This window comes from Schistocerca americana, chromosome 10 (genome assembly GCF_021461395.2).
Source record: "Schistocerca americana isolate TAMUIC-IGC-003095 chromosome 10, iqSchAmer2.1, whole genome shotgun sequence".
In the NCBI taxonomy this organism is placed as follows: domain Eukaryota; kingdom Metazoa; phylum Arthropoda; class Insecta; order Orthoptera; family Acrididae; genus Schistocerca; species Schistocerca americana.
This window is the reverse complement of record NC_060128.1, coordinates 117,073,020-117,145,108: the sequence shown is the minus strand read 5'-3', so window position 1 is coordinate 117,145,108 and position 72,089 is coordinate 117,073,020.

The window sequence follows — 72,089 nt, the reverse complement described above, 5'->3', positions numbered from 1 at the left end:
CGTATCATCTAACACAGCCACACATCGATCAAGACGCATCCAACACATGGCTAAGAAAAGGCAATATATACAGTGAGACGGAAGGATTCATGATTGCAATACAGGATCAAACAATAAACACCAGATATTAAAGCAAGCATATTATTAAAGATCCCAATACCACAACAGATAAATGCAGACTTTGCAAACAACAAATAGAAACAGTAGATCACATCACAAGCGGATGTACAATACTAGCAAATACAGAATACCCCAGAAGACATGACAATGTAGCAAAAATAATACATCAACAGCTTGCCTTACAACATAAACTTATAAAACAACACGTTCCCACATACAACTATGCACCACAGAATGTACTGGAGAATGATGAATACAAGTTATACTGGAACAGAATCATTATAACAGATATAACAACACCACACAACAAAAAAAATGGCTCTGAGCACTATGGCACTCAACTGCTGTGGTCATCAGTCCCATAGAACTTAGAACTACTTAAACCTAACTAACCTAAGGACATCACACACACCCATGCCCGAGGCAGGATTCGAACCTGCGACCGTAGCAGCAGCGTGGCTCCGGACTGGAGCGCCTAGAACCGCACGGCCACCGCGGCCGGCCCACATAACAAACCTGACATCATACTCACCAATAAAAAGAAGAAATTAACACAACTAAATAGCCATACCCAATACAACAAATATACAAAAGAAAACAGGAGAAAATATTGAAAAATACATCCAACTGGCTGAGGAAGTCAAGGACATGTGGCATCAGGATAAAGTTGACATTATACCAATTATACTATCAACTACAGGAGTCATACCACACAATATCCACCAGTACATCAATGCAATACATTAGCATACTGGCCTCGCATTCGGGAGGACGACGGTTTAATCCCGTCTCCGGCCATCCTGATTTAGGTTTTCCGTGGTTTCCCTAAATCGCTTCAGGGAAATGCCGGGATGGTTCCTTTGAAAGGGCACGGCCGATTTCCTTCCCCATCCTTCCCTCACCCGAGCTTGCGCTCCGTCTCTAATGACCTCGTTGTCGACGGGACGTTAAACACTAATTTCCTCCTCCCAATGCAATACAGCTACATGCAAACTTATATATACAACTACAGAAATCCGTAATTATTGATACGCGTTCAATTACCCGAAAGTTCCTAAATGCCATTTATCACATACCGTGCAGTTAAAAGGAAGTCACGCTTGATCGAGGTCCGCGTCACTTTCCATTTTTGACCAGACATAACGTCTGTGAAAAGAAAGAAATAATAATAATATGATGATAATGATGATGATTTTCCAATAAACAGATGAACAGTAAACAAGTGACAGGAATTTCTGAAGCAAAGAAGCCACGAAGTGATTCTCATCGCCACCTTGTGTAGATAGTGGCCACGATTATAGCTGCCGGCATCGGGCAGCGCAAGCGGTGCGTCGTGTGAACAGGGATGCAAACGTGACGGGCGAGCTCCGCACAGTGGAATGCGGCGCGAGACCGCCGTTCTGGTTGGCAGCACTGGCGAGCGGACGCCGCGGATACGGCTCATGGGACGTGGACCCGTCCGCTCCGGAACGAACGTTAATAGCGCGTTTTATTGGGCGGACCTGACCAGCGCTCGCAGTAGCCTATAAAGTCCTGTCGAGGCAACTCCATTAACATCAGAGAAATGGGGATAGGCAGTGGAGGTGGGTGGAAGGGACAGAGGGGGGGGGGGGGGGGGTGTGAATCGGAGCCGTACCGAGGTGATCGTGAGCCACTGTCAGGACTGCAAACTCACCTTGTGCATTTCTTTCTGCGTAGATTTAGCAAGCTTTATAATTCTGTACCGTACATGGGTTTAATAAAAATGATGCATTATCTAACAATTAACATTTAAATGAATTAAATTAATGTAAAATATTGCCGACAAAAGTAAAATATATCATTGCAGTAAGTCGTATAAACTTGCTAGAAAACTGAAAGTAAAACAAAATCATGTCTTATTGTTTATGGCAGATACTGTACATTCGTTTTATTGTGATAAACTATCTGGAAAAAAATTGTTTTCTTCCGCATTAATTGTTAATAAGTGCATAAATTCTTAATCTACATATATAGAAATATAAATTCTCGTTCCCGCAAAATCATATATATTAGAAAGTTGTCGAGCAAATTTTCACACAACGTTGCATTCGAGGACGAGCTTGTTATTAGATACCTAATGAATATATAGGGATACGTTACTAGCGAAAACAGCAAAGTTATTTCTTACAAATCTTAAATTTCTTTGAAATTTTCACGCATCGTTGCAATCGAGTATGCCCGTATTTTTGTATATCTAATGGTGCGCCGCCAAACACACACACACACACACACACACACACACACACACACACACACACACACACACACGTTAAGTCAGGAACGCATGTCGGCTACGTCATCGAGTGACGCTAGAGAGAGTCGAAGATACAGGTGCCGACGCCTTAAATGTGTGTACACTATGTGGTCAAAAGTATCAGGACTCCTGGCTGAAAATGACTTACAAATTCGTGGCGTCCAGTACAGGGATTTTACTGTCGCGTAACCACTCCGGTATAGGCTGTGGACTACCAACAGGTGCTCCATCGTGTTGAAATATGGAGTCGCTATCCCCGAATTCGTCTTTAACAGTGGGAACCACGAAGGTGCTTAAAACATCAATGTAGGCCTGTGGAGTGATAGTGCCACGCAATACAGCAAGGGGTGCAAGCCCCCTCCATGAAAAACACGACCACACCATAACAATACCGCCTCCGAATTTTACTGTTGCCATTACAAACGCCTGCAGATGACGTTCAGCGGGCATTCGCCAAACTCACACCCTGCCATCGGATCGCAACATTGTGCACAGTGATACGTCACTACGTTTTTCCACTGTTCAATCGTCCAATGTTTACGCTCCTTACACCAAGGGAGGCATCGTTTCGCATTTACCGGGGTGATGTGAGCCTTATGAGCAGCCGTTGGATCATGAAATGCAAGTTTTCTCACCTCCCGCCTAACTGTCATAGTACTTGCAGTGGATCCTGATGCAGTTTGGAATTCCCGTGTGATGATCTGGATGGATGTCAGCCTATTACACGTTAGGACCCTCTTCTACTGTCGGCGGTCTGTGTCAGTCAACAGACGAGGTCGGCCTGTACGCTTTTGTGCTGTACGTGTCACTTCACTATCACATCGTAAGCAGTGGACCTAGGGATGTTTAGAAGTGTGGATATCCCGCGTACAGACGTATGACACAGATGACACCTAATCACTTGACCACGTTCGAAGTCCATGAGTTCCGTGGTGCGCCCCATTCTCCTCGTCATGGAATTATCCTCTATATAGATGCACGTAGAGGCGCCGGTGCCTATATCTTCGACGTTCTGTAGCACCGTTGGATGACGTTTCCGGACACGGGTTCCTGCTTCATTTTGTTCCTCAAGACACCTTCTACGCCACCTCGAGGTTTGTTGGTGTAGTTCTGAAACATCCTGTATGTACATATACGCAACATCCTCTCCAGTACGTATGAGAAAACACGTTCATATTCGAATGCAACGTTGAGCCAAAATTTAAAAGAAATCGGTGAAGAACTTACTGGGAAATAAGGTTTTGAGCAAAAAACATGCAATTTTTGCTAACGAAGTATCTCATGTAGATACACGGAGCCAGGTGGCGCATTGGTTAGCACACTGGACTCGCATTCGGGAGGACGACGGTTCAGACCCGCTTCCGGCCATCCTGATTTAGGTTCTTTTTTTTTTTTTTTTTTTTTTTTTTATTTCCCTAACTCGCTTCAGCCAAATGCCAGACTGGTTCCTTCCAAAGGGCATGGCTGGCTTCCTTCTACATCCTCCCCTAATCCGAGCTTGTGCTCCGTCTCTAATGACATGACCTCGTTGTCGACGGGACGTTAGCGTACTAATCTCCTCCTTCTCTCGTATAGATGAAAGGGAGAGAGAGAGAGAGAGATAGAGAGAGAGAGAGAGAGAGAGAGAGAGAGAGAGAGAGAGGGCGAAGGAGATGGAGAGGGTGAAGGAGATGGAGAGGACGAAGGAGATGGAGGGGATGAAGGAGAAGACGGACAGAGAAAGGGGGGAGGGGATGGACAGAGAGGGGGGGGGGAAGGAGGAGGCGATGCACAAAAAGAGGGGGATGAGGAGGTGGACAGAGGCAGGTAAAAAAGGGGATAAGAACCTAGAGTACATACAATTCCCGTAGATATTAGAAATATGGGCCTTCTCTTTTCCGTTTAACCCAACTAAGCCACAGTAACGAGTGTGTGGGAACAACTAGTTAGATATAAAAGAAAGAGGTCTGAGTAGAGAAAATGTCCATTTCCTGGAATTTTGTTATTACTATACTTTTACTTTTCAATTACCTTGATTTGAACGAAGGAAACTCATTGATTAAGCCAGTCCAGTTAAGCAGCTGCATCGTATTCTGTCGACGAGGTGTCAAAATTTTACAGACTCCTTACACACATACACGAGTGTAATTTGCGGAAGCTGCGCTCACAAGACGCTGTAGTCATTGACATTGTTATGAACATGCATAAATTTATTTCAGGGTTTGGATAAACATAATTTAACCCATACGTACAAGGGACACTACCCATCGGACGCAGATTTAGTGGGAGGAGGAGAAATGGCGTCATGGTTAAGTGGTTTTGGTGTTGGACTGCCAAACAACCCGCGTACCTTGCAACAGCGAGGTGTGAGAAGGGGACCTATAATGACAGCTGATTCTGTGCAACTGCTCTATTAGCAGCCGAAAAGAAGTGTCTTTCGAATGGGAACCTCAAACGTCTCATGACAAGGCGACAAGTCAACCGAATCCTCCACCGGAAAACACGTCTGGTGTGTCACACACGGCATTAGTGACAGTATGTGTGTCATGTGATGGGAATCTCTTATCCACCTAATTTGTACGATTGGTGAGTGAGTGAGAGATTGGCCTCCTTGCCAGATATAGGTGTTCGTATGAGTGTGAATGTGATTACTCCCAAGGAAATGATGGAAACACAATAGTTTGTCACGTAAGTTGCGACAAATGAACGCAATAGTTTCACAATCACACAGTTTTCCTGTGCTCTGTGAAAACACAAGTTTTTAACGTTTTCGAAATTTGGATTCCGTTTTCGAAGTTTTGACTTTTGAACTCCTCTGTGGTAACGTAATCACATTAATTTATTTCTTGTTTTCACTTCTGTGAGACGTCTTCGTGATATTTCGCCTGATTTCACTATTCATCACATTTACTTGTGGCGGTAACGTATTCATAGTACATGACTCGTATTCTATAACCAATTTATAGTATGACAACTGCCTAGACTACAGGAAAAGAACAAACATTTCAATGACCGGATGGACAGTCCATAATATTGTGAAAAAAAAGACATAAAGAAAATTCGAACACGGCTGTCACGCTTGGCAGTCCAACATCACGACCACTCACGTATGACATTGTTGTTTTAGGTTGCTCTTCTTGGCACTTCTTCTTTTTGACCCGTTCACTGTTTCTATTTTGATTTTTTTTTTTTTTTTTTTTTTTTTTTTTTTTTTTTTTTTGATAGCTCAGGACCCCTTCTTCTTGACTGCATGCTTGATCTATGTTCATGCCGGCCGTTGTGGCCGAGCGGTTCTAGGCGTTTCAGTCCGGAACCACACGGCTGCTACGGTCGCAGGTTCGAATCCTGCCTCGGGCATCGATGTATGTGATGTCCTTAGGTTAGTTAGGTTTAAGTAGTTCTAAGTATTAGGGGACTGATGGCCTCAGATGTTACGTCCCATAGTACTCAGTCATTTGATCTATGTTCATTTTTTGACGGTCTTTCCACTGCGCCATCTCACCAGTGAATCATAAGGGCGGGAGGGGGGGAGTTTCTCTTGTTAGAAAAAAACCTTGGAAATACCTAAATTGGAAGCCGCAGCGATCTTCAGGAGATCTTACACCTGGTACTTAATAGCAGCTGTTTAATTGTCTATGCACTTTGTGTCTGTAATATCTCTTGTATATTTGGCGGCAAAAGAAGTGGCACAGTAAAATAAGATCGAGAGCTGTGACCTAAGGCAAATCCTGGTAGTGAAGTAAATCAAAGTTAAAAGTTGTGATTTTTATCACATAGATTTTCCATTTCATTTATCGATTTACTAAAAACTATGGAGCATTGTAGATGTGAGAAACTCGGTCCAGTCCGCAGTCGGCAGATATCGCCAAAAGTCTGAAGCTTTCGCTCGCATAGCATATTTGCTTCAGCAATCGCTCACTGACATATGAGGTCCTATAACACCGAAGTAAAGTAGGTGCAACAACTCCATCCTCGAACATGACCGAGTTGTGTTGGCGGAAGATGTGTCAACCAAGAGTACTGTTGCCTATGGGCTATGGTAGCGATAGACATTTGTTTTATGAGATTTGTTTCTTGATGATACTACTTGGGCGAAGTGACCGTGTGGCAACAGCGTGCATTTACAGTCGCAAGGACAGAATAAATCAGTTATTACTCGTGAACCACCTATCTATCTTGTTAATCAAAATATCCACGGGTGTGCTGCCGGTCTACAGTGTCCAACGGGCACAATATTTCGCCGATCATGCATGTCGCCATCATCAGGTGAACTGACGGACTGAGCTCCTGTGAACGTGCCGGTACGGAGATCCGTAGGCTATGGCTGCTCAGGGGGAACTGGATTCGGTCTTGGCCTCATAAACCGTGACTGTGGCTATAGTCTTAGCAAGGCTTGGGAACCTGAGATTGGGTTAATCAAGAGTAAATCGAGCAAACGTTTAGTTGTGACGACCACGGCGGTCAGAGCCACCACACCGACGTCATCTCAGACGGCGTCGCAATCTGTTCCACCGCGCGACCGTGGCGCGGGGCGCGGACGGCGGAGGGAGCGCGCCGCGGGCGGAGGGCATTTAAATCGGCCGCCACCGCGACCGAAGCCAGTTCCCCCTGAGCAGCCATAGCGTACGGATCTCCGTGCCGGCACGTTCACAGGAGCTCAGTCCGTCAGTTCACCTGATGATGGTGACATGTATGATTGCCGAAATATTGTGCCTGTTGGACACTATAGACCGGCAGTACACCCTGGATATTTTGATTATCAGATACGCCGGGAGAAACTCAAGAATCATATCCTACTTGTTGTTTTTCTGGTCGTTTTTGCGACCCCTCTGCACCTGAGTCTATTTCGCTAGTTGCGGTCTAAAGTTCTCCGAGAGAGAGAGAGAGAGAGAGAGAGAGAGAGAGAGAGAGAGAGAGAGAGAGAGAGAGAGAGATGGAGGGAGAAACCAGTAGGAGACAGGGTGAAATATAGGCTGGAAGCCCGAGAAAATTTTATTAATTCATATCGCCGAGAAACCATGCATTCATACAGGCAGTTAGTTTGATAGTAAACTGGAGAGATTAATGAACAATATTTACATCTACACCTACAATGGTTAAGCCACGACTTGTAGACCGTCAGAGGGGTGAAGAGGTCAGAAAGAGAAAAGTGTATTTTGCGCATGCGCAAAAGAGCAAGGAACATCAGCCTTATCACGTTACCGTTCAGTAAACATTAGTCGTATCACTGTTATAGTTCAGGAAACATGAGGCGTATCACCTATCACTGTTATACTCCGATTAAAGTTCCTCAGTGATTTGAGGTTTCATCTATCTGAGTGATATGAGCCAGCCGCCAACCAAGCGGAATTTTTTTTTTTTTTTTGTTCCTAGAGCGCCATGTCCTATCAGTGTAGTCAGATTTCCAGAGACATGCATAGCCTTGTTTAGCGTAGCTGGCACCTTGTTGGACTCACAAAGTTACTTTATTCGAGCTATAGTGTTCATAAGTGGACCACTCTTGGCAGTTACGGAGGTAGCGTTGGTACCATCTGGCATACTCCACAAACTTCTGCGACTTCCCCTGTCAGTCGGCTCTGCTACACATGGAAGCAGTTGCTTAGGGACGTTGCTTAGTTCTGCTGATCACGGCATTAAGGTCACGTGATGGTTCTCGTTTCGGAAGGCTCACGGCAGTCGGCGGTAAACAAGACAAATCCCCATCTTGCGTGTTAGCGTGACTTTCGTGCTAATATTCTATGGTTCCTAGGAGACTTTATGCAGCGAATAAGGAAGCAGTGCAATGAGAGGGTTAATACTCGCTTTAATTCCTTCACCTGGAAAGGAAAGGTACCGACACCCCGCTAGGTGACAAGCAGATGATTTGGATTTCAATGGTGAGCCTCACAATCACTTCTCAAGTATCGGTCAAATACGCGAAATTAATTTTCGCGAGTGAGGAAATCCGAAAAGACTTCTACAACCATGGAAAATCAGCTTCTTTACTTGTGTACCTCGAACATCATTTTATTTCACCCATATAACTCGGGTAACGCAGCTTATAGTCGTCCGTCAGCAACTGCATCTGTGTTCACCACAGATCTCAATTATTTTGGTTCGAAGAGCCAGAGAAAAAAATCGTTCATTAGTCCATCGCTGAGTGCTCATATCTACTACGGCGAATCCAAAAAGAATAGACACAGTTTTTCTTGTTAGACTATTATACAGGTTTGTTGACATTGTCAGGCAGTAGATAGGCGATCTGCAGTTTTTTTTTCTAATTTATTTTAGGGTTAAACACCCATGAGATCAGGATCGCGCATGATCTTCTTTATTTGGATGGATTAATATTTTCAGATAAGAATCTATCCATTTTCAGATGATCAAACATTCTTGTTCAGTGTTGCTGCCATTACGACTTCACGCATCGTTAAAATCTTTACCAAAATGAGAACATTCAAAGCTTTTTCTTTGAATCATCACCTGCGACCAGCTTTGCGAAAGAAGTGGCGACACTTTCTACGCAACCCACCCATCATTTTGCACGACAATGCGCGGGCTTGTGGCTGCTCCCTTCGATCAATGGGACTGGGAAGTACTGTACCATCCACCACACTCCCCGGACTTAAGTCCTTGTGACTTTGATTTGATTCCGAAGTTGAAGGAACCACTTCGTGGCATTCGCTTCAGACTGTTCCAGAGATTCGACAAGCAGTAGACCGCTCCATCTGCAACATCAACAGAACAGGCTCTGCTAACGGTATACTAAGCCTTCCACATCGCTGGCAACGGGTTCTACACAACGCTGGTGACTACTTTGAAGGACAGTAACAGGTGCTAAGATGTAACTCTTTCGTATCGGTTGTGAATAAATAGTTGCCACTATTTTAGTTCCAACCCTCGTACAAAGACAATCAAAAAATAGGAACAGATTTCAAAGATTTATTGCTTCCAAACTGGAGAAGATAGGAAAACAATTCCAACGCTCCTGGGAAGAGAAAAGTTCAAATCTTTACGCACTAGATGTGGGCACTATGTGTTATACGAAAAATATCAAAACGGTGGCTCATTTCCTGTCACACACGAAGCAGCTGGTCTCTCGTTATCGAACTCATAGCTTCAACAATGCGATGTCATAGACTTTCAAGAGTGTCCGCCGTATGGGGAATAAAAACGCCGTTTCTACGTAAGCCCACAGATAAAAGTCACAAGGTGTGAAGTCTGGGATGCTATGAACTACATCGCCGGTGGCCTGTCAGGCCTCCAGACCTCACACCTTGTGGGCTTACGTAAAAAACGGCATTTTTATTCCCCCTATGGCTGACACTCTTGAATGACAATGACATCGCATTGTCGAAGCTATGTGTTCGATAACGAGAGACCAGCTGCTTTGTGTGAGACAGGAAATGAGCCACCGTTTGGATATCTGTTGTGTAACACTCGGTGACCACATCGAGTGCGTAAAAATTTTAACTTCTCTTTCCGGAACGTTGGAATTGTGTTTCTATCTTTTTTAGTTGGGAAGCAATAAAGGTTTGAAATCTGTATGTTTTTCCACCGAAATGAACACCAGATGTACGATTAGTAATGACAAACTTCGTTTCATCGCCCCAAATCGTTATCCCTTCTGGAATACTCAGACTTCACATAATTGAATTGGTGCCACAGTGTCTGCTGTAATGCGGGTTGCCTGCATTGTTCTGAAACCTGTTGCAGGCAACCCTTGCTCTTTGTATTACGGCAGAAACGGTAGCTCCGTTGCATTCTATTTAAGTCTGAAGGTTTGAGGTTTAGAACAGTGAAAGCAGGTCTGACGTCACTGATTGTACCTCTAATTTTCATTTCCGTAGAAATAACGTACATGTGCCATCTAATAAGACGTAACTAGCTATTGAATATGATGCTTGTTTACCTTTATGGATTGTGCATTACTGCCCCTTGTGTGAGCTCCTGACATAGATTCATCCCTAGCCAATTCTATTTTTCACATTGTCTTTCGTTTCGGAAATATATGAGATGGCAGAGTTACGAGGAGACACTGTATTTTGCATCACAGAACGTGTACTGAATTTTATAAACTGCTGGCCTTTAGAACTGATTTATATTTATACTGACATTGCGCCTCGGTTTATACCTCACAAGATTATTTGCCTCGAATGCTTTAACATCCTACACTCGGAAAATATTCGCGATCTCTTGCGATACTGTCCTAAAATACGTCATCGCAACGATTTTCGTTTTATCATCGTAAACTTAATTCGTTTACTACGTATCAACCTCGGGCAGCAATTTGTTAACAATACCTACGTTGCAACCCTTCTTAACTGTTATTTTCTTAATGAAGTTTAGTTCGCTGTCGCTATGCTTCCTGGCCGTTAGCACATTGACTGCGCTGCGCTCTAGACTACGGAAGACTGCTTCTTTATAAGCCTGTGAATACGTGACTTACTAGACATCACAGGATCAGTTATTTGCTGTAAATGGTGAATTATTGCTCACTGCCCTGTATTTAACGTTGAAATCGAGGAATTGTAGCCTAGTGTCAGTTTCGCGGTCCGTGGTAGACTCAATTTTGATCTGAGAGTCGTTGAACGTTCTTACTATTTCGTCAATATCTTCATCGGAACCGTTCACAAACAACAAAGCATGGCCAATGTAACGTTAGTAGTAAAACAAATTTACCCATTGTGACGTGGTGAGATTTTAGAACTTAGTTTTCTATGTCATCGATAAAAGTATCAGCCATGTCTCTGAAATCAATGACTTACCGTAAAACGAGGACCCAAAACCCAATGTGTTCTTACTTCAATTCTGTTTTATGAACGCCGCCGTTATTATTAATGGTCGATTTTTTCAAAGTTTTAACTTCATGACCTAAGTTTTATGTCTCATGGTTGTTGTTGTTGTGGTTGTGGTCTTCAGTCCTGAGACTATTTTGATGCAGATCTCCACGCTACCCTATCCTGTGCAAGCTCCTTCAACTCCCAGTACCTACTGCAACCTACATCCTTCTAAATCTGCTTAGTGTATTCATCTCTTGGTCTCCCTCTACGATTTTTACCCTCCACGCTGCCCTCCGATGCTAAATTTGTGATCCCTTGATGCCTCAGAATATGTCCTACCAACCGATCCCTTCTTCTAGTCAAGTTATGCCACAAACGTCTCTTCTCCCCAATCCTAATCAATACCTCCTCATTAGTTACGTGATCTACCCACCTGATCTTCAACATTCTTCTGTAGCACCACATTTCGAAAGCTTGTAATCTCTTCTTGTCCAAACTATTTGTTATCCATGTTCTATACATGGCTACACTCCATACAAATACTTTCAGAAACCACTTCCTGACACTTAAATCTATACTCGATGTTAACAAATTTCTCTTTTTCAGAAACGATTTCCTTGCCATTGCCAGTCTACATTTATATCTTCTCTACTTCGACCATCATCAGATATTTTGCTCCCCAAATAGCAAAACTCCTTCACCACTTTAAGTGTCTCATTTCCTAATCTAATTCCCTCAGCATCACCCGACTTAATTCGACTACATTCCATTATCCTTGTTTTGCTTTTGTTGACGTTCATCTTATATCCTCCTTTCATTCAACTGCTCTTCCAAGTCCTTTGCTGTCTCAGACAGAATTACGATGTCATCGGCGAACCTGAAAGTTTTTATTTCTTCTCGCTGGATTTTAATACCTACTCCAAATTTTTCTTTTGTTTCCTTTACTGCTTGCTCAATATACAGATTGAATAACATCGGGGAGAGGCTACATCCCTGTCTCACTCCCTTCCCAACCACTGCTTCCCTTTCATGCCCCTCGACTCTTATAACTGCCATTTGGTTTCTGTACAAATTGTAAATAGCCTTTCGCTCCCTGTATTTTACCCCTGCCACCTTTAGAATTTGAAAGAGACTATTCCAGTCAACATTGTCAAAAGCTTTCTCTAAGTCTACAAATGCTAGAAATGTAGTTTTGCCTGTCCTTAATCTTCCTTCTAAGATAAGTCGTAAGGTCAGTATTGCCTCACGTGTTCCAACATTTCTACGGAATCCAAACTGAGTACTATTTCTCGAAACGCGCTATTGAGCTGCGCGTATGGCAGAGATACGGTTGGATGTTAATTAGGTTACGTTAAGTAATGTCAGTTTAGTTTGCTTTAGGCTCTTTTAGGTTAAGTTAGTCCAGTTACATTGGCGAACGCTACAAGAGAGTTGTTGTGGACTATGAAGTGATCTCCTGTTCAAAATTACTGCAGCGTACACTGCTAGAAAGGTCGAGGAATACAGGGTCTCCCAAAATAATGGATACACTCTTTGATACTGAATATCTCTTTAATGAATAGGGTTAGAAGTACAATTTTGGTGGTGTTAGATGCATCATGGTCCGATTTAAGGTGGCAGATGTTCAAACTGGTGTCCGTCCACAGCTGTATACCGTCGAGAACGACCCTCGACTGAGCGACACGCCAACTTTATTGTTTCCAACGGAGTAGCATCACAGACTTCCTCAATTTTCTCTCTAAGATCATCCAGTGTGTGTGGTCTCGCAGTGTAAACTGTATTCTTGAGAGTACCCCAGAGAAAGAAGTCTACAGGAGTTAAATTTGGAGATCCAGCGGGATACTCCACCCTCCCACTGCGTCCTATCCATCTGGCAGGGAATGTACGATTGAGAAATGCCCTCACATCCAGATGAAAGTGAGATGGCGCCCCATACTGTTAAAACTAATAATCATCATTTCCAAACACAAAACTACGATCAGGAGTTATCAATTCCAACATTTCCAAGTACGAGTCGCCCGTGACAGTGTTGTCAAAGAAGTACGGCCCAATTAACCCTGTAGAAGACAGACTACACCAGATTGTTACTCCTGGTAGATTAACATGACTTTGCTCGGTTACTTATGGATTTTCACTGGCCCAGTACACGCAACTGTGGCGGTTAATTGTTCCATAAAGTTTAAACGTCGCTTCATCTGTCTAAAGAATTCGATCTTTCAAACGTTACTCTTCGTCACATCTGTTAATGAACCACTCACAAATTCGCTTCGCCTATCAGGATTATCCTCGTTAAGAGCCTGGAGAAGTCTTGGAATGTAAGGCTTAAAGTTCTGAGACGGAAAAATTCTATGAACACTGCTTCCGCAGATCTCAGTCTCACGAGAGCATTGCTTTACAGATTTATTCGGGAATCGTGTGTATGCCTGGGATACTACTGTATCAACACTCTCATCTTCTGTTGAACTCCTCTTTCATCCCCTATGTCCCTTCTTCATATCGCGCACCGTTCCTTCGACTTTAAACTTATCTCTGATTCTTGTAATTGTTACTCTTGTCTGTGGTGGTGTTCCAAATTCAACTTTCCAACGTCCGCGTACCGCACCCAGATTCTCTGTTTTCCAGAAATACGTAAGCACCCATTTCCGTTGTTCAAACGATAACGCCATGTTTACTGACAATCCTGAAACAAAAGATAGCATTGTTACGTTTTTCACCGCCTTTTTATCCCTTAATTAAAGAGATATTCTGTTTCAAAGAGTGTACACATTATCACAAGCTGCGACATCGTCGCGAACGAACAGTGACCCGTACATGTAATAAGTTTCCTTTCATTTATGTCTATGATCACAAACTTTTTATTAACAGATTACCGGTTTCGGTCTTTAATGACCATCATCAGATCTGCAGCAAAAATGGGAAAAACATAAGTACACTCGCAAACTGTATGCAGGTTAAGAACAATACACAGACCATAATGAAAAGAAGTACTGACAAAACTTACATATGTGTGCTTTAAATATGAACAGGCATACCTGTTTCATAAAAACGAAGTCCTAATGTACTGCAGCCATAGTGGCATCGTCAAATGTTGAATGCGGAATAAGCACCAGCATCGTCAAATACGTATAAATAACATCACGTGCACGAGTCATGTTGTCAGTAGTACTACTGTTCAAAAAAAGTTGCCGTACAGTAAAATGGTTCAAATGGCTCTGAGCACTATGGGACTTAACATCTATGGTCATCAGTCACCTAGAACTTAGAACTACTTAAACCTAACTAACCTAAGGACAGCACACAACACCCAGCCATCACGAGGCAGAGAAAATCCCTGACCCCGCCGGGAATCGAACCCGGGGACTAGGGCGCGGGAAGCGAGAACGCTACCGCACGACCACGAGCTGCGGACTGCCGTACAGTAGCCACATGATGTTTGTGTTGTAAGTTTACCCGATTTCGCTAATGTCGGAATACACTAGTTTTCAAGAATTATTTTGGGACACCTGTGTATCGCTTCGTTCTACGTATATCTCATGAAAAGACCACGATTCGAGCTCACACGGTGGCTAAACAATAATCGTTCTTCCAGCAGACCATTCCCAACAGGTACAGGAAAGGGGGAAACGACAATGTTCTGCAAAGTACGCACCGCCACACCCCATACGGTGGCCTGCGAAGTACGCATGTGGACGTCAGCGTGTGTCGTCTTCAGCGCGGATCAACACTGGGCGGGTCGGATGGAAAATTCCAGCGCTGTCCCTCAGCCTGGAGTTAATAAAGTTAATTACTATCACCGAACCTCAGACTCCGTGCGGGCGAGCCAACAGCTCATCCACTTTAAAAGCAGCACCAGTGCAAGCCACGTCACGAATGCTTTGCGGAGCTAACCGCCTCTCCCACGGCACCCTGTGTCTGCCAGAGGAAAGGAGGGAGGGGGGGGGGGGGGACGTTGCCCGGGCACTGGCTTTTATCTTGATAAACCGCAATTTCGAAACGAATTAGCATGGAAGCACATTTAGTAAACGCTCCCTCTCCACCCACTCCCCGGAATTCGCCCTCCCCCGCTTCCTTTCCGCCTTCCTGGCTCCGCCCGACTACTTGGCTGACCCTCCCCTCCCCACCCACTACCCCCTTCCACAGAAGCAGTCGCGGGAGATTAACGAATATATTAAGATAAGAGAGATGGATACAGCGCGCTGGCTGGTGTTAAATTTAGCAGCTCGTCCGACCGCGCGCAGATAGCATCTAGAGCCAACTCTTTCCTCCCCAACCCCTGCCTCACTCTCCCCAGGCTACACACCGCAGCCCCTCTCACTGCGCCGCCCGGAGGGCCGATGTTTTACATGAAATTATAATACGTCAGCGCGGGCTCGCTACACGTTTGTATTCTGCGAGCAGTGCGATTGAATAATCTCCAGCCGTTTAGGACGGTCCGCCCTCGCTAAAGGGCCACCTTTTTGTTCGCCGGCGGTCGAGCTGATGTTAAGTGGATTTTCTCTCTCTCACTCAACCTCTTCCTCTCGCTCTCTCACTCTCCACTTCGCCGTTTCCGTTCCCTCTCTGTCTCGCTGCCAAATTGTTCCCCAAGTACCATCAACACAGCCGTCCGATATTCAGGCCGGATTACAGTGTCTTAAATCTAAAAAGAGACCTGTTGTCGTGATGTGGAAGGTAGCTTGTATTTCATGAGATACTTTGTAATTAAAAACGTCAATGGTATGCCTCTGAACTAAAAATGAGAAGGGTGGCACAGTCTTTAATGTAATGGAGCTGTTTTAGAGATGTACGAGGCTAAAAATATGACAGTGCTGCTCTGTTACCATAATTTTTATTGTTTGCTTCCTATATACAACGTAGCTGCTAGGGCGGTCGTTTGAGTTCTCAGATGAAATTTGGGAATCTCCAGCACCCAAGTACTTCTTGAAAAGACAGTTAAGACCTTTCGTAGACAGCACGGCGATTCCTCCTGAGACTGTCGGATACTACCCAATTCCAGGTCCCCTGGGTAATGGGCGTTCTCAGGCACTATTGGGAGTGTGGCAGAAGTGACACGTAAGCATCCTTCATGGTTACTTGTCCAACATGATGAGAGAATTAACATCAACATTAGTGGTAATCCTGTAATTACCCGGCAACCGGCAACTTGGCATATTTCATCTGTTTTCTTGCGGTCCAATACTAAACAAGTAGGCCTATCTCAGTCACACCTTAAACTACCTACACTATTTGAACATTTTCCCTTTTGTTCTTCTTAGCTTAGCTGATCGTTTTATCCTATTATTTCTCGTTCTTCCCCTGTCCATTCGAACGATTTCGAATTCTGATTCCTTCATGCTGTTGTATACGTTTCCCTTAAGCACCACTACATTCATTAGACAAAAAGGTAATGAAGAAATTGCTGAATGTTAGCAAGACTACATTTCTTAAATTTGTCATATTCGTTACTGTACATAGCATGTTAAAAACACTTATTCCGTATTTTGAGAGGTGGTAGTATGGACCAAGAAAAGAGAAAAGTCACTCAAAGATGGGATCCATAATACATAGCTAAGAGCTCAGAGCAATTTTTCATCTTTGCTACTCTGAAACACACTTTTCGTACTGTAAGCTCTTCACTGTTACCAAAGACCAACAGAATGCTGTAAACAAATGAACAAACGTTATTCTATTATTGTGAACAGCAGTGTTTCTAAACTAATCTGCTTACTATTGTGTTGTGTACATAGTTCGGCGTAGTCAGCGCGTACACAACTTTCCCACTAGAGCGCGCCACACTAAACACAACAGCGCACACGCTGCACTCGTCCCTCTCCGTACTACGAGTTGGCGCTGCCATAGAGACGGACCAAATTCTGCTTCCGCCGATCCGCATATTAATATGTAACGCAGCCAATGAGGTTGCTGCTTACGTAGAACCTTTTCTCCTCGCGTATAACACTCGTTCAGTGATACATGAGCACGTGAGGTATTATAACGAGTGTACAGATCTCCGATTAATCAGTCTGCATTTGTCTGCACCAGTCTACCTTTGTCTATACCAGTCTATAGACAAGTTTCAGTCTGCGCCTAATAAGATTACCATATTCCTGTTTATAGCCATGAAGATAAATGTATAGACACTTTTGTCAAGTATCAGAGATATATGTGAGAGTAAGATTAACGTACCAGTACCAAAGGAATTTCAGATTGTCAACTGTAAATAGCATCCATAATCAAGTTACGTAATATCTATATTTTTTATTATTTTAATAAATGTGTGTGAAAATTAATCAAGTTCTGTTTAAAGTTGGTCACCGTCAATCTGCTACTCTAAGCGTGTAAGTGGCATTTCTATCGTCTGATCTAAAGGCAGAAGATAAAAACGCCACGATAAGACCACGAGACATATTGATGACACTCGTGTACTTCGTTAGAGAGACAAGTCAAATAATCTGATGGTGTGTGCACCGAAGGTCTTACGGTACGCACACCACATATTGCATACGACATGATTTCGTTATCCAAACCATAAGAGATCATATCTGCCATTTCCTGCGTGGAATAATAGGATATCCTTATGATAGACTGTACAAAGATAAGACTACAATGTAAAACCATTTCACATGCCTCAATTAGAAGTAACTATACAGCGCAAGTACGCAGAACAGTGAACATAAGTTTCCTTTAATTTACGTCTATGGTCACAAATTTTTTGTTGACAGATTACCGCTTTCGGTTTATAATGACCATGAATGACTCGTGCTTATGATGTTATTTATATATATTTGACGATACTAGTGCTGATTTTGCATTTAACATTTGACGATTCCACTATGGCTGCAGTGCATTAGGACTTTGTTTTTATAAAACAGGTATGCATCTTCGTACTTAAAGCGCACAAATACATGTATCTGTCAGTAGTACTTTCCATTATGGTCTATTTATTATTTTTGAGCTGTACACAATCTGCGAGTGTATTTAAGTTTTTTTCCCAATTTTTCCTGCAGATCTGATGATGGTCATTATAGACAGAAACCGGTAATCTATTAACAAAAAGTTTGTGACCATAGACGTAAATTAAAGGAAACTTATTGTATATACGGGTCACTGTTTTATCGCAGCTTGTGATAGTGAAGATAGTTTATAGTAACAACACTAACAGACGTTTACAGCGCGCTTTATCCGTGGACAGTAATTGAGCAATGTGAACTCATTTGTTTACTGCATCCTCTAGGTCGTTCGTAATAGCAAAGGACTTGCAGTAGATGAAATGTGTTTCGCAGTAGTCAAGATGAACAAGTATTCATAGATGTCAAGATGCCCAGGTCAGGGCCCGCGTTTAGTGAATATATCTGTCTTCTTTGGTCCATGCTACGACCTTTCAAAATATGAAGAGCGAGGAGGATAGTACAGAATAGCTGTCTGACACAGTACTCAAGATGAACAAGTGTTCACAGCTCTTAATTTCGTAGCCCATAGGTGCTGAACATTACTCTCTTTTTTTCATCCATACAACCACCTCTAAAAATGTGGCATACTTTTTTAACATTCTGTACCTTATCATGTTTACTATTAATATTATTATTATCATTGTTATTATTACTAATTATTGTTATTACTATTATTATTATAATAATAATTATTATTATTGTTGTTGTTATTATATGTTGCTCGTGTACGATACAAACTGTAGTGTCTTACCAGGTGAAGCAAATTTATAAATAAATATATAAGAACTGAATCATGCTTCAGCCATCGGGTAGAGACTTCGGATGTATTTTGGGCATAACTAGGCTAAGACCTAGTAAGTCTGATAGAACTTGGGGTCGGCAGTTGGTATGTCTGGCCCGTTGCGGTTAGCAGCTCTCTATGAGCTACTTTTGGACCTGATGCCCATTGTACACACTGGTGTCAACGTTACTATGGCTCTGTACTCTTCCCCATGTGTGTCTTTTCAGAGGTACAGTCGGCACTGAATTCATTTTTACGCAAAATGTTTTATCAGGTGAGCATCCGCAACTGAGGGACCTATTTAAAGAATACAAAAATCCGCTTCGGTTGCCAGTAATTTCCCACTTCATTGCACGACTGGCTTCATCTTCAGGTGTCACTAAATAATTACGGGAACGTATTCCTGTGGCGCTCCAACCAGTCAGTCATGAAGGGTCACATCCACGTCAAACAAATGCTTGGGAGCGTATGACAGCACCCACAGTGTCTACCTGGACAGCACAATACGGAGTTGAAAATTCTAGTCATTTCAAGGGGGAAAACTGAAAATTACTCGCCACGAAGGAATTACAGGAATAGGACGGAAATTGGTAGATGTGATGTACATTTACGGACAAACAAATGATTAGGGTTTCAGAAAATCTTGATGATTTGTTCAAGTTAAAGAGCTTAACGAATTGAGCAGGCCAATAACGCGTTGGTTCACCTCTGGCACTTATTTGAGTTGTTATTCGGCTTAGCATCGATTGACAGACTTGTTTGATATCTTCCTGTGGAATATCGTGCCAAATTGTGTCCAACTGGAGCGTTAGATCGTCAAAATCCCAAGAAGGTTGGAGAACCCTGCCAACAATCAAGCAGTAGAAACTTTAGGCTTGTGCGAGCGTGAATTCCTGAAATATAAGCCCAGGGTGACTCGCAATAAAGGACAACGAAACGGGATGTATTATATCGTCGACTTACCTTTATGCTGTAGGGTTGCCATGGCTCAAAACCAAAACGGTCCTGCTACGACATGAAACTGCGCTCCAGACAATGATTTATGGTTGTCGGGCAGTACGGCGAGCGATAGCCAGGTGTAATCCCACCGCTGACTGCGGCGTCTGCAGACACGTCTTCAAAATGGCTCTGAGCACTATGGGACTCAACTGCTGTGGTCATCAGTCCCCGAGAACTTAGAACTACTTGAACCTAACTAACCTTAGGACATCACACACACCCATGCTCGAGGGAGCATTCGAACCTGCGACCGTAGCAGCAGCGCGGCTCCGGACTGGAGCACCTAGTACCGCACGGCCACCGGTGCCCTTCGACACGTCTTCGCTCGTGACCAGGGCTCAGTTCGAAGTGCTACTCATCACTGAAAGTTCTACTGCAGTCAGTGAGATTTCATGCGGGAGACATTTCTGGAGCTGCCCTGGACAGGGGTGAAGGGAAATCATATTTACTACGTGCGCCATAAAACATGTTCATATCCACTTTTTCCCATTGGAAAGTACCATCATCCAAGGACGTTCTACTAAGTCCTCTCCGGGCGTTGTGGCCAAGCGGTTCTAGGCTCTTCAGTCCGTAAACGCGCTGCTGCTACGGTCGCAGGTTTGAATCCAACCTCGGGCATGGATGTGTGTGATGTCCTTAAGTTAGTTAGGTTTAAGTAGTTCTGGGTCTAGGGGACTGTTGACCTCAGTCCATTTGAACCATTTGAACAGCACGATAACTTATAAACTACTTATACTAGCTTCCTCCAAAAAGCACCATTTACTTTTCATTTACACTAATTTTAAGACTTTACTGTCAATAGACATTGTCCAAGTCAATAATCAACCACTATTAAAAAAAACCGCACATTCGGCAACATCTCAAAATCTGTCTGTTGCCTGCAAATACGAGACCTTGCGTACAATTCATTTCTTTGAAAGCAGCATATCGATAGTGCCTTCCATGCTCGAAATATTTGCGGTGATATACAGTACATAAAGATTTACAGGAATGAAGTTTCTATTCATATCTGATGTTAGATTGTAGTGAGATAAAGTATTCGCATACTGAAGTGATCGAGCTTTAGACACGGTAGTTATTAGGTGAACGACACCCGCGCGTGCTGTTGTCTGTGTTTGCCGTATGGTTACCGTTCGGTGCGATTTAGTGGTCTCGTAACACGCGGCGAAGTGCCAACCGTCGACCGCAGCAGCGGATCGCGTGGGAGCCGGCAGGTCTGCTCCCGCCGCCGCTGCTGATGCCCGGCCGCATCTCTCCGGCCAGATTTCCCCAGGGCGCTTGCAGGTGCGGCGCGGGGGAGGCGGCGAAATGTCCGGAGAGCCACTCCAGGTACCTCGCTCCAGCTCCAGCTCCAGCGAGCGCGACCGTTCCACGCCGCCGCGACACTCGCGCGCAACGCCACGAGCTGCGGCTCCGCTCGGAGTTATCTGTACAAGCCTACATGTCAGGACATTTCGCGAAACTGCTGATAGACTGTCAGGGCATACTGCATTTACTGCCGCCCCACTGTAGTCCAGGACGGACTCTGTCGCACCTTCAGGTTCTACAATTATGGCGAGAGTTCGTCGTAGACAAAGGCAGCTTTTGGAGGGCTCCCGGCTGTTGCGATAAGACCGCTTTTATCTCTACGACAGGTGCTTGAAAATACGGAAACACCGCGGGAAACGTATTCTTGAACGTAAGTCCAGATGCTATAGAAGACTATAGGCTGCAGTATGGCGTTTTACCATGAATGTCCTCAATATGTTGCAAGGGTCAGTACAGTGTTCTGGGTAGCCGTGAGTGCATTATGCCGGAGCTAAGTGAATTGGGACCCGGGCAAATACGTGGTGCTTGTATGCTGGGCCCTTCCCATCTGGTACTGAGCGCCGCGGGTTTGGAATCCGAGCCAGACAGCACAGAACTTGATAACCACAAGAGGTCTCTGCAGCAGTAGCGCCGTAAGCCGTGGCTGGAGTCTAACGTGAGGACGCCACTGCAGAGCACGTGGTCCCAGCGGCCAATAGCAACATACAGACAGTGTCGTGGGCGGCAGCCTCTCACTCAGCCAGGCCCCTCGTTGTTGTTGTTGTTGTTGTGGTCTTCAGTCCTGAGACTGGTTTGATGCAGCTCTCCATGCTACTCTATCCTGTGCAAGCTTCTTCATCTCCCAGTACCTACTGCAACCTACATCCTTCTGAATCTGCTTAGTGTATTAATCTCTTGGTCTCCCTCTACGATTTTTACCCTCCACGCTGCCCTCCAATGCTAAATTTGTGATCCCTTGATGCCTCAAAACATATCCTACCAACCGATCCCTTCTTCTAGTCAAGTTGTGCCACAAACTTCTCTTCTCCCCAATCCTATTCAATAGCTCCTCATTAGTTACGTGATCTACCCACCTTATCTTCAGCATTCTTCTGTAGCACCACATTTCGAAAGCTTCTATTCTCTTCTTGTCCAAACTAGTTATCGTCCATGTTTCACTTCAATACATGGCTACACTCCATACAAATACTTTCAGAAACGACTTCCTGACACTTAAATCTATACTCGATGTTAACAAATTTCTCTTCTTGAGAAACTCTTTCCTTGCCATTGCCAGTCTACATTTTATATCCTCTCTACTTCGACCATCATCGGTTATTTTACTCCCTAAATAGCAAAACTCCTTTACTACTTTAAGTGTCTCATTTCCTAATCTAATACCCTCAACATCACCCGACTTGATTCGACTACATTCCATTATCCTCGTTTTGCTTTTGTTGATGTTCATCTTATATCCTCCTTTCAAGACACTGTCCATTCCGTTCAACTGCTCTTCCAAGTCCTTCGCTGTCTCTGACAGAATTACAATGTCATCGGCGAACCTCAAAGTTTTTACTTCTTCTCCATGAATTTTAACACCTACTCCGAATTTTTCTTTTGTTTCCTTTACTGCTTGCTCAATATACAGATTGAATAACATCGGGGAGAGGCTACAACCCTGTCTCACTCCTTTCGCAACCACTGCTTCCCTTTCATGCCCCTCGACTCTCATAACTGCCATCTGGTTTCTGTACAATTTGTAAATAGCCTTTCGCCAGGCCCCTCAGTGCCGTTAAAACCATGGCTGTGTATTTCACTAAACGGCGCCGTGTACTCCGAAACAACATCTCAATCCGGGGCGTCGGGGCCTGGTTGGATAAGTAACTTTTCTTCTACCGCAACGCAGAATACGTCACCCATAAAGGGTTAAAGTTGACAAAGGTCTTGTACCCGCTCTTCTCCAGCCGAGAGCTGAATTTACACTACTGGCCATTAAAACTGCTACACCAAGAAGAAATGCAGATCATAAACGGGTATTCATTGGACAAATGTATTATAGTAGAACTGACATGTGATTACATTTTCATGAAATTTGGGTGTATAGATCCTGAGAAATCAGTACCCAGAACAACCACCTCTGGCCGTAACAACGGCCTTTATACGCCTGCGCATTAAGTCAACAGAGCTTGGATGGCGTGTGCAGGTACAGCTGCCCGTGCAGCTTCAACACGATACCATAGGTCATCAAGAGTAGTGACTGGCGTATTGTGACGACCCAGTTGCTCGGCCACCATTGACCAGACGTTTCTCAATTGGTGAGAGATCTGGAGATTGTGATGGCCGGGGTAGCAGTCCAACATTTTCTGTATCCAGAAAGGGCCGTACAGGACCTGCAACATGCGGTCGTGCATTATCCTGCTGAAATGTAGGGTTTCGCAGGGATCGAATGAAGGGTAGAGCCACGGGTCGTAACACATCATAAATGTAACGTCCACTGTTCAAAGTGCCATCAGTGCGAACAAGAGGTGACCGAGACGTGTAACCAATGGCAACCCCTTACCATCACGCCGGGTGATACGACAGTATGCCGATGACGAATTCACGCTTCCAATCCACGTTCAACGCGATGTCGCCAAACATGGGTGCCACCATCATGATGCTGTAAACAGAACCTGGATTCATCCGAAAAAAGGACGTTTTGCCATTCTGCACCCAGGTTCGTCGTTGAGTACACCATCGCAGGCGCTCCTGTATGTGATGTAGCGTCGAGGGAACCGCATCCATGGTCTCCGAGCTGATAGTCCATGCTGCTACAAACGTCGTCGAACTGTTCGTACAGATGGTTGTTGTCTTGCGAACGTCCCCATCTGTTGACTCAGGGATCGAGACGTGGCTGCGCGATCCGTTACAGCCATGCGGGTAAGATGCCTGTCATCTCGATTGCTAGTGATACGAGGCCGTTGGGATCCAGCACGGCGTTTCGTATTACCCTCCTGAACCCATCGATTCGATATTCTGCTAACAGTCATTGGATCTCGAGCAACGCGAGAAGAAATGTCGCGATACGATAAATCGAAATCGCGATAGGCTACAATCCGACCTTTATCAAAGTCGGAAACGAGATGGTACGCATTTCTGCTCCTTACACGTGGCATCACAATAACGTTTCACCAGGCAAAGCCGGTCAGCTGCTGTTTGTGAATGGGAAATCGGATGGAAACTTTCCTCATATCAGCACATTGTAGGTGTCGCCAACGGCGCGAACCTTGTGTGAATGCTCTGAAAAGCTAATCGTTTGCATATCACAGTATCTTGTTCCTGTCGCTTAAATTTCGTGTCTGTAGCACGTCATCTTCGTGGTGTAGCAATCTTAATGGCCAGTAGTGTAGATACCAAACTCCGGCTGTATCCCTCCGTTGTCCTACCCTCATTAACGCATGGTTCATCTGCGTGGGCCACGATTAGTAAGTCCTGGATGGTGACGCTCCAGTACCTACAGAATAAAGTTCTCAGGTAGAGTATTCACTCCCCTCCGATCAGCACGATTGTCACTCTGCATGAGGGGACACATACAGCCCTTCTCAAGACAACCATTCGCCGTAAGGCTCGCCAACTGGACAGAAAAGTGGACGTACTCCGTGCGACAATCCCTGGACTCCAAAAGATCCCCGGCGCTGACACCGACACCCCGTTCCGCTCACCAACCTGGAGGACTCACATTCGGGGTATGACTGACGATAGGCCCAGTACGACCACGTTTCTCTGCCCGTTACGTACAGTCACTAGCTGTGGCCTGTTCGTGTCCAGCCACTTTTCTCCTTGACCATAGAGTTGGCTCGTTACTGCACCCCTCCTCTGTCCTTTGACACTCGGAGGATGGCATGGAGCTTAAAGTTCCACCGCCGCACCATCAAAGTGCTATGTTCGGCTGTTACTCAGTCGTTGGTTTGAGTCTCCTCTTACTTGTCCACCGAGACAAGACAGTTGGACCGGATCTGAACCGGTGACGCTATGTGTTAGTAACCCGCCAAAAAAAAAAAAAAAAAAGAAACCTCGGTGAGGTAGTCTCGTATTCGTTATCTCGTTTACAGACAACGTGTTTACCTTACGTGTACAGGGTTATTACAAATGATTGAAGCGATTTCACAGCTGTACAATAACTTTATTATTTGAGATATTTTCACAATGCTTTGCACACACATACAAAAACTCAAGAAGTTTTTTTAGGCATTCACAAATGTTCGATATGTGCCCCTTTAGTGATTCGGCAGACATCAAGCCGATAATCAAGTTCCTCCCACACTCGGCGCAGCATGTCCCTATCAATGAGTTCGAAAGCATCGTTGATGCGAGCTCGCAGTTCTGGCACGTTTCTTGGTAGAGCAGGTTTAAACACTGAATCTTTCACATATCCCCACAGAAAGAGTCGGGAGAGCGTGGAGGCCATGACATGAATTGCTGATCGTGATCTCCACCACGACCGATCCATCGGTTTTCCAATCTCCTGTTTAAGAAATGCCGCACATCATGATGGAAGTGCGGTGGAGCACCATCCTGTTGAAAGATGAAGTCGGCGCTGTCGGTCTCCATTTGTGGCATGAGCCAATTTTCCAGCATGTCCAGATACACGTGTCCTGTAACGTTTTTTTCGCAGAAGAAAAAGGGGCAGTAAACTTTAAACCGTGAGATTGCACAAAACACGTTAACTTTTGGTGAATTGCGAATTTGCTGCACGAATGCGTGAGGATTCTCTACCGCCCAGATTCGCACATTGTGTCTGTTCACTTCACCATTAAGAAAAAATGTTGCTTCGCTGAAAACAAGTGTCCATGAGCTGTTGCAACCGCGCCGAAAATTCAAAGCGTTTGACTTTGTCATCGGGTGTCAGGGCTTGTAGCAATTGTAAACGGTAAGGCTTCTGCTTCAGCCTTTTCCGTAATATTTTCCAAACCGTCGGCTGTGGTACGTTTAGCTCCCTGCTTGCTTTATTCGTCGACTTTCGCGGGCTACGCGTGAAACCTGCCCGCACGCGTTCAACCGTTTCTTCGCTCACTGCAGGCCGACACGTTGATTTCCCCTTACAGAGGCATCCAGAAGCTTTAAACTGCGCATACCATCGCCGAATGGAGTTAGCAGTTGGTGGATCTTTGCTGAACTTCGTCCTGAAGTGTCGTTGCCCTGTTATGACTGACTGATGTGAGTGCACTTCAAGCACGACATACGCTTTCTCGGCTCCTGTCGCCATTTTGTCTCACTGCGCTCTCGAGCGCTCTGGCGACAGAAACCTGAAGTGCGGCTTCAGCCGAACAAAACTTTATGAGTTTTTCTACGTATCTGTAGTGTGTCGTGACCATATGTCAATGAATGGAGCTACAGTGAATTTATGAAATCGCTTCAATCATTTGTAATAGCCCTGTACTTACTTCCCGTTTACGAGTGGACGTTGTTTTGATTTCTTGAGGTTACCTCTTGTGACCCCGTTGCTTAATACTTTGTTGTTGATCTTGGTGTCTTGCTCGGTTGTCTGTCGTCGTGCTTGTCCTTCCATTCCCGTTCGTCCGTTTCGTTTGCTCGCGGGCCGCTCCCGTTCGGTCCCGCCATGTTTCCGGTACCGGCAACCCCGCGACCGCTCCTGTCGCGGGTACAAGATCCCTAACCAAAGTAGTCGACGTGTGCGATCTTTCCGCAGGCACCGTACAAAAGATTTACACCTCATATAGGGAAAGCAAAACACATCGTTCGCTAAGTCATAGCGCAGACGCAAGTTTTCGTCCACTGATAGTGACGGAAGGTCATTGAAGAGGCAGAGAACGAGTATAAAGTATCGCAACTTCCCTGGCCACCACAGTCATCAGATCTCTGTATTTTTGAACACTTCCTCCGTCATCGTCAACTATTTTGCAGGAAGAATGGTATAAGATTGCCTGTAAAACCATACAGGATCTGTATTCATCAATTCGGAGACCACTGGTACTTGTTTTGAATGGGGACGATTTTCCTTCATGGTGTTAGTCATTGTAATGTTCTGAAACTTCCTGGCAGACTAAAACCGTGTGCCGGACGGAGACTCGAACTCGGGACCTTTGCCTTTCGCGGGCAAGTGCTGGCAGAAGCTGTGAGGACGGGGCATGAGTCGTGCTTGGATAGCTCTGATGGTAGAGCACTTTCTCGCGAAAGGGCAAAGATCCCGAGTTCGAGTCTCGGTCCGGCACACAGTTTTAATCTGTCAGGAAGTTACATATCAGCGCACGCTCCGCTGCAGAGTGAAAATATCATTCTGGATTGTAATGTTCTGTATTCTTGGTGTTTCTATATTTTTGTGACACTCTGAACATCGATAGAGGAGTGAACGGATTGGTTCACGGCTCCTTTTTACGCTGCAGCCTTGTTTTCTGCGGCCGGCCGGAGTGGCCGAGCGGTTCTAGGCGCTTCAGTCTGGAACCGCGCGACCGCAACGGTCGCAGGTTCGAATCCTGCATAGGGCATGGATGTGTGTGATGTCCTTAGGTTAGTTAGGTTTAAGTTCTAGGGGACTGATAACCTCAGAACTTAAGTCCCATAGTGCTCAGAGCCATCTGAACCAGTTTTTTGTTTTCTACTCCCAAGTGAATTTTCTGTTATGTCTGTCGTCTGGGAAACACCAATGCACTGCTGGACAATTGTTATGGAACGACACACAGTTGCTAAGGAGAAACTGCCAGTTGCTACCTATCAACCGGCAATTGCTACAGAACACGCAGTCAATGGTAGTAAAAGGAGATGTAGAGGACGGGGCGTGTTAACTGAAGCGGAGCCTTTGCACGAACTCTCGGTATGCATTCGGCAGTTCATGTAGTACAGTGTTTGACGTGAGATGTTGTGAAAACGATCAGTGCCACATTCCGTGTGGTACGGTAATTTGTCTGCAACACATCATTTTAGTTCAAATGGTTCAAATGGCTCTGAGCATTATGGGACTCAACATCTGAGGTCATCAGTCCCCTAGAACTTAGAACTACTTAAACGTAACTAACCTAAGGACATCACACACATCCATGCCCGAGACAGGATTCGAACCTGCGACTGTAGCGGTGACGCGGTTCCAAACTAAAGCGCCTAGAACCGCACGGCCACACCGGCCGGCACAACATTTTACTGCTTCCGATCTTGGACGAGCAGGTCAAAGTGTCACTGTTGTGGTCACGGTAATGGGATTGTCCTGATATGTCATCACACAATTTAAAAAGGCCGTTGAAGGCGGAAATTTTACGCGAAACCGTGATGGTGGTTGTAGACTAACCAGGACATAACAAAAGGATCGATATGTAAGAGTAGTAGCCAAAAGGAGCACGGAAGTTACTCCTAGGAAGATCACTGCAGACCTTGAAATAGCTACAGGTACGCATATCTATGCCAGAACCATCTCGCGGCGATTAAATCTGGATGGTTTTTATGCTCGGAAGCCTTTCAAAGGCATCGCACTGCAGCCACACCATCGCCGAGAAAGAGTCTTTAGTGCAGGGAGCGCATTGTTGGGTTAAGCAACAGTCATCTAGAGTGATGTTGCCGTGGAATCCCGCTTTACTGTCGCAGCTGATTTTGTCCACGTGTTGGTGTGTTACACACCACGATGTGTTCATGAACGTCATTGCTGTGGCCTAGGCGTTACGGTGTGGGCAGGCATTACATACAGTGCCCGAAAACCGCTGCATATCGAGTTCGTTGGCGTGGCCACCTTCCGCAGCAAGCACAGAATTATTAGATTTGTAGATAAAAAATGCTTCTCTTTCTGCACTGTGTTTTATTCTTCCGACGCGTTTCGCCGTTTTTCACTGTAAGGCATCATCAGAGGATAGTTCTCCACATTTTTAGTTGACATCGGCGTTTCCTTTCATCTGGGCATACGGAGGTCGCACTACCGCTCTATTTGCGAAATATAAGCGTGTTTTTGTGTGTGTTGAACATTTTCCTTCCCGCTTGTAATTTCTGTTGCCCTTCTTGTTGTGACGCACTATCAGTCGCACTAAAAAAACGGTTTAAATGGCTCTGAGAAGTATTGGATAACTTCTGAGGTCATCAGTCTCCTAGAACTTAGAGCTACTTAAACCAAACTAATATAAGTACATCACACACATCTATGCCCGAGGCAGGATTCGAACCTGCGACCATAGCGGTCGAGCGGTTCCAGACTGTAGCGCTAGAACCGCTCGGCCATCCCGGCCGATTCAGTCGCTCTCTTTTGTAATAGCGTTATGTCTATGTTCAAATGTTCAAGTCTGTGTGAATTTCTAAGGGACCAAAGTGCTGAGGTCAATCGTCCCTAGACAAACTGACTTGGGCTAAGAACAACACACACGCCCATGCCCGAGGGAGGACTGGAACATCCGGCGGGAGAGGCCGCGCAGTCCGTGACATGGTGCCTCAAATTTGACAGAAGACTGATAGCGAATCACAACAAGAAGAGCAAGGAAAAGGAAAAGTGGAAGAAAAATTTCGACACAGAAAAACACGCGTATCTTTTGTAAATAGAGCGGTAGTGCGACCTGCATGTGACCAGATGGGAGCAAACACCAATGCCAACAAAAACGTGAAGAACTACCCAACTAATGATGCCATAAATGAAAAAAAGGCGAAACATCTCTGGGAGAATAAGCAACAAGAGAAGGCGTTTTTTATTTACAAAACAAATAACCGCTGCATACCTCTGCGTGAGGTACCGTTACAACACAGTGGTATTGCAGGCAGATTACTCGGGATGACATCCGTCTGTTTCGGAGTGCAATATGTCCCTTCACTCTCTATACGGACGACACTGCCCACCCATGCAGGACAGCTCCGAAGCTGGAAACACTTGAAAGTAAAGATACTGTTCGTATCAAATGGGCGCCGTACTCCCCGGACCTAAACCCTACAGAGCACGCCTGGGATGTTCTTGCCAGACGTGTTTGTCAACGAAGACGCCCTCCCGCAACCACACAAAAACTGAAAATCACCTTGAGACAGGAGTGTGACCAAACCACCACAAGGACGTCTCCTCAGTCTGATGACTAACATAAATAACAGCTGCAATAGCGCATTATTGCCCGAGAAGGCCATATTCCTTATTGACAGATATGAACCTTTGAGAGACGAAGCTGTGTCAAACATGAATGTCATTTACTTCTGTTAACCTGCTTTCCCATGTTGTGATATCCCTACCATCTTTCGGTATAAATATACCGCTCCACGTCTGCTACGTATGTACTGTGTTTCGTGACTCCCATCATGACCCGTGATTATTTCTGTCCCAGCAATGGCTCTATTACCTAGGAGATGTCAAACAGTGAATTACATTTAGTAGCATGGTATCACTGTAGTTGTCGATCCACATCTACGAGGTGCATTCAAGTTCTGAGGCCTCCGATTTTTTTTCTAATTAACTACTCACCCGAAATCGATGAAACTGGCGTTACTTCTCGACGTAATCGTCCTCCAGACGTACACATGATTCCATGACAGCGGCGAAGGCTTCTTTTGGAGTCTGTTTTGACCACTGGAAAATCGCTGAGGCAATAGCAGCACGGCTGGTGAATGTGCGGCCACGGAGAGTGTCTTTCATTGTTGGAAAGAGCCAAAAGTCACTAGGAGCCAGGTCAGGTGAGTAGGGAGCATGAGGAATCACTTCAAAGTTGTTATCACGAAGAAACTGTTGCGTAACGTTAGCTCGATGTGCGGGTGCGTTGTCTTGGTGAAACAGCACACGCGCAGCCCTTCCCGGACCTTTTGTTGCAGTGCAGGAAGGAATTTATTCTTCAAAACATTTTCGTAGGACGCACCTGTTACCGTAGTGCCCTTTGGAACGCAATGGGTAAGGATTACGCCCTCGCTGTCACAGAACATGGACACCATTTTTTCAGCACTGGCGGTTACCTGAAATTTTTTTGGTGGCGGTGAATCTGTGCGCTTCCATTGAGCTGACTGGCGCTTTGTTTCTGGATTGAAAAATGGCATCCACGTCTCATCCATTGTCACAACCGACGAAAAGAAAGTCCCATTCATGCTGTCGTTACGCGTCAACATTGCTTGGCAACAGGCCACACGGGCAGCCATATGGTCGTCCGTCAGCATTCGTGGCACCCACCTGGATGACACTTCTCGCATTTTCAGGTCGTCATGCAGGATTGTGTGCCCAAAACCTACAGAAATGCCAACTCTGGAGGCGATCTGTTCTACAGTCATTCGGCGATCCCCCAAAACAATTCTCTCCACTTTCTCGATCATGTCGTTAGACCGACTTGTGAAAGCCCGAGGTTGTTTCGGTTTGTTGTCACACGATGTTCTGCCTTCATTAAACTGTCGCACCCACGAACGCACTTTCAACACATCCATAACTCCATCACCACATGTCTCCTTCAACTGTCGATGAATTTCAATTGGTTTCACACCACGCAAATTCAGAAAACGAATGGTTGCACGCTGTTCAAGTAAGGAAAACGTCGCCATTGTAAGTATTTAAAACAATTCTCTTTCTCGCCACTGGCGGTATAATTCCATCTACCGGATGGTGCTGCCATCTCTGGGACATATTGACAACGAACACGGCCTCATTTTAAAACGATGCACATGTTTCTATCTCTTTCCAGTCCGGAGAAAAAAAACCGGTGGCTTTAGAACTTGAATGCACCTCGTATTTCCTTTCCAAATAGCCTCAGAATTCCCAGAGCCACTACGGTTCTATAACAATTCTACGAGTCACAAAAAAAAGAAAAAAAAAAGAAAGACTCTAAGCACTATAGGACTTAACATTTGAGGTCATCAGTCCCCTAGACTTTGAACTACTTAAACCTAACTAACCTAAGGACATCACACACATTCATGCCCGAGACGGCATTCGAACCTGCGAACGTAGCAGCAGCGCGATTCCGGACAAAAGCGCCTAGAACCGCTCGGCCATACGAGTCACATGTGCTTCCTAGCGAAACTTTCCCATCAAGGTGTGTTAGCTTTGTAGTGTACCTTCACATTCTTTCGCCGGAGACCATTATCCATGGAGATACTCTCCTTGAGACTTAGTTACATGTTCCATAGATCCTTTGCAGATTTTTTTATGAAAATAAATTGTAATGAGTCAGTCTAGGCAACATGTATACATGATAACTGTTAGCATTAATAAACATAGTATTTTGGCATACTCATGCAACTATACTTAAAATTGTGGTTTCTTTCATTACAGCCTATCAGTTTTAATTGAAAGTTCTTCCATAGCATAGAAGGAGTAATTCAGGGAAACGATTTTTTTAAGTTGGATTTAAAGCTCACTTTGCAACCTGTAGCATGTATTATGGTTTGGGCAATGATCAGACATCTTTGTTGTTGCATAGTGAACATCTTTTTGAGACACTTGCAGCTCCAGTAATGGATAATAAGTCATGTTTTCCTCTGTTTTTGTACGCATAGACTTGACTATTATTCTCAAATCTAGATGCATTACTTATGACGCATTTCATTAGCGAATATATGGTGTTGTCATGATGCAGTTACAATGCGTTACTGCCTGAAGAGGCAGCTGCAAGTGGTGAGTTACACCATAAAATAATTCCATAAGCCATTACTCAATGATGAGAAAAAGTAGCTTAACTTAATTGTTGGAGGACCTCATAATATGCCTCTTCCAGTTCAAGTTTTCATCATTATCTATCCCCAAAATTTACGTGGATTCAACCGTGTTTACTGTTTCATGTTCGTGTGGCTCTTCAGTTTCTCCTGTGCCTGTAACTATTATATGCAACTGAATGTAGTGTGTTTTCTCAAAATTTAGGGTGAATCTTTTTCTACAGAATCAGTTAGCAATTCTTTGAAAAAGCAAATTCTGTTGTTTTATCTCTCATAGGATTTGTTATATCACTTTTATCGCCTGAGAAACGAACAATTCTGCATGGCGAAAATTAAGCGGAAGGTCATTCACATACATAAGAAATAGGAGGGGTCCCAAAATTGAACCTTGTGGGACTCCCTCCATGATTACTGCCCAGTCAGTAATTGTTTAAATTATACTGCACAGCTTTTTGCATTCTGTTTCTCTACTATGATTAAAACCAGTCTAGTGTAAAGCCGTCAATTCCATAAAACTTCAGCTTCTGTACGCGATCCAAGGCCTTGGAAATATTAAATATCAACTGGACATAGTTTCCCTTTAACTGGTTGTAATACTTGGCGATTAAATGTATAAATACCATTCTCAGTCGAGTAACATTTCTGAATTGCAAACTTAGGTGGCAGGTTTATTCTACAATCCTCCTTCAGCCCCAGAATGACCAGTACAGAGCATACCGAAACCTTCAGATTAAAACCCCATTGAATGACCCGTCATGTATCTCGCAGTTTTACACTGAACACCCAAACAAACTGGTACACCTGCCTAATATCGTGTAGGCCTCCGTGAGCAGGCAGAAGTGCCGCAACACGACGTGGGATGAACTCGACTAATGTCTGAAGTAGTGCTGGAGGGAACTGACAACCATAAATCCTGCAGGGCTGTCCATAAAGCCATAAGAGTGCGAGGGGGTGAAAATCTGTTCAGAACAGCACGTTGCAAGACATCCCAGATATGCTTAATAATGTTTATGTCTGGGGAGTTTGCTGGCCAGCGGAAGTGTTTAAACTCAGAAGAGTGTTTCTGGTGCCACTCTGTAGCAATTCTGGGCCTGTATGGTGTTTCATTGTCGCGTTGTCCTGTTGGAATTGCCAAAGTCCGTCGGAATCCACAACGGGCATGAGTGGATGCAGGTGATGAGACAGGATGCTTACGTGAGAGTCAACTGCCAGAGTCGTATCTAGACGTATTGGGAGGTCCTATGTCACTCCAACTACCCACGCTCCACACCATTACAGAGCCTCCACGAGCTCGAAGAGTCCCCTGTTGGCATGTAGGGTCTGTGAGTTCATGAGGTTGTCTCCGAACACGTACACGTCCATCCGCACCACATAATTTGAAGCGATACTCGTACGACCAGGTAACATGTTTCAAGTCATCAATGGCGGTTTTGACAGTCCCAGGCAGGGCGTAGAGCTTTGTGTCGTGCAGTCATTAAGAGTACACGAGTGGGCCTCGGGCTGTGAAAGCCCATATCGATGATGCTTCCTTGAATGGTTCGTACGCTGACGCTTTTTGATGGTCCAGCATTGAAATCTGCAGGAATTTGCGGAAGGGTTGCACTTCTGTCACGTTGAACGATTCTCTTCAGCTGTCGTCGGTCCCGTTCTTGCACGATCTTTCTCTGGCCTGTGACGTATAATTTTATATATATAAATTTTCGGTGCCTACAGTGTCACGTCTTTCAGTGTCAAATAAATTTTTATTTTTAAAGGGGATCACTTAAGACTATTTCCATGGGTTCGCCCCTCAACTTTCTCCCTCATATCACAAAATTGTCGTCTGATGTAGTACAAACTGAAAAAAATAAGTTCCTTTTAAAACACAGTTTCGTACATAATTTATATTCAAAACCTTACACATGTGCCACAGAACAAATCCTACATCGAGAATACTTTACACAAGTTTAAGGGAAGAAATGCTTCCGATAATTATTACAGTATTTAAAGAACATCAAAGTATGAACAGGCTGAAATGAACAAACAGTACATGAGACTATGTTAATCATTTCAACTGTAAGAAGCTGAGGGGCATATTATTAGCAATATGAAAAACATGCAAAAGTGAAATGCCAAAATGAGCACTCCTCAATTGGGAGTAAATCAAAACGATCAGAATGGCTGAAAGAGAGCACAATAACATGAGCCCTAAACGAATAGGAGCTAAGCAACTAAGCAATTAAGGGGACTGATGACCTCAGAAGTTAAGTCCCATAGTGCTCAGAGCCAACTAAGCAAATAAGAGAATAGGCAAAAATGAGATGCCAACAAAATGAGAGCTGGCCGAGCTCCGTCGGCACTTATATACGGTTGCGCTCGTGGCGGCACCTCGCGGCCCGTACGCAACACGCGCGCCTGCGATCGCAATGCACTCTTAGCGCTCTCGGCGGGGTCTAGCGGCCCGTACGCAAGTTGTGCGATTGCTGTGGCAGGTCGACCGTTAATCGATGATGTTACAGGCCGCAGCGACGTCGGAGATAATGTTTTACCGGATTCCTGATATTAACGGTTGTTGTTGTGGTCTTCAGTCCTGAGACTGGTTTGATGCAGCTCTCCATGCTACCCTATCCTGTGCAAGTTTCTTCATCTCCCAGTACCTACTGCAACCTACATCCTTCTGAATCTGCTTAGTGTATTCATCTCTTGGTCTCCCTCTACGATTTTTACCCTGCACGCTGCCCTCCAGTGCTAAATTTGTGATCCCATGAAGCCTAGAACATGTCCTACCAACCGGTCCCTTCTTCTCGTCAAGTTGTGCCACAAACTCCTCTTCTGCCCAATTCTATTCAATACCTCCTTATTAGTTATGTGATTGACCCATCCAATCTTCAGCATTCTACTGTAGCACCACATTTCGAAAGCTTCTATTGTCTTCCTGTCCAAACTATTTATCGTCCATGTTTCACTTCCACACATGGCTACACTCCATACAAATACTTTCAGGAACGACTTCCTGACACTTAAATCTATAATCTATGTTAACAAATTTCTCTTCTTTAGAAACGCTTTCCTTGCCATTACCAGTCTCCATTTTATATCTTCTCTACTTCGACCATCATCAGTTATTTTGCTCCCCAAATAACAAAACTCCTTTACTACTTTAAGTGTCTCACTTCCTAATCTAATTCCCCCAGCATCACCCGACTTAATTCGACTTCATACCATTATCCTCGTTTTGCTTTTGTGGATGTTCATCTTATATCCTCCTTTCAAGACACTGTCCATTCCGTTCAACTGCTCTTCCAAGTCCTTTGCTGTGTCTGACTGAATTACAATGTCATCGGCGAACCTCAAAGTTTTTATTTCTTCTCCATGGATTTTAATACCTACTCCGAATTTTTCTTTTGTTTCCTTCACTGCTTGCTCTATATATAGATTGAATAACACCGGGGAGAGGCTTCAACCCTGTCTCACTCCCTTCCCAATCGCTGCTTCCCTTTCATGTCCCTGAACTCTAATAACTGCTATCTGATTTCTGTACAAATTGTAAATAGCCTTTCGCTCCTTGTATTTTACCCCTGCCACCTTTAGAATTTGAAAGAGAGTATTCCAGTCAACATTGTCAAAAGCTTTCTCTAAGTCTACAAATGCTAGAAACGTAGGTTTGCCTTTCCTTAATCTATTTTCTAAGATAAGTCGTAGGGTCAGTATTGCCTCACGTGTTGCAATATTTCTACGGAATCCAAACTGATCTTCCCCGAGGTCGGCTTCTACCTGTTTTTCCATTCGTTGGTAAACAATTCGCGTTAATATTTTCCAGGCGTGACTTATTAAGCTGATAGTTTGGTAATTTTCACATCTGTCAACACCTGCATTCTTTTGGATTGGAATTATTATATTCTTCTTGAAGTCTGAGGGTATTTCGCCTGTCTCATACATCTTGCTCACCAAATGGTAGAGTTTTGTCATGACTGGCTCTCACAAGGCCGTCAGTAGTTCCAATGGAATGTTGTCTACTCCCGGGGCCTTGTTTTGACTCAGGTCTTTGAGTGCTCTGTCAACCTCTTCACGCAGTATTGTATCTTCCATTTCATCTTCATCTATATCCTCTTCCATTTCCATAATATTGTTCTCAAGTACATCGCCCTTGTATAGACGCTCTATGTACCACTTCCACCTTTCTGCTTTCCCTTCTTTGATTAGAACTGGGTTTCCATCTGAGCTCTTGATATTCCTACAAGTGTTTCTCTTTTCTCCAAAAGTCTCTTTAATTTTCCTGCAGGTACTATCTATCTTATCCCTAGTGAGATAAGCCTCTACATCCTTACATTTGTCCTCTAGCCATCCCTGCTTAGCCATTTTGCACTTCCTGTCGATCTCATTTTCGAGACGTTTGTATTCCTTTTGGCCTGCTTCATTTACTGCATTTCCATATTTTCTCCTTTCATCAATTAAATTCAATACTTCTTCTGTTACTCAAGGATTTCCAGTAGCTCTCGTCTTTTTACCTACTTGATCCTGTGCTGTCTTCACTACTTCATCCCTCAAAGCTGCCCATTCTCCTTCTACTGTACTTCTTTCCCCCACTGCTGTCAATTGTTCCATTATGCTCTCCCTGAAACTCTGTACAACATCTGGTTTAGTCAGTTTATCGAGGTCCCATCTCCTTAAATTCCCACAATATTAACGGTACGCTCGTGAAATGGTCGTACGGGAGAATCCCCACTTCATCGTTACCTCGGAGATGCTGTCTCCCATCGCTCGTGCGCCGGCTGTAAGACCACGTTCAAACTTCTTTGAATCTTGACAACCTGCCATTGTAGCAGCAGTAACCGAACCAACAACTGCGCCAGACACTTGTTGTCTTATAAAGGCGTTGCCGACCGCAGCGCCGTATTCTGCCTGTTTAAGTATTGGATACACCAGTTTCTTCTGCGCTTCAGTGTGAATGGTTAGCTGCGCTCGTGTCAGCTGTGAGTCGGTGGCCTTGCAGAGAGCGGCCTGGCCTGCCCGCCGCGCCCTCTGCGGCTGCGGCCCCCGTTGTCGGGCAGCTAAACGCGCGCACGCACTGGCCCGTTACGCGGGAGATTGCGGCGCCAGCGCGGCGTGCGCTGCTGTGCGTAGTCTACGGCCGCGCTGTTCGCGCCGCCGCCAGCCGCTGGCGCGTGACGCGCGACCGCAGCACAGGGGGTCCGCACGCGCCCTGTGCGTGTGTGTCAGTGCATGGGCTAGCGCGTGTGCTAGTGCAGTCGCGAGCTAATTGCGGGCGGCGGGGGCGGTGGCCGCGTCGGCCGATTCCGCGCCACCGCCTGCGGTCCCCGCATTCCGCTGTGGCGCCGTCCGACGCACAGTGACGGCTCCCCACCACTCCGGTAATCGTTTCTCGCGACACGGGACTGCCCGCTCCTGTAACGCGATGTGTTGCCAACCTCTGCGGCGGCTCTTACACGGCACTTTTCTGATGGACCTTCAAGTCTGCTATCACTGGCGACGACGGCGGTGACATTACGACACTGCTCAACACCCAATATACTCTGGTTTCTAAAATTAAAGTAACAAACGGATATTTTGGAAGGTTGCGTTTGTTTAACCACATAACTGTGTAAAAAGGTGGTAGTAAAGTACACTACTGGCCATTAAAATTGCTACACCAAGAAGAAATGCAGATAATAAACGGGTATTGAATGGACATGTGATTACATTTTCACGCAATTTGGCTGCATAGATCCTGAGAAATCAGTACCCAGAACAAACACCTCTCGCCGTAATAACGGCCTTTATACGCCTGGGCATTGAGTCAGAGCTTGGATGGCGTGTACAGGTACAGCTGCCCATGCAGTTTCAGCACTATACCACAGTTCATCAAGAGTACAGACTGGCGTATTGTGACGAGCCAGTTGCTCGGCAACCATTGACCAGACGTTTTCAGTTGGTGAGAGATCTGGAGAATGTGCTGGACAGGGCAGCAGTCGAACATTTTCTGTATCCAGAAAGGCCCGTACACGACCTGCAACATGCGGTCGTGCATTATCCAGCTGAAATTTACGGTTTCGCAGGGATCGAATGAAGGGTAGAGCCACGGGTTGTAACACATCTGAAATGTAACGTCCACTGTTCAAAGTGCCGTCAATGCCAATAAGAGGTGACCGAGACGTGCAACCAACCAATGACACCCCATACCACCACGCCAGGTGATACGCCAGTATGGCGATGACGAATACACGTTTTCAATGTGCGTTCACCGCGATGTCGCCAAACACGGATGCGACCATCATGATGCAGTAAACAGAACCTGGATTCATCGGAAAAAATGACGTTTTGCCATTCGTGCACCCAGGTTCGTCGTTGAGTACACCATCGCAGGCGCTCCTGTCTGTGATGCAGCGTCAGGGGTAACCGCAGCCACGGTCTCCGAGCTGGTAGTCCGTGTTGCTGCAAACGTCGTCGAACTGTTCGTGCAGATGCTTGTTGTCTTGCAAACGTCCCCATCTGTTGACTCAGGGATCGAGACGTGGCTGCACGATCCGTTACAGCCATGCGGATAAGATGCCTGTCACCTCGACTGCTTGTGATACGAGGCCCTTGGGCTCCAGCAAGGCGTTCCATATTACCCTCCTGAACCCACCGATCCATATTCTGCTAACAGTCATTGTATCTCGACCAACGCGAGCAGCAATGTAACGATACCATAAACCGCAATCGCGATAGGCTACAATCCGACCTTTATCAAAGTCGGAAACGTGATGGTACGCATTTCTCCTCCTTACACGAGGCATGACATCGTTTCACCAGGCAACGCCGGTCAACTGCTGTTTGTGTATGAGAAATCGGTTGGAAACTTTCCTCATGTGAGCACGTTGTAGGTGTCGCCACCGGCGCCAACCTAGTGTGAATGCTCTGAAAAGCTAATCATTTGCATATCACAGCATCTTCTTCCTGCCGGTTAAATTTCGCGTCTGTAGCACGTCATCTTCGTGGTGTAGCAATTTTAATGGCCAATAGCGTATATAGGAGGAACATTAATAACACCGACAAACGTCAGGGACTGATTACTGAGCGGAAACAGAGGAAATAAAGATTCTGTCAATATGTGTCTGGAAATGAACGGTGTGCGTGCAACGGCAACAGATCGTCCCGGAACACAGCACAGAGCTACACGTCATGCACGTCAAGACAGATGTTGAGAGTGGCCTCCATGAGATGCAACGCACGTGGCTTCATCGATTGCCACTCTCTCGTGAACGTTCCGGCCTCTCCCCGAATAGCGTAAGAGGCGTCGTGAACACGATGTTGAAAGGACTGAAATTCAGGAACTGGTTTAGCATACGCCTTCCAGGTTCCCCTAGAGGTAAGAATCCAAGAGGTCGTTGAACTATAAGTCAACCTTACAGGGTCTCCGCGTACTATCAAACGGCCTACGAAGTTGCTGTTGAGGCGTCGGCGCACTGTAATACGGAAGTGGAGAGGTGCTCCGTCATGTAGAAACCACATAACCTGTCGCATTGCCAAAGGCACCATCTCAAGTGCCCCAGGTACTCTCCTGCGTCGAGGCGTTGTGGGATAATAACCGGTCCTAGCAGGTAATCGCTAAGAATCCCTGCACACACACACACACACACACTGATGCTGAACCGAAGCTGGCGAGAGGCCTCAGCCATTTCCTGGGGATTGCCTGTAGCCCCACTGATGACGATTGTGCAGACTGACGACACCAGTTCTATTAAAAGTTGCTTCTTCGGTAAACAGGGCTGATGAGAGAAACCCCGTAAGCGTGATGATCTTGTGCAAAAATCATCGACAAAAACGTCCCTATAGAGGGAAATTCGCTTCTGATAATCGTTGCATTCGTTGCAGCTGATTGGGGTAGTGGCGGATGCCATGGAGGATGCACGTAATCGTACTTCAGCTTACATTATGTTAACGCGCCACTTACGTTGAGCTTGTACTAGGGTTCGCCTCAATATCCAGCAGGACCGGGTCCTCCAATTCTGGTGTACCCACAGTCCGCCGCCACCCTGCACGTTCATCTGTCTGAAAGGACCCATGATCATTCAAACGCCCGGAAAGGGCTTGAAATCTTGTGTGATATGATTGGTGTTTGGTACAGCCGTGCTGCCTCTCGATCGTTTCCACCTGCTTGGCCGGACATAAACACGATCTCGGCATGAGTGCCGGACCATTCTGCTGCTTACAGCACGCTGCGTCAATCACACAGCCTGCAACACGTAAGGAACACGCGGCACGTGGTTAGAGGAATTTTTATTCGTCAGTGCCTTCTACCATGGCAATGATGCATTTCCAGACACATGTTCATAGTACCTTTCTTCCTCCACTTCCCATCAGGAACCCACCCCTGCAGTTTGTCGCTTTTGTTAACGTGGACCCTATCTATACCGATAATGATATTCAGTGATCTGTAACCAAGTGAAAACCACCACGGAAGTTGCCAACTGTATACGACGTACACAAGTCTGCTCTGCTGTCGTAAGCCAGTACGTACCCAGCCTCATGCTGTCATATAGTTATCTAACTTCATCTGCACCTTAAGGAGGTTCTAAAACTAGTTTATCTAATAAAAGCGTAATTCAAATGTATGACTGTGTTTACACATCGTGGGCCTAAGATATAAAAGATGAACAAGTAAGATTTTGTGTGGTGGTTAGTAATGATTCAAGTGGTTCAAATGGCTCTGAGCACTATGGGACTCAACTGCTGGGTCATCAGTCCCCTAGAACTTAGAACTACTTAAACCTAACTAACCAAAGGACATCACACACATCCATGCCGAGGCAGGACTCGAACCTGCGACCGTAGCAGTCGGGCGGTTCCAGACTGAAGCGCCTACAGCCGCTCGGTCACACCGGCCGGCATGGTTAGTAATAGTACAACGCAACTTCAAATACAGTTTTCAAAATTTTTATTCGAATTTAGAAATTATTCTAAAATTATCATTTTAATACATCCATAATTATTACTATTCCTTTCTGTTTTAAATCAATCCTTGCCAAAGATGAACTGTGTTATGTCTACATACGTACATACACACAGTTATACAGAAGTAGTTTTTGAGTATCTATCAGAAAAAATTTGATAACATTATTTGTGGTGGGAATTCGTATGGGAATTTCATCACTTTTATCTGCATATCCCAGAGTAAATGTAACGTTTTAAAATTTAGCTCTATTCATTTGTTTGTCACACTGTGCGAGATGTTTGGGCCGAATGTCGAGGCATTATATCACAGATGTCCTGAGAACCAGGTAAAAAAGTGTCACAAAGTTCACTTTCCGAAAAAATGAATTAAAAGATTAAACTTTTATTTCCTTCGATTACATTTTGTCAGAATGCTCCAGAACTGTACTCATGATGCCTTTGTCTTCAAGAGCTGTTCTGGATACATATTTCAACTGTAGACCAACGACGACGGTACATTAGCTCAAGAGCGGTAGGAATGGACGCATCGGCACCGAACCACGAACACTTTAACATTTTCACTTTCGCTGTGCTCCCGCCATTGAGAACAGTAACAGCGGCATATGACGTAAGCCCTACAACTATATATGATGAAAATATTGCCTTGGGGTAACATTTCCAGACAAGAGCATTCAGCGACTCATTTGAAATTTCAGTTTTGAGTTTTCCCATGAACACTCCCTTAGTAGTTCAATAGTTTAGTTGCACGAGCCAAAATGTGGGCTTGATAGCATTCGGGAAGAGGAATTATTGTCTCTCTCTCTCTCTCTCTCTCTCTCTCTCTCTCTCTCTCTCTCTCTCCACACACACACACACACACACACACACACACACACACACACACACACCCACACACAGTTGCGAAAATGGACGTAGCTGGAAAACAAACAACTGCGTCGATTTTATTCATCACTTCCCACATGATTTCGGAAATGAAATTTTTGGGATACAGTTGTCAACAAATTTTACTACTCATTGCTTACAAAACCAAAAAATTAAATTCTTCGTCACGTTGTACACATCTTTGCTTTAATATTTTGTTGGGAGAATCTGTTTCATGTCCTTGGTGATATTTTTTACGACATCTGTAAACTCAGATTCTCAGAGTATCTCGTGTCACTATTGGTGTCATTTACGATTCTTTTTATGTCCTGATTTGTCTCAGTTATGGGAATATATACAAAGGGGACCGTGGGGTTAAGTGGCCACTGCACTACACCATGGCTACTGATACAAGTTTACTGATTATACAATTTGAATCCACTTATTGTTAAGTATCGCACCAAATATTTTTTATGAAAAACAAAGTAATATACAAGAAATTTAGGTATTCTTCCTAAGGTTTCCATAGTGACCACTTCTCGCTACCTAAATGTGTAATGTGGGCAGTGCCATACTAACAGAGTCCATGGTTCTGATTTTCGGACATATTTTCTAGGCATCGTGATGCGGCAGCGCCTGAAATAACACCAAGGGGATGCAGCTTATCGTTTTCAATATGATTTATATACTATCCGAAAATTAATAGAACAGACACGATTTTAAGTAATGTAAATTTATTAATTCCAGATTCCCACAAAAGATTAGAACTATGAATTATTGCATTGTATGTAACACTGTTTTGAAGTCGGTCCGGTTTATATTATTATACGCGATAGATGGAAGTAGGTATTTCTCGAGTAAACACTCTCCTTATCTTTCCCAACAAGTACTGCGGCCACTTTTTTTGACCGGACACCTTGTCGGCATTAGTTGTTCAGAGATGAAAATACTGGACCAAAAGAAACAGCCTGGGACTACGTTTGTTAGCCAGAAGACGTTGTTTGAACATTGGAACTGTAAAAATGAGTGCTACTCAATATCTAAGTGAGGTAACAAGGCTAATCTAAATGTCTTACCTTACATCAGACAACTGAAAATCAGAAAAGTTTTTACTAAGAAATAGCGCAAGAAGCCATGTCTGTCAGACTCAGAACAGCGTTTGTTTCTAGTAGAACCCGTCTGAGCAGTTACCGCGAGGTAGCAGCTCTGCCGAGGACATAAAACGTTATTCAGTGAACTTTTCACGGACTGGCCACGTTATCACACCTTACCCTATAAACACGGTGTCAGTATTAACACAAAGCAGGCCTGTCTTCTCTGGCATTGCGATAGATTTCTGCAGTTTGGTTTTTGCTAAGTGTACCTGGAGTCAGCTAAAGCACCTACATCTACATCATACCACGCAAGCCACCTAATGGTGTGTGGTGGAGGGTACTTTCGGGGACACTATCTGATCCCACCAACCATGTTCCGTTTGCGAATAGTGCGTGGCAAGAATGATTGTCGAAAAGCCTCTGTATTGGCTATAATTTCTCTATTTTCTCCTCGTGATCAATACGGGAAAGGTATGTGGGGGAAGTAATATGTTGTCTGACTCCTCCTGAAAAGTGCTGTTCTGAAAATTCAGTAGTAAAACTCTCCATGATGCACAACGCCTCTCTTGTAACGCCTGCCAGTGGAGTTTGTTTAGCATCTCCGTAACGCTCTCTCGCCAGCTAAACGATCCCGCGACGAAACGCGCCGCTCTTCGTTGGATCTTCTCTGTCTCCTCTATCAGTCCTACGTGATAGGGATCCCAGATAGATGAACAATACTCAAGAATCTGGCGAAAAAGCGACTTATAAACCACTTCTTTCGTGGATGAGTTATATTTCCTTAAGATTCTTCCGATGAATCTGAGTCTTGTGTCTGCTTTTCCCACTATCTGTCTTATATGGTCATTCCACTTAAGGTCGCTCTGGATGATTACGCCAAGATATTTTGCGGTAGACACTGTCTCCAGCTGTTTGTCATCAGTAGTCTAGCTGTACAGTAGTGGACTTGTTTTCATATGTATGTGCAATATGTTGCGTTTATTTACGTTCAGGGTCAACTGCTACAGCCTGCACCATTCATCAACTGATATTTATATTCATGTCTTTCATCCGACACCGAGTGTTCATGGAAAGTGTCGAGCTGTTTCCCGTTACAAACGACTAATTTTTTAAAAGCGGAATGTAATTTGTTAATGTGTTCCTGCGATAGAGCAGTCCAAAATTAGCCTACTGCTGTATTTGTTTCGTCGTCACGTATTAACGATGGCAGTAAAACACGAAGACTCCAGCAGTGACGGCACCGCCCTGGACCGCGGTGACTGCTACGACCATGCAGCAGCGCTGCTCAATCGCTGCTGGAGTCCAGTTATTCAACGTTTTTTTACTGGCCTTGTTAATAAATGTCGATAAAACGAATAGCGGCCCAGACTAACTTGGGACCGCAGTAGCGAATCAGCCAAAGCATCTACATCTACATCATACTCCGCATGCCACCTAATGGTTCCGCTTTAAAAACACGCTTAAAAAATTATTTAGTGTGTTACGGCAAAGGAACTGAAACTTTCGGTCGAAACTGGGCTTCATATGAAAGACGTTATGAGCAGTAGCTGTTTGGATGACTCCAGCTACACAATGCAAAAACGAAATTGCGGATATACAGTCTGGAACCGCGCGGCCGCTACGGTGACAGGTTCGAATCCTGCCTCCGGCATGGATGTGTGTGATGTCCTTAGGTTAGTTAGGTTTAAGTAGTTCTAAGTTCTAGGGGACTGATGACCTCAGATGTTAAGTCCCATAGTGCTCAGAGCCATTTGAAATTGCAGATTCCTGCCAAAACATCAATATATTATAATTATTATTTTTATTCTCGATTATTCCCCTTTCGAACAGCACGTCAGTTCGAGGCACTCACCGCTTAACTTCTTCTTCTTCTTTATCCTCCCCAAAACTTCTTCATTAATTCATTGTGTTGTTTGTTCCTCTCGTCCGTCCATTTGTTCCTTGCTGTTTCTTTCGTCGAGCCCTGTTTACAAGTTTCTCGTGTCTATTTTATTTCTGCATTATTTTCTTCTGACATTTTCATTTGTTGCAGGTGTTCTTGTGGTTCCTTTATCTACTCGGTCTTTGACTTGCTTCACCAACGATGTTGAAAATTTTTATTGTGACTCTTTTGCTTTCATTAATCTTACATAGGTGTCCGTAGCAATGAAGGAGTCGTTTCCTAAATTTATCTGTGATGCTGTATGTGTGTTAGCAGAATTACTTTGTAGGTCGTTTGACACAACTTCCGTCTCGGAGATTTTTCTAAGAAGTTTTTTCGTTCTTGTTTCTCTACGTTATGAAATTTTGTCATCCCTGTGGTAACTGTGATTTCTGCATACAAGACTTCTGGTAGAACAACCGTGCTGTAGTGCCAGAGTTCAGAATTAAATCTACATCTGCATCTACATCCGAATGGATACTCTGCAAATCGCATTTAAGCGCCTGCCAGAGGATTCATCTAACGACTTTCACAATAATTCCCTATTATTCCAATCTCGTACAGCGAATGGGAAAAACGAGCACCCATACCTCTCCGTGCGAGCTCTGAGTCCATTATTTTATTATGATGGTCGTTTCTCCCTATATAGGTTGGCTTCAACAAAATAGTTTCACATTCGGAGGAGAAAGTTGGTGATTGAAGTTTTATGAAAGATTGCACCGCAACGAAAAACGCTTTTGTTTTAATGATTGCCACTTCAAATCCTGTATGATGACAGAGAAACTCTCTCCCCTGTTTCACGATAATGCTGCTGTTCTATGAACTTTCTCGATGTACTCAGTCAGGCCGCCCGGGGTGCCCGAGCGGTTCTAGGCGCTACGGTCCGGAACCGCGCGACCGCTACGGACGCAGGTTCGAATCTTGCCTCGGGCATGGATGTGTGTGATGTCCTTAGGTTAGTTAGGTTTAAGTAGTTCTAAGTTCTTTTCTAAATTACGAGATAACACTCTCTTGTTATAGTGATTCCACGTCAGTTTATTTACCTATTGGTGTTCGAACATTCCTTCATTGTAGGAGATTGTGTTCAGTCCTACGGGGTGAATGGCTTCTCCCACGTACTTGACGTACTTATGAGATTTTTCCCCGCTTTCAGAGAGGTTTCATATTAATAAAGAACTAAATACTTATTCTGACTATTAGTATTCTTACCTAAAAGTACCTGATCTATGATTCTCAATCCTCTGCACAATTCGGAACGAAAAGGTTTGGGACATTTATATTTAAAAGAAGAGTGTTAACGTGGGTAATGAAATCGAATCCAAGTAGTAAATCTCGTGTGTAATACTGCAAATTGCGTCTGCAGGGAAAACTGGAAATAACTATACGCTGATCCTCGTACGCACCAGATACAAACTAAATGGGAAAAATACAGTGCGTGGGGAAAAAAAAGAGAGCGGGTAGTTCACATTCGACTGGCTTTCCCGCCCACAGCCGATGGTGAAAATAAATTTTCCTCCGCCATTAATCGGTAATCCCGAAGCACCGGTTCATTCTTTTTCTAAATCCCTATTACCCCGTCCAGGCAGCTTAATTAATTGAGCCAATTGAGCCCCGGTCTTTGAAGAGGTGGATGTATTCAAATCTTAATGAGGCCGATCGCATTTGCCGAGTCCACGTAGTAACAGATCCTCCGCACGTAACGATTACAGACCAAACTGCCGACCGTAGGCTTACGCCGGTTTTCCGCTGCCTGTACCTCCATTTACCAGCAAGAACGAAGTAAAATGAAATTTCACTACAGAACGTTATACACGGTGTCCCACGGGGAACGGTCAGTAATCAGGGATGCGACTGGAACGATCATATGAAGCAAAAAAAGAAAAAAATCTACATATAGACATTTACTTTATTCCGAATGGTTTCCCAGACAGAAGACGTTTAATGTACAGTATATTACTAGTTATTTTCTTTATTATTTAATACATTGTCACGTTTATACATCTACAATAGTTTGTAAACACTAGTGCTCAAAAGTGTTCGAACGTCGTTAAAGAAAGATAAGACAGAAGCTAGTTATCGCAATCAAATAGGAATCAAATTAGCTATATTGTTTCCCCAGTGTCGTGCTCAATATAATGTTTAAGATTAGAGTTCCACGTTTTTCAAAATGAAACCTTCAACACCGTGACTTTGCGTTGCTATGCTGCTCAGGTTCCAAGCACCGCATGCCGCTAATTTTGTATTGTAGTGGCATAACACTGGGTGAGTCACAAACAATTGCACCTAGGATAACTCCGAAAGTATGATAGTAGCTATAAAGTTTGTAGGACAAATGTTGCACGGGACAACGGGGGCCATAATATGACATTGGTTTTTTGTTGCTAGTTGGGGTCGCGACAGAGAAATAAAAGTCAACGTCTTTTTTTTTATGGGATGCTATAGTTTGGTACTTGTGTTCTGATAGCGGCTATCGAGACGAATCCAATGATGTGCAGCAGTAAGGTCTTTGAAGTTCAGCGAAGGCCAAAAAGGTGGCATAAACGTCCATTTACAGAAGGTGTTCGAAGTGATGACCATTGGTATCAACGCAGTGCTGCGATCTTCTTGTCATGGATTGAGTGGTATTCCTTTATCACTTCAGCACTTATCGAAGGACATACTCTGACAATTTTCTCTCGTATATCGTATATAGAGGGTTTATACAAGGGCGATGTACTTGAGGACAATATTATGGAAATGGAAGAGGATGTAGATGAAGATGAAATGGGAGATAAGATACTGCGTGAAGAGTTTCACAGAGCACTCAAAGATCTGAGTCGAATCAAGGCCCCGGGAGTAGACAACATTCCATTGGAACTACTGATGGCCTTGGGAGAGCCAGTCATGACAAAACTCTACCATCTGGTGAGCAAGATGTATGAGACAGGCGAAATACCCTCAGACTCCAAGAAGAATATAATAATTCCAATCCCAAAGAAATCAGGTGTTGACAGACGTGAAAATTACCGAACTATCAGTTTAATAAATCACAGCTGCAAAATACTAACGCGAATTCTTTACAGACGAATGGAAAAACTGGCAGAAGCGGACCTCGGGGAAGATGAGTTTGGATTCCGTAGAAATCTTGGAACACGTGAGGCAATACTAACCTTACGACTTATCTTAGAAGATAGATTAAGAAAAGGCAAGCCTACGTTTCTAGCATTTGTAGACTTAGAGAAAGCTTTTGACAACGTTACTGGAATACTCTCTTTCAAATTCTGAAGGTGGCAGGGGTAAAATACAGGTAGCGAAAGGCTATTTACCATTTGTACAGAAACCAGATGGCAGTTATAAGAGTCGAGGGGCATGAAAGGGAAGCAGTGGTTGGGAAAGGAGTGAGACAGGGTTGTAGCCTCTCCCCGATGTTATTCAGTCTGCATATTGAACAAGAAGTAAAGGAAACAAAAGAAAAATTCGGAGTAGGCATTAAAATTCATGGAGAAGAAATAAAAACTTTGAGTTTCGCCGATGACATTGTAAAGCAACGGACTTGGAAGAGCAGTTGAACGGAATGGACAGTGTCTTGAAAGGAGGATATAAGATGAACATCAACAAAAGCAAAACGAGGATAATGGAATGTAGTCAAATTAAATCGGGGGATCCTGAGGTAATTAGATTAGGAAATGAGACACTTAAAGTAGTAAAGGAGTTTTGCTATTTAGGGAGTAAAATAACTGATGATGGTCGAAGTAGAGAGGATATAAAATGTAGACTGGCAATGGCAAGGAAAGCGTTTCTGAAGAAGAGAAATTTGTTAACATCGAGTATACATTTAAGTGTCAGGAAGTCATTTCTGAAAGTATTTGTATGGAGTGTAGCCATGTATGGAAGTGAAACATGGACGATAACCAGTTTGGACAAGAAGAGAATAGAAGCTTTCGAAATGTGGTGCTACAGAAGAATGCTGAAGATTAGATGGGTAGATCACATAACTAATGAGGAGGTATTGAATAGGATTGGGAAGAAGAGAAGTTTGTGGCACAACTTGACTAGAAGAAGGGATCGGTTGGTAGGACATGTTTTGAGGCATCAAGGGATCACAAATTTAGCATTGGAGGGCAGCGTGGAGGGTAAAAATCGTAGAGGGAGACCAAGAGATGAATACACTAAGCAGATTCAGAAGGATGTAGGTTGCAGTAGGTACTGGGAGATGAAGAAACTTGCACAGGATAGAGTAGCATGGAGAGCTGCATCAAACCAGTCTCAGGACTGAAGACCACAACAACAACAACAACATATCGTGCAAATAGTAAATATTCGCTGAATACGGCGTATCCATATAATGTGTCATTGACATGTAAACACCATTCGACGGCTTCGCAATACAACACTTACAGGAACAGTAAGATTAATGTCGTCGAATCAAGCGAATATGAATGAATGATGTATTCCTTCGAAGAACAAGTCGATTTGCTTCTCATTTACGGAGAATGCAAACGAAATTCAGTGAGAGCTAGAGACGTATACGCTAAAAAATATCCTCAACGTACTCACAATACACGTCGTACATGTAAATATGTGTATGATAAATTGCCAACAACTGGGTCTTTAACGCATCGGAAACATATCCGGCAAAGGAAAGTTATTAACGAGGAAAGGGAAAATAGTACTCTTGCCACTGTGGTTCGAGGTACTTGTGTTAGTACACGTCAAATCGCAAGGCAATGTGGCATGAGCCAGAGTAGTGTTGTGCGTGTTCTGCATCGCCATAAATATCATCCCTACCCTATCAGTCTACACCAAGAATCAACAGGTACGGATTGTATCCGTCGCATTGAATTTTCCCGATGGGCTCAAATTCAGATTCAGAGGGATGACAGATTTATAAATTCGATTTCATTTACTCACGAGGCTACACTCTTGAACCAAGGAAATGTTGATTTGCATAACATGCATTATTGGCAACTGAAAATCCATGTTGGCTGCTTCAAGTTGCACACCAGAAACCTTGGTCGGTGAATGAACAGTGTGGGATTCTGGAGGACAGAATTATAGGCCCCTATTTCATCGAAGGAAATCTTAGTGGTAAGAAGTACACCAAATTCCTGCAAGAAACATTAGGTCTGTTATTGGAAGAAATACCTTTAGGAACGAGGAGCCGAATGCGGCATCAATACAATGGACGTCCAGAACATTTTTCGCTGATGGCTAGAAATGAGTTGAAGAGACAATTCCCAAATAATTGGATTGTACGTGGAGGAGATCTGTCGTAGCCGGCTCGTTCGCCAGACTTGACGCCTCTGGACTTTTTTCTTGTGGGGATTCGTAAAAGACATTGTTTATAAAGACGTTCCAGCTACACCTGAAGATACGTGGGAGAGAGTTGTCAGAGCAAGTGCTTCGATAAGTGCCGATGTGATAAGGAATACACTCAGTCCATGATAAGAAGAGTGCAGCACTGCATTGATACCAATGGTCATCACTTCGAACACCTTCTGTAAATGGACGTTCATGCCACCTTTGTGACCTTCGTTGACCTTCAAAGGCTTTACTATTACACATCATTGGATTCGTCTTGGTAGCCGCTATCAGAAAATATGTACCAAAGTATAGAATCCCAAAAGAACAAATTTGACCTTCATATTCTTCAAGCGGCCCCACCTAGCAACAAAAAAACAACGTCATGTTATGGCCACCGTTATCACATGCAACTTTTGTCCCATAAACCTTTCAGCTCCTATCATACTTTCGAAGTTATTCTTGGTGGCAATAGCTAGTGATTCACACTGTACAATCTTTCCTCACTATACCGCGTTCACAGGACGCCAAAAAATCTGTAGACACTGTTACAGGTAAGTAATGAGCATGTACTTGTGCACGAGATATTAGAGAGTGAACTTCAGTGAGTGCTCAGTGTAAACATCGATAATGGGAGGAGGAAAGGAGCTTTCAACAGAAAAACGTTCTGCAATCGTGTTTTTACGTGCAGCTGGTCGTACTCTGCGACTAATAGCACATAAAGTACATATTTCCTCGGGATGTGTCCATTATACCTTGCAGATGTATCTGAATACTTGCCAGAATATGGAACGATATCGAAAGGGCAGGCCAAAAGTCATATGAAAAAGTGATGACGAATATACAGCTGTCACAATTAAACGTGGTCGCTTCAAAACAGCACCAATTTTAGCAGCAGAATTCAACCATAATAGGGAAAAGCCGGTGAGTGTAAGTGCTATGAAAAGACGTCTTTAAGCAGTAAACCTTAAAGGGCCTGTGGCGGCTAAGAAACCATTACAGACGGCTATTAATAAGCAGAAGAGCCTACACTGGGCAAGACAACATGGGAATTGCACAGCAAATCAGTGGAAAAGGATACTTTTCGCTGACGAATTCAAATTTCAAGTCCTTGGCACAAAACGACTCAAATTTCTTCTCCTGTTGCCTGGTGAACGAATGTTACACCAATGTGTATCTCCAACATTAAAGCATGGAAGGGATTCCCTCATGGTCTGGGGATGTCTTGGATGCGGCAACACTGGTGATGTTGTACAAATAAGCGGAACAATGAAGAACGAGGATTACCACCGCATTCTACAGTATCATGCAAAGCCATGTGGAAGACATCTGATTGGCAAGGGATCCGTCATACAGCAAGATAGCGACCCAAAACACACTTGAAAACTGTGTAAAGCGTATTTGGCAAATTTAGAAGAAAAGAAGGAACTGAAAAACATGACCCGGCTGCCATAATCCTCCGACTGTAATCCTACTGAACTGCTTTGGGATCACTTGGATCGAGCAGTTAAACAAGGCCTATTACGAAAGTTCAACGCCTCTGGACCAGCCTACAATAGGAATGGCTTCATATCACCGAGGAAACCATAATGAAGCTGCAGCAAGAATTCCTCGCGTGTAAGACCACCGATGAAAGTCAGAGGAGGCCACTTTGAGGACAGTAAAATTTAACTGCATGTATTTAGTTTCAATAAAATATTATTCTAAACTTGACTTAATAGTACTTCTAGCATTTTTGGTTTCCATTTCTGTTTTTTCCTCAAAATCATTAATGTCAAAAACTTTTGAGCGACAGTTTACATTACAACATGCGTCTTACAGTTTAAAAATACAGGTTGGAGCAGAGGAAACGCATGTATTTCACTATTGAATAACTGGATCACTGTTTGATAAAACTAATAAAAACAAGCATTCCCGGATAGATTTTTTAATGCAGTTTTGAAATATACATACTTTAATTAGGGTCGAAAAATAATGTCTTGGAGATGACGTCCTTCTTGCTGGATACAAATGTGGATCCCCTCCCGAAAGTTACTCGTAGCTCTTTCCAACATTTTATTCGGCGCAGCTTCAATTTCCTGCCAAAGGGAATTTTTCAGATGATCGATTGTGCGAGGCTTGTTCATGTAGACTTTTGATTTTAAATATCCCCGCAAAAAGAAGTAGTTATCGACAAATCGGGTGAGTAGGGGGGCCACTAAACATCACCATAAAAAAAAATAACATGTCCTGGGAACATTTGTAGCCGGCCACTGTGGCCGTGTGGTTCTAGGCGCTTCAGTCCGGAGCCGCGCTGCTGCTGCTGTCGCAGGTTCGAATCCTGCCTCGGGCATGGATGTGTGTGGTGTCATTAGGTTAGTTAGGTTTAAGTAGTTCTCAGTTCCAGGGGATTGATGACCTCAGATATTAAGTCCCATAGTGCTCGGAGCCATTTTTTTGAACATCTGTCGAACCACTTCCACAGATGCTCTCGCTATGTGAGCTTTGACACCGTCCTGCTGAAACCACATTTCTCTCATGTTCACTTGACGCCTTTCACGTTCTGGACGAAGAAAGTTGTTTAACATTTTAACGTGTCGCGCTGATGTCACAGTAACTGCAGTTCCTTCCTCTTCAAAAAAATAGGGTCCAACAGTCCCCGTCTTTGAAATTCAGCACCACACTGTTACTTTTAAACTGTGGAGAGGTCTTTGGTGTAATTCATGTGGGTTCTCCGCCGCCCAATAGCGACAATTTTGAACATTGACGTAGCCGTCTACATGAAATGTGCTTCATCATGTAACCCGAAAAAACTCCCTGTGCAGCACAAGATCCCCTTCACTAAGCTGCTGAACGATCATTATCCAGTACGGGTGAAACCTACGATCATCATGTAAGATGCGGTGGGGGCAAACGACGTGACGTACCCAGCGCTACAGACTGTCGTCTAGGCGATCGTTTCGGACTACCAAGAACTGCCGTTCTCACTCGGTCTACATTTTCCGGAGTACGAACTGAACGGGGAAGACTAGGAGATATCCTTTTCATCACAGATACAGTACTCCTAAACGCTGCAACCCATCGGAGTACAGTATTTCGATCAGGCATTGCACCTCGACGTACAACTCTAAAATTTTGACGGAAAAGACGCAGCACTGTGACTACGGATTCACTGTTTCTAAAGTACTGCTCGACGACGAACAGACGATGCTCTACGCTCCGATGCTCCATAGCGACTGAAACTGCATTGTATGGGCAGTCTGCCAACATTTATCCAAGGTCGCCGCGTACTAGCGGTTCAGAAAACATGCGTTTCCTCTGCTCCACCCTGCACGTATTTTTAACACACTCATGTCCAAGCATTATCTGTACAGGTCATATTACAGCTGTTTTACAGTTCACAACAACGCTAATCATACCTGAAAAACACTGATCGAAAAACGGACCTGCAGATTGATTTTGACTGTAGCGTGTCGATTTTCCTGCAGTCATCGAAGATTATTACGAATGTTTTTGATTCCATTCCGTATAAACACAACTCCACCGGTGAACAGTATTAATAAAAAATCAAATAACGATTGTCGCTTAAGCAGCGACAAAATTCAATCATGTGGCACCGTCACCAATATGGGGATTGTGGAGACACTCTTGGTGAAATGTTTTCCTCATGTAACATTCGCCCTGCACGTGTTCGTGGTACACTCGTATGTGCAGAAATTCGGCGTTTCCTAGTAACAGAACTAAGCTGTACAATTTCAAGAATATTTCTGGAAGATATAGCCGCCATTTGACTGCACAACAGGTTTTATTTCACAATCTAGAATTTGGCTGTAGGTCATTATCAAGTGTTACAAAAATTATAAATGATTATATTTGAGTAGAATCCAAGTCTTCGCCAAAACATGTGTCTTCGGTTATATAAAACTATTTTGTGAAAAGTAAATGCGACATCATTTGTGTGATATGCTGATTTACTGGGTATTAGCATGACTCACTTGGTATGGTTGTGGAATAAAATAGATGACCAAATCACTGGTTTTAAACTTTGCTACACTATGTCTAAGAAGCCACTGTAATTTGGTCATCTGTTTTATTCCACAACCATACCAAGTGAACCGTGGTAATTGCCAGTAAATTTACATTTTGCCCTAATGTTCTCGTATTTATTTCGGACGAAATTGCTTTATATAACCGAAGATACATGTTTTGATGATTCCCCCTCTCCTCTCCCCTCCGCCCCCCCCCCCGAATCTCTCCACTCGCTCCTCCGCTGTCTTCCTCTCCCGTCCTTCCTCCCCCCCTCCCTCCCCCCCTCCCACACACCACACCGCAGCTCCACCTTTGGCAAATCCTCCCAACTTATTCCTCGTCATCTCGTCATGAGTATGCTACGTCAGCGTTGTGCTTGGTGCAACTCTTCAGTGACGTCAAGTGCTATGGTTTTAATCGTGTGCTGGACTTGTATATAGCGTTACTGTCCGTGATTGTTCTCTGCTACACCGCCCATTGCAACTTTTATGCTCCGGCAGTACTTCACCTTCTGCTCTTTTAATCCTTAATGTGTGTGTTTTTTTATGTAAATTCCTTTTTTATATTTTTATCTACATTCTTTCAGTCACTCACTTTTTGTGTGTGCTCTCTTCCATTATGTTACCTCTTTTTATATCTATGTATCTCCTTATTTTTATCCTTTATGTTGCTTTAAATATCTTCTGTTATATACTTAATGTCTTTCGGCTGTAGAGCACCCGCTGGACGGTGTGTCTAAGGCGTTCAGCCTGACGGGGTTGGCTCCAAGCACGTCTCTGACGATTGTGTGCTTGAAGGCATATGCGACATTCATCAGTGAAGAGAACGTGATGCCAATCCTGAGCTCTTCATTCAGCAAGTTGTTGGGCCCACCTGTACCGCGCTGCATTGAGTCGTGGTTGCAAAGATGGACCTCGCCATGGACGTCGGGAGTGAAGTTGCGCATCATGCAGCCTACTGCGCGCAGTTTGAGTCGTAACACGACGTCCTGTGGCTGCACGAAAAGCATTATTCAACATGGTGGCGTTGCTGTCAGGGTTCCTCCGAGCCATAATCGGTAGCTAGCGGTCAACCACTGCAGTAGTAACACTTGGGCGACCTGAGCGAAGCATGTCATCGACAGTCCCTGTCTCTCTGTATATGCTCCATGTCCGAACAACATCGCTTTGGTTCACTCCGAGGCGCCTGGACAGTTCGCTCGTTGAGAGCCCTTCCTAGCACAAAGTAACAATGCGGACGCAATAGAACCGCGGTATTGACCGTCTACGCACGGTTGAACTACAGACAACACGAGCAGTGTACCAGCTTCCTCGTGGAATGACTGGAACTGATCGGCTGTCAAACCCCCTCCGTCTAATAGGCGCTGCTTATGCATGGTTGTTTACATTAGTTTAGTGGCATCCCTGAACAGTCAAAGGGACTGTGTCTGTGATGTAATGTACACAGTCAACGTCTATCTTCAGGGTTCAGTGACCCTGGGTGATGTAAAACTTTTTTTTTAATGTGTGTATTTACTCAGGCTTTTATCATTATCTTCCAGTACATTGCCGTCTCAAATAATCTTGGAATATGTTGCTGTCAAGAACATCGACCTCCGGTAACATATATGCACGGAAGTGCCAATGAAACTGGTCTAGGCATGCGTATTTAAATACAGAGATATGTAAACAGGCAGAATACGGCGCTGCGGTCGGCAACGGCTATAGAAAAGAAGTATCTGGCGCAGTTGTTAGATCGGTTACTGCTGCTACAATGGCAGGTTATCAAGATTTAAGTTAAAAAAAATGGTTCAAATGGCTCTGAGCACTATGGGACTAAACAACTATGGTCATCAGTCCCCTAGAACTCAGAACTACTTAAACCTAACTAAGCTAAGGGCATCAGGCATCCATGCCCGCCGGCCGGAGTGGCCGTGCGGTTCTAGGCGCTACAGTCTGGAGCCGAATAACGGCTACGGTCGCAGGTTCGAATCCTGCCTCGGGAATGGATGTGTGTGATGTCCTTAGGTTAGTTAGGTTTAATTAGTTCTAAGTTCTAGGCAACTGATGACCACAGCAGTTAAGTCGCATAGTTCTCAGAGCCATTTGAGCCATTCATGCCCGAGGCAGGATTCGAACCTGCGACCGTAGCGGTCACGCGGTTCCAGACTGAAGTGTCTAGAACCGCACGGCCACACCGGCCGGCAAGATTTAAGTGAGTTTGAATGTAGCACGAGCGTTGGGACACAGCATCTCCGACGTAGGGATGAAGCAGGAATTTTCCCTTGCGACCATTTCACGAGTGACTATCAAGAATACGAGACATTAAATCACCGACATCGCAGCGGCCGGAAAAAGATCCTGCAAGAACGGGACCAACGACGACTGAAGGGAATCGTTCAACGTGACAGACGTACAACCCTTCCGGAAATTGCTGCAGATTTCAGTGCTGTGCCATCAACAAGTGTCAGTATGCGAATCATTCAAAGAAACATCATCGATAAGAGCTTTCGGAGCAGAAGTGCCACTCGTATACCCTTGATGACTGCATCATACAAAGCTTTACGCCTCGCCTGGGCGTGTCGACACCGACATTGGAATGTTGATGACTAGAAGAAACACGTTGCCTGGTCGGACGAGTCTCGTTTCAGATTGTATTGACCGGATGAGCGTGTACGGGTATGGACAAAACCTCATGAATCCACGTACTCTGCATGACAGCACGGTACTGTTCCAGCTGGTGTAGGCTCTGTAATGGTGTGGGGCGTGTGCTGCTGGAGTGATGTGCGAGCCCTGATACGTTTAGATACGACTGACACGTACGTAAGCATCCTGTCTGATCACCTTTTCGTCCATCCATTCATGTCCATTGTCCATTCCGACGGGCTTGGGAATTTCATCAGGACAGTGCGATACCCCACACGTTCAGAATTGCTAAGTGTGGCTGCAGGGATATTCTTCTGGATTTAAACACTTCCCATGGCCACTAGACTCCCAAGACGTGAACATTATTGAACATATCTGGGATGCTTTGCAGTGTGCTGTTCAGAGGAGATGTCCACCCCCTCGTACTCTTACGGATTTATGTACAGCTATGCAGGATTCATGGTGTCTGTTCCCTCCAGCACTACTTCAGACATTGCTGGAGTCCATGCCACGTCGTGTTACGACACTTCTGCGTGCTCGCGGGGGCCCTGAACGATATTAGACAAGTGTACCAGATTCTTTGGCTCTTCACTGTAAAACTGCGGCAAAGTGATATGTTACAGAAGTTCCCTTTTGACCGAATGAACCACTGCACAGTCTGTAACGTTCAAATCGTGCAAAACACAACGACTCGTTGTTGCCAGAAAGTAGGTACTGTTGCAAACTATCATCTGTAACTGCATAATGCTTCTCACACAAAGGAATACATTTCTACAGCAAAATATATTTTTCCTCACTGTTTCTTCTTGTGCACTGCGTCCTCAAATAATCTTTGAATATGTTGATATCAGTAATATTCACCTCCAGTGGTATACAGGGTTATTACAAATGATTGAAGCGATTTCACAGCTCTGCAATAACTTTATTATTTGTGATATTTCCACAATGCTTTGCACACACATAAAAAAACTCAAAAAAATTTTTTAGGCATTCTCAAATGTTCGATATGTGCCCCTTTAGTGATTCGGCAGACATCAAGCCGATAATCAAGTTCCTCCCACACTCGGCGCAGCATGTCCCCATCGATGAGTTCGAAAGCATCGTTGATGCGAGCTCGCAGTTCTGGCACGTTTCTTGGTAGAGGAGGTTTAAACACTGAATCTTTCACATAACCCCACAGAAAGAAATCGCATGGGGTTAAGTCGGGAGAGCGTGGAGGCCATGACATGAATTGCTGATCGTGATCTCCACCACGACCGATCCATCGGTTTTCCAATCTCCTGTTTAAGAAATGCCGAACATCACGATGGAAGTGCGGTGGAGCACCATCCTGTTGAAAGATGAAGTCGGCGCTGTCGGTCTCCAGTTGTGGAATGAGCCAATTTTACAGGATGTCCAGATACATGTGTCCTGTAACGTTTTTTTCGCAGAAGAAAAAGGGGCCGTAAACTTTAAACCGTGAGATTGCACAAAACACGTTAACTTTTGGTGAATTGCGAATTTGCTGCACGAATGCGTGAGGATTCTCTACCGCCCAGATTCGCACATTGTGTCTGTTCACTTCACCATTAAGAAAAAATGTTGCTTCATCACTGAAAACAAGTTTCGCACTGAACGCATCCTCTTCCATGAGCTGTTGCAACCGCGACGAAAATTCAAAGCGTTTGACTTTGTCATCGGGTGTCAGGGCTTGTAGCAATTGTAAACGGTAAAGCTTCTGCTTTAGTATTTTCCGTAAGATTTTCCAAACCGTCGGCTGTGGTACGTTTAGCTCCCTGCTTGCTTTATTCGTCGACTTCCGCGGGCTACGCGTGAAACTTGCCCGCACGCGTTCAACCGTTTCTTCGCTCACTGCAGGCCGACCCGTTGGTTCCCCCTTACAGAGGCATCCAGAAGCTTTAAACTGCGCATACCATCGCCGAATGGAGTTAGCAGTTGGTGGATCTTTGTTGAACTTCGTCCTGAAGTGTCGTTGCACTGTTACGACGACTGATGTGAGCGCATTTCAAGCACGACGTACGCTTTCTCGGCTCCTCGCCATTTTGGCCGGCCGCGGTGGTCTAGCGGTTCTAGGCGCACAGTCCGGAACCGCGCGACTGCTACGGTCGCAGGTTCGAATCCTGGCTCGGGCATGGATGTGTGTGATGTCATTAGGTTAGTTAGGTTTAAGTAGTTCTAAGTTCTAGGGGACTAATGACCACAGATGTTAAGTCCCATAGTGCTCAGAGCCATTTTTTGTCGCCATTTTGTCTCACTGCGCTCTCGAGCGCTCTGGCGGCAGAAACCTGAAGTGCGGCTTGAGCCGAACAAAACTTCATGAGTTTTTCTACGTATCTGTAGTGTGTCGTGACCACATGTCAATGAATGGAGCTACAGTGAATTTATGAAATCGCTTCAACCATTTGTAATAGCCGTGTATATAGTACGGTCCCGTATCTCAGTCGCTGAAGACGAAACCCTTATTTCCTTCACGACGACGTATACAGTCACACACCATGGTTCACGTTTGCTTGGCGGTGCAGAAAATTGAAGCTTCTAATCCAATCTAGTCAAGAGATGATGCCATTTATGTCTTGTATTCCGATCCTCTGACACTCATCCATATAAACTTAGAGGGTACTTCCCGGAGACCTAGGCTCATGAAATTTCATGAGGAGCAAGGTTTTACAGTACAAGTGAAGGAAATAATCCGAATGTTGTTAATTTGTAAATGTATCACATAAAATGTTTTTTGCCATTTATTGTCCGTCTGTTTGGCCGTCTAGCTGCTAAGGTCCCTTTTTTATGAGGAACAAGTAGAGGTATGGTGAAACTGCGTGGCAGGGAACTTTGCCTTCCGCGGAAAATTGTTCTGCCATCTGAGCTAGCCAAGCATGACCTACGCCCCGTCCTCACAGCTTCAATTCCGCCAGTACCTCGTCTCCTACCTTCCAAACTTCACAGAAGCTCTTCTGTGTATCTTGCAGAACTAGCACTCCTGGAAGAAAGTATATTGTGGAGACATGTCTTAGCCACAGCCTGGGGGATGTTTCCAGTACTCATGTTCGATGCTGGTTCCGGTACACAGTTTTAATCTGCCAGAAAGTTTCATATCAGCACACACTCCGCTGCATAGTGAAAATCTCATTCTAGAGGTATGATGTTCAAAATAATGTGAAATAATGAAGTCTTCACTTCCTTTGGGATGTAAAAAATTAAGCTTTTACGTCAGTACTGTCAAAAGATACAGCTATTTACATCACACATTTTCATACTCGCAAACTAACTCGTCAAAACCTATAACTATCTAGTTACTTAATTAAGTTTTTATGCAACCCTCAGAGCATGAGTCCTTTTAGCACTTGGCCTTTCTTCTTTAATGAAGTGGTTTTAATGCTGACCATATCATTAACTGGTTGACGCTGTAGGAATGTGCTAGTGGTTTATTTTCTGCATGCCGCCTGTGTAGCAACGTCGTTGGAACGTAACACCCAGATGGGTTTCGGTCCCAGGGAGATGCAGTCGGTATCAAGTGACAGAGGGCGCCGCATTGGCGGGTGGCGTGTGTCGGGGGGTTAACCTGGTGGCTAGGGGTGGGGGAGGCGGTGGGGTTACGCGCCACGGGGGTTGTAATCACGCTCCCAAGGCGGCGGTGGCGTCGGGGTTGCGTACAGGGAGGTCAAGGACGCACCGGCGGTGAGTTCTCTACTGGGGAACATCTGAGAGCAGGCACAGTACTCAATTCCCCGGTTGCTGTCGAATGTACACACACGAAATTAGGTGGCTTGATACGTGGAGCAAATGTCTGGGAAATAGAGGAAGATGTTTTTAAACAACAAGCCGCTTTATTGTGTACATCAGTCCATCATTTTAGGAAAGCTCGAGTTTTTGTGAAATTATCTGTTTCGTATCACATTTAAGAAAACTAGAATACATCTTTTACTAACTGGAGATTGCGACGGGGCGGTTAAATAAAGAAGTAGTGCGGTTGTAGCGTTCTCACGCGAATGTGCATATACAAACGTTGGTTAAAAATGTTATTGCAAATTTTGGCTCTCACGTGAGTCTCAGAAGATGATTTCCACACTTGGTGCATTAGTACACTTCCACACCCGCGCATTTGTTATAGTTTTGGATCAGTTATTCACTCAGACTTAAGTACAGTTTATGCTAGGGAACAAGAATTACGCGATTATTATATTAAAATTAGTTTTTCACGACACAGTTCAATTACCATTTATTGGCGTTGTCCTTTTCTTTCACACAATGATATTATCACTGGTGAGACGGTTTAGTTTTACTTTAATAATAATTTGACTCCGAGCCCCCGATAGCAGTAATGTAGCTGCTATAAACGAAAGTTATTCAATCAATTCGAACAGAACCACAAGTCCCACTGTCTTTGTTCTAACAGTTCGCCACATGTTCACTAACGACGATGTATACTTAGTAAATCGCACTAACACAAATAATCATAGCACTTCCAGTTCACCAGATATATGCTTGCACACTTGCACTATTAAACAATACTCTTTGTCGAAATAAACCGGCGCGAAAAAGAATTCTCAAACGACCACATGGTCCACCCTCAAGTGGGGCTTGCTCGCCACCCCCCTCCGAAGCGACTGACGAACGACTGACCCTTGGCCAAGATGGCCGCTCGCTTATATAGGCTCTGACGTCCAACCCGCTGGTTATTTAAGTACCAGTCTCACCAGTTAAGGTTACAAATTTTGATACATACATCCCTCGACAGAAATAAGTACACCATCGGAACCGCGCTAAAGAGTACATCTTATTCATTATGTTACATTAATTTCTAGGATTGTTCTATCGCCCGTAAATCAAGTTTTAGTTTTTGCAAAATTTCGCCACTTAGCGCATATTTGTTTGTTGACATCTGTGCTGCAAAGTTTTAACATAGAACTGCATATAGTACCGTTTTTACACGTAATCTAAAGCGATCTACACATTGCGCTGCTCAAAATCTTCATACCTATAACAATTAATTAATTATGCACGATAAATGTTAATAATAATTTGCAAGTAATGAAAACTATTGTAAGTAATGTGTATAGTATAAGTTAACTAGTTTAAATTACGTTTGATGCCACCCAAAATGTTATATAGTGCCGTTCCTTACGTCATGAATTTTCTATTGAATATTATAAACAATTTTCGCTCAAACTTTGTTTATTGCTCTTTACCGGCTTAATTATTTATGAATCTTAACATATGACTACGGCATTCGATCCGCTATGACGAAACGTTTTTAATGAGTGCTCGCTCATCCCTGTAAGTCGGTATTTACTATTTTTATTAATCTTTCAGTATTCGTGATATTAACCGATTTTGAGGTTACTATAACTTTTGCGTCTCGTGACTTGAAATAAAGATCGATCTTCCAGAAGGTGCATATTGCTGACCACAATCCACTGCCGCATCGCTCTTCACCGTAGGTTACACAGCTTTCGCGTAATGCGCGAAAAACCAAACAATGCCCCAAGCTGCGGGCCACGTGGCGACGGAGACATCTCACCGACCGTTGCAAATCTACCGCGGCCACGCCACGCGCTTCCGCGAGCCACGCACCATGTAGCGCTCTCGCTCTCCACAAAGCAATCCTTGCACACTAGAAATATTCACCTAGTAACGGAGGTTTGTACCGTCACGAGATAAACTGTGAACTGAGAACTTCGGCGTTAACTTATGGGTCATCGCCCCTTTCTTCACATGTACAAACGATCTTCCACGTAACATACTCCAAGCAGAGTTCGTAATTTTTGCAAACGTCAGAATTACTATCGCCAGAAAGGAAGAAGGTAATTAATAGGGTAGTTCTGTAAAATGATTGGGAGAAACACGTGGAATGGACCGACGGAATGAGGAGTCAAGAAAAGGGGCAAAGAGAATTTTGCTGCGCAGAGGAATGAAAACAACATCTTGGCTGCGTCTTGCACTGCGAAGAAATGACTTACAACGAAAAGCCATACGAAGATTGCAGAGGAGGAGAGGCACAAGAAGGCTTGGGCTGCTGGGAGAATTTTAAAAAGAAAATTAGTCTCTAAGTTGTCATCAGGTTATGTGGGACGTACCGGACAAGAGAGTACGGTGAGGTCAAGCAAGTAGCCTTGGTAAGACAGCTGTATCAGAGAAAAAGTAATTGTTTTCATTAGTATAGTTGACATCAGAATGCATTCCCAATAATGTTCTTCAATGAACTGTTATCTGACTTTACGCACACATTCCGTCCTTTTACTCGTAAATCCTTAAGTACTGTACATTCGACACTGAACTCAAAAGACAATAACATCAGTAATAAACGTACCATAATAAACGGAGTACGACTCTGTTTCGTGAATGTATATGAGAGGGATTTGAGCAAAAATGAGGAAAAGAGCAATAAATGTTTGCTTGAACACAAATGCAGATTTACTATTAAAAACAGTCTTGATCACAATTTATCGTATCTGTGCAGCATGTCAGCTAAAGATTATTGCAACCTACCTCATTGAAAATCGTTTCAATAAAGACATGTTGCTGCTCAATAGTACATCGTTTGACGTGACAGTCTTTTCCATTCCACTTTCAAACAACTTCGTTTGAAAGTAACCTGCTGCATTATCTTTGCACTGGCGTTTATCTTCACAATGGCAACCACTAGTTTGCCTATCGACTTTACAACAACTTCTGTGGAAAGAAGCCTGCTGCCTCATCTTTGGAAAGGCGTCCAACTTGACCATGGCAACCAGTGGTTCCAAGTGGTTCACTAACAGGCCTTGAGAGGGCAACTCAAGTTCTGTCAAAACGAAATTCATTTATCTTACATGTTTAAATATTTTTAACGATTCTTAATTGACAATAGCTGTTAAATAAGCTAAGTTTAGTGTGTGTTCATTTCATTTCTTGACTAAGACCTTTTAAGTAAGAAAGTTTTACATTGTTATTCGACTTATAACTCATTGGTTAGTAATGATATCATACCGTCAGAAGTGAGCGGAGCCTCCGTTATATATAGTAAGACGTGCACTGGTTTCTCCTGTAGTGATTCTCTAGCAGGAGTAGGTTCTTACTCATTGGTAATTCATCGTTTTATACCTTTATAACTTTATGTATTTTCTTTAATGTGTGTAGCCCTCTAATTAAAGCTTTGTATACGACTTGTGGGTCTGAAGGTGACCACAGTAGTGGTCGAAACCGGTCACCGTACTAAATAAATTGTGATCAAGACTGTTTTTAATAGTAAATATTTGTAACATATTGATCACTGTCACTCCCATAATGTATTCAAAACTAACAAATGCAGATGGTAGCCAAGCCTACAGGACTCGCTGTTGTATTTGACCATGAACGACACCTCTGCAGTGTCATCAGCGCATTCAATCCCGGTCTGAACAAAATTCCGTGTAAGTGAGAGTGCATTACGTCGAAGCTAAGTCAATTCTAACATGGACACATAATTGGTGCTCGTATCTGCTTTCGTAACCAGTGTAGCAGAAACGTTTGATGCCTCAAGAGGCACTATATCGAAGACTTACACCGCATACACGGGAAGCGTAAAAATATCAGCTGCTAAGTAAAAAAAAAAGTAAAAAAATAAAAAATGGTTCGAATGGCTCTAAGCACTGTGGGAGCTGACATCTGAGGTCATCAATCCACTAGACTTAGAACTACTTAAACGTAACTAACGTACGGACATTACACACATCCATGGCAGAATTCGAACCTGGGACCGTAGCAGCCGCGTGGTTTCGGACTGAAGCGCCTATAACCGCTCGGCCACGGGGCCGGGAACTGACTCGCTCCACATAATTCTGATAGATATCATGAGCATCTTTTTTGAGATATGTTTCGAATAAGTTTTGCTCTTTGACTGATATGGTGGATATGTCACATGAATAGGTAAATAGTGATGCGAATGAAATTTTGTCTATGAGTAATCTGACTGCGCGATGGTTGCTCCGTTGACTCCAGACCAAAAACACTGAAGTAGAACAATAAAAAAGGAACTTAGTACATTCAGTTCTTATGAGACAATGCCCTTCATAATAGCAACTCGTCAAAAGCGAAATACTTTTCGTTGAGGATACTAAGAAAATTGCTCCGGTAAGCACGAGATGTGTCCTTGAATACGCTGTCCTCTTGCATGATTTTAGAATATCCGGTTCTGTCTTCGGCGACTTATCTAATTTGTAATTATTTTCATTCACCTGAGAAAATATTCTCTTCGTTTAAGGCTCTTCAGTTTTTAAGAAAATATCTTTTTCTAGACGAGACTACTGGACTACTGGACTACTGGACTATGACAACAAAGACGATATTCAACGTTAGGACAACCCTCTGACTCCACAGATAAATATTTACTGTTATCTCGTTGACTTGGAGAGCTCAACGAAAACCTCAGTCTAGACGCCGTATATATTCTTCTCCCTAAGTTGCCGAATGTTTCTCTTATCATTAGTGAATTATTGTAGCTTTTATTATTATTACTTCAGCGGATGCCACACGAAACTAGACACGAACAGTCACATCAGAATTAAGTTATCGAAAACGTATCGATATGTACACTTCCCTTGAAGGAAATTTAGCGATTAAGAAGAGAGTGAACTTGCATTTGCAATGAGAGCGTTCCCTTCTCAAAACACGCAACCGCGAGAACAGAACCGCTTAGCATTTAGAACACGGCAAATACCACTTAGCCATCACGTTGCAGGCTCTGAATATTAACCGCATCGCACGAAGAGCGAGAAATACCTTCCGTGAGACATCAGAATTTACTTCTCGTTTCACTGCTGTTTAATCGCCGTAATTATTCGACAATCTGACGCGTTCGCTTTTAAATCCTTCTTTAAATGCGCAGACACCATGCAACAGCTAAACTGGGACCACCTTAATCGTAATTTCACCCCTTTTGCTCTTCTTCGAGCGATTTTTTACAGCTTTTATCGTTGTAACGAGGAAATCGAGAGCACAAACGTGAATTGTTATCTATTCAGCTTACGGAATTGCCAATTCCAACAGTTTATTATTATAATTTTGTTAATATCGTCAAGGCTGTTATCCACAGAGTCAGCGGCGCACCATTGTATACTTCTGTATGCTCTTATATGGCTGCAGAAGCACTTGTCAGGAAGTACTGCCCATAACGTTTGTCTTATAAGCCTACCGAATGCTGTAGACTAATCAGTAGACGCAAAGTTTGGATTCGAGCTATATTCTCAGCTTTCCTTGATTATGTGTAGCACACTGAATATAGCATCGAAACGTGAATGCCCTTTGCGAAATCCTTCTTGAGCTGCGTTCTTAGCTGCAATGTTATGCAATCATATTGGAAAGTACTGTAATTTTGTTAACAGAAAATAAAGTGAAAATACCCTTCCTCCCCCTTCCTTACCCCCGTCCTGGACCCCTCTCCTTCCCCCCTCCCCTGCGGCTCCCACACCTTCTCCTTCCCCCCTCCCCCTCCCCAGCCGGAGAAGTGTCCCACTCCTTCGGCGTCTGCCGGTCAAGGGCGCCTCTCCCGGGATGCCCCTTCCCGGCACCTTCCAGGTCAAAGGTCTGCTGCAGCGCGGCGACCGCGAGAGCCGCGGTCTATCGGCCCCCAGGTCGCCCGGTCTCTTTCTGTTCCTGATCTTGCTGCAGCTGGCTCCATTATGCCACACAGCCCTCCTCGATCTCAGCCTGAAAAGAAGAAGAAACATAAGTCCCGGGACAAAGAGCCTCTGGTGTCACCGGAGGTCCCTTCCCCGGCTTCACAACCGGATTCTGACCTGTCGTTTATGGATGTCGCCCCCTCCTTGTCGGTGACGGGTGGGGACCCGGCGGTATGACTGGATTTAGCGTGTTCAGCCCGCATTTAAACCATCGTTCTGTGGTTCTCCAATGGAATTGTAATGGCTACTATCGTCACCTTCCGGAATTGAAATCCCTTCTTTCGTCCTACTCAGCAGCTTGTGTGGTTCTCCAGGAATCTCATTTTACTGATGCTCACTCACCGACCCTCCGTGGGTTCCGTGTTTTCTGTCGAAATCGGGTCGGACCCTTGCGGGCTTCTGGTGGCGTTTGTACGTTGGTCCGTACAGACATTGCTAGCACGTGGATTCCTCTCCAAACTACATTGGAAGCGGTTGCTGTTAGGGTCCACTTAGACTCTGCAGTCACAGTATGCAATCTTTATCTCCCTCCTGACAGGACTCTTACACCTGCTGCCTTAACCACCCTTCTTCAGCAACTTCCTCCTCCCTGCCTCCTCCTTGGGGATTTTAATGCTCATCATCCTTTGTGGGGCAGTGCCTTTCCATCTAGACGAGGTCTTCTTATCGACCAATTTATTGCAGACCACGACCTGTGCCTTCTTAATGATGGCTCCCCTACTCATTTCAGTGCTGGTCATGGTACCTTTTCTGCCATTGATCTTTCTCTTTCTTCTCCCTCTCTCCTCCCTTCATTACACTGGTCGCCACACGACGACCTTTGTGATAGTGACCATTTCCCGTTGATTATCACGCTCCCTTCCCGCTCCCCGATGGAGAGGTTACCTCGTTGGTCTTTCCACCGCGCCGATTGGCCTCTATATACTGCACAGGTCGAGTTTTCTCCCTCTTTGTCGGGTTGTATTGATGACGTCCTACGTGACGTGTCTGACGCGATTGTTCGCGCTGCTAACCTTGCTGTCCCGCGCTCATCTGGACAATTTCGTCGTCGGCAAGTCCCGTGGTGGAGTACGGCCATTGCCATTGCCATCCGTGATCGCCGTCGAGCTTTGCAACAGTTTAAGAGGCACCCATCTGTAGCCAGCCTTTCTACCTTTAAGCGCCTTCGCGCTAAAGCCCGTTATTTAATCAAACAGAGCAAGCGGATATGTTGGGAACGATTCGTTTCTTCCCTTGGTTCCACTGTCCCTCTGTCACGGGTATGGGCTACACTTCGCTCTCTCCAAGGTTGCCATCGGCAGTCCACCCTCCCAGGCCTTCACCTCCCAGATGGCATTTGTACGGACCCATTAGTTCTCGCAGAACATCTTGCGACCCATTTTGCAGTGGCATCAGCGTCGGCCTCCTATCCAGCTGCTTTCCTTCATCAAAAACAGCAGGCTGAAGCTGTCACCTTATGTTTCACCACTTGTGAGTCAGAATCTTACAACGAACCTTTCACTGAATGGGAATTTCTTTCTGCTCTATCTGCTTCTCATGATACGGCTCCTGGCCCAGATTCCATTCATAACCAGCTGCTTCAACATCTCAGTGCTCCACAACGGCACCATCTTCTTCGGGTGTTTAACCGTATCTGGCTCCAGGGTGACTTCCCTTCTCAGTGGAGGGATAGCATTGTGGTTCCTGTCCTTAAGCCTGGTCAGAACCCCCTATCTGTTGACAGCTATCGGCCAATTAGTTTCACCAATGTTGGTTGAAAGTTACTTGAACGGCTGGTAGCCCGTCGGCTCACTTGGGTCCTCGAATCTCGGGATCTATTGTCCCCTTACCAGTGTGGCTTTCGAGAGGGACGATCTCCAATCGATCATTTGCTTCGCTTGGAATCCGCAGTTCGGCAGGCTTTTTCCCAGCGCCGCCATTTGGTTGCAGTGTTTTTTGACCTTCGCAAGGCCTATGACACGGCCTGGCGCCATCACATCTTACTAACCCTTCATCAGTGGGGTCTTCGGGGCCCACTCCCGATTTTTATCCGCCAGTTCCTGATCCATCGGTCATTCAGAGTTCGAGTTGGTAGTGCTTTTAGTTCTCCACGGACCCAGGAGACGGGCATCCCACAGGGTTCTGTCTTGAGTGTCCTTCTTTTCCTCATTGCTATCGATGGACTTGTGGCCTCTGTCGGTCCCTTGGTCGCCCCTGCCCTGTATGTGGATGATTTCTGCATTTGGGTTAGTTCCTCCTCGATGCCATCTGCAGAACGGCAGCTCCAGGTGGCTATACGGCGTGCCTCTGCATGGACCCTCTCCCACGGGTTTCAATTCTCTCCTTTAAAATCGCGGGTGGTCCACTTCTGTCGCCGTACTACGGTCCACCCTGATCCAGAGTTCTATCTCGCTGCACAAAGATTGCCTGTGGTTCCACAGTTTCGTTTCCTAGGTCTTCTTTTCGACAACAAGCTCACTTGGCTGCCCCATATCAGACTCCTGAAGGTAGGATGTTTCCGTAAACTCAATGTCCTTCGCTTCCTTGCCCACTCCTCCTGGGGTGCGCACCGTTCCCTCCTCCTCCGTCTTTATCGTGCTCTAGTTCTGTCACGTTTGGACTATGGTTGTCAAGTTTATGGTTCAGCTGTTCCTTCCACGCTGCACGTGCTGGATCCAGTCCACCATCGTGGTATCCGTTTGGCCACCGGTGCCTTCCCTACTAGCCCTGTTGATAGTCTCCTGGTTGAAGCTGGGATCCCCCCCCCCTTTCTGTTCGGCGGTCCCAGCTTCTGGTGTCTTATGCCCTTACTATCCGTTCTTCTCCCGCTCATCCTTCCTATTCTATCCTATTCCCAGACCATGGACGTCGCCCGCCTGACTCCCGCCCTCGGGCGGGTTTACCGGTTGGGCTGCGCCTTGCGTCTCTTACCCGTGATTTTCGGCTTCCTTCTTTGTCCTGTCTTCCTCGCTCCCTCCCCTCCACCCCTCCTTGGTTAGTTCCTCGGCCTCGAATTCGGATGGATCTCCGCCGCGGTCCGAAAGATTCCATCCCCCCGGTGGTGTTCCGTTCCTTTTTCCGCCAAATTTTATGGGAGTTTCGGGATGCTGTTGTTTTTTACACTGATGGCTCTAAATCTGCTGATCATGTTGGGTATGCCTTCACGTCCTTTGTTGGAACGGAAAATCATCTACTGCCACCCTCATGTGGGGTGTTTACTGCGGAATTGATGGCAATTTCCCGGGCCCTTACCTTTATTAAACAATCCCAACACAACCGCGTTTTGTTATGTACGGACTCGATGAGTGGCCTTCTTGCTATTGACCGGTGTTTTTCGCGCCATCCCTTGGTCTCTGCCATCCATGACCATCTCGCTGATCTTCACCGTGCTGCTTGTTCCATTGACTTCCTATGGGTCCCGGGCCATGTGGGTATCCCGGGTAATGAGCTCGCTGATCGTTTGGCTGGGGGAGCAGTTACTTACCCCCCGTTTTCTGTAACCCCTCCTGCAGCGGATTTACGGCTTCACATCAAATCCCACTTTGCACAGTCATGGGCCAATTCTTGGGAGGCTACTCCACTGTCTAATAAACTTCGTGCCATTAAGGTGAATACAGGCCCATGGCGTTCTTCCTTTAGCCTCTCCCGCAAGGACTCGACCACACTGTGTCGTCTCCGCATTGGCCATACCAGGCTGACCCATGGTTTCCTTTTGCGTGATGAGCCACCCCTGCTATGTGGTTGTGGAGCCTTCCAGTCAGTGGCCCACATTTTGGTTGAATGCCCCCTTCTTTTGGCTCTGCGTGCTAAGTACAGACTCCCCCACACTTTACCTTTGATGTTGGCTGACGATTCCTGGATGGTCTCTCTGGTTCTAGGTTTCCTCCGGGAGAGTGGTTTTTATTCTCAGTTTTAAAGTTTTTAATCTCCCTCTGGTGTTGGGGCAGGGCGGTGAGTGTTTGGGTGTCTCCCACTGTAGGCAGTGTTCAGAGATTCCCGATTCACCTCCCTGACCGGAATCCTCTTTTCTTTCCCTTTTACTCTGTTTTTACCCCTTCTTTTTAAGGCTTGGTTAGTTTTTCTATTCCCATACGTACTTTCTGCATTATAGCAGTTGTACCTTTTAAGTCACAGGTGGTCTTGCCTATGCTGTTTCAGCATAGTGTTGGGTTCGTTCTCTTGCCAACTTCCCTCATTTGTTTTTACTAATGACAACGTGACTGCCCTTTTACGTTTCCCCTTTATCCGTTTTATTTTTCTGACTATACTGAGATGTCCCGTTAGCAGAATGGAGTCTATTTGAAACAAGGGACTGATGACCTTGCTGTTTGGTCCCTTTAACCTCAAACAACCAACTAACCAACTAAAGTGAAAATATACCTTTATATTCGTATATGAGATATTTGATCAGACGTGCATTAATAGTAAAGTATTGAGTCGGGTAGCATGTAGACCACTTCCAGGTAACACGTTACGACCATCTATCCATACTCAGTGAGACGAATCTCACACAGATTTTGACTTGTAACCTTGTATGAGTTTAGTGTGTGTGTATATGTGTGTGTGTGTGTGTGTGTGTGTGTGTGTGTGTGTGTGTGTGTGTATTCGTAATGTATGTGGGTGGTTGTGTGAAGGGAAAGCAGACAAAAGGAAAAAAACTACAAAAGACAGAGGAGAACAGTGATGTGTGTGTGTGCGTGTGTGCGTGTGTGTGTGTGTGTGTGTGTGTGTGTGTGTGGGTGGGTGGGTGGGTGTGTGTGGGCCTACGACCGACTTTGACCGTCGGACTTCAAAGAGGAGACCGCAGCGCACGAATTCCGCCAGAAGTCCGCCACTCCCCCCCCCCCCCAACCCCCACCATCCAATCGCCATCCCGTTTGTGCACCGCTAACGACGCAATTGGCTGCCGCTTTTATTTGCGTCCGAGCGGTTCAAAGTGGCAGGTGGTTACCGTTACCCGCCCACATGAAAGATAGGGCCAGCGTTTCCCAGACCCCAGCTGCGCATCCCATTTCCAGAGCTACGACCAGAACAGGACGGGACCTAAACGAGATTCACCAAAAGGTCGTAACTC